At 38.1% G+C, this 72,089-nt stretch overlaps 2 protein-coding genes, 1 long non-coding RNA gene and 1 pseudogene across 3 annotated transcripts; 2 read left to right on the forward strand and 2 right to left on the reverse strand.

Moving 5' to 3' along the window:
- Positions 1 to 23,269: 23,269 nt before the first annotated feature.
- Positions 23,270 to 23,902, reverse strand: LOC147480080 (uncharacterized). Its single transcript, XM_086578556.1, has one exon. It carries the CDS (start codon positions 23,900 to 23,902, stop codon positions 23,270 to 23,272), a length of 633 nt encoding a protein of 210 aa, XP_086434682.1.
- Positions 23,903 to 25,419: 1,517 nt separating this feature from the next.
- Positions 25,420 to 26,017, reverse strand: LOC147480081 (uncharacterized). Its single transcript, XR_015203529.1, has 3 exons — positions 25,787 to 26,017; positions 25,620 to 25,715; positions 25,420 to 25,514 (listed from the first exon to the last, which is right to left on the reverse strand). It is a non-coding gene; the product is annotated as an uncharacterized LOC147480081 (long non-coding RNA).
- Positions 26,018 to 39,591: 13,574 nt separating this feature from the next.
- On the forward strand, positions 39,592 to 40,577 carry LOC147480082 (UDP-glycosyltransferase 83A1 pseudogene; annotated as a pseudogene).
- A 1,169-nt stretch (positions 40,578 to 41,746) lies between these two features.
- LOC147480083 (UDP-glycosyltransferase 83A1-like) lies at positions 41,747 to 44,331 on the forward strand. The gene is made up of 3 exons (XM_086581234.1): positions 41,747 to 42,526; positions 42,677 to 43,547; positions 43,838 to 44,331. Exons 1-3 carry the CDS (start codon positions 42,037 to 42,039, stop codon positions 43,929 to 43,931), a joined length of 1,455 nt encoding a protein of 484 aa, XP_086437360.1. The 5' UTR covers positions 41,747 to 42,036; the 3' UTR covers positions 43,932 to 44,331.
- The last annotated feature ends 27,758 nt before the right edge of the window (positions 44,332 to 72,089 follow it).

The raw sequence follows: 72,089 nt of genomic DNA on the forward strand, positions 1-72,089 counted from the left end.
TATCTCCTAGACATAGTTCCTCCTCCGTAAATCAACCTCGTCAAACATCTCTGTTGCCATCATCTCCCTTAATTATGGCCCGGAAAAATCATACCGGAGAAACCCCTTTCGATTTTCTATTTGCTTTACAAGAAGAACCCGCTTCTTGCATTAAACTCGATGCTATTGTAGGTGATTTTCGAATTCACAAACATTTTTCGGTTTGTTATCTTGGTTTACCATGGTCTAGACCATGAAAAACGTCATACAATCACCTTCGCCGGATGCAACAAGTAGTCACCACTTTCTCGCCATCCGATTCGCTAACTAACAACAAGTCTTGCTTAGGTTGTTTCCCTTCACCTTAGCCGATAAAGCTTTCTTGGCTTTGGCTCACAAAGCGCCGCAATCCATTGATACATGGGCCAAACTCGTACAAGCATTCATGATAAAGTTCTATACTCAGAAGAAAACTACAGAAATGCTTCAAAAGATTCAATTCTTTCGCCAGCACCCCTAGGAATCCTTTTCGGAAGCATGGAGCAGATTTACTGATCTACTTCTCGAATGTCCCCATCATCAACTCGACACCGCTGTATTAGTCCGTTCATTCTTTAATGGTCTCTCTGACCATCAAAAGGAAACATTAGATATCATGAACGGCGGTTGTTTCATAGACAAGGGCGCTACTGAAGCATACATTTTTCTTGAGAAACAGGCTTCACGAAGCACCCATTGGGGAAACACTGATTCTTCCATATCTTCTAAAGACACTCCTACCAAAGTTACGTTTATGTTCGAGGGCAAACCCAATCCAGAATTAAAAACTCTAATCGAGTCCCTAAACAAAAAAGTCGATGCTCTTTCGGTACAAGTAAATGATCAAAAATCCAAACCGGTCATGGCTGCCAACACTTCCCCATGTCCTCTTTGCTTAAGTTCTGAGCACGCCGATTCTTATTGTCCTTTGGTATACGAGTGCCCTCCCTAACCTTCTGAAGAGGCTTGTGCTTTCAACATCCCTAATGCACCTTGGCGACAACATCCGAATTTAGCTGGGACACCCCCTGCCCAACAACAAGCTCCTCCGGGTGTCAACAACGTTCCTCCACGACCACCCGCGAACTACAATTCCTATCGTCAAGGAAATCCTCCACAATTCCAGCAAGGGCAAAGTAATTTTCCGAACAATACAAATATAGGGTACCAAAACAACCGCAACCTTGTTCCCGCTAATCAAGGATATGGCTACCAAAATCAACCCGTAAATAATAACCGTGAACTAGTTCCCTTTGTTCATTGGTACAATCCATAGCCGATAAAACAAATTGAAACTTTTCTCGACATACATGAATCAACATAATCAAATCCTAGCTTCTATCCAACAGTCTTTTCAGCTGTTAGTTCAGGATAAAAGTCAAAAGGGCGTGTTCCCTGGCCAAGCAGTTCCAAACCCTAAGCCTACAAACACTGCCTTTGAACTTAACAATGCACTAGGATCTAGTAATCCAAGTCAGGGTGAGGTAAATGCCATTACCACTATTCTTTCTGGCCGAACCATTGACAATAAAATATGTATGCCAGACGAGGAATTGACGGAAACCACGGTGACGTCCTTCCAACTCCTACCTCGCAACCTATAACGGACGAAGTTGTACCTTCCAAATCTACACCCATGTCCCTAGGGAAAGACACCACTGATCCTTATGTGTGATTCCACACAAAAGCTCCGTTCCCTGCCCGTTTGGTAAAGAACAAACGTGACGAACATTTCGATGAGATCTGTGAAACCTTCAAAAATTTGACCATAAACTTACCTTTCCTAGATGTGCTTAAGCATTTACCCAAGCATGCCAAGTTTTTGAAGGACATGTGCACCGCCAAACGACGTACGAATGTTCCTCAACAAGCGTTCCTCACTGAGCAGTTTCCCTCGATTACCACTACCAATGGTGTGGTAAAGTACAAGGACCTGTGTCGACTAACTATACCATGCACGCCATGACAAGTATACCGCTACCGCACTTTTAGACCTAGGTGTCAGTGTTAACCTACTTCCCTACTACTTATTTAAGCAGTTAGGTCTTCATGAATTAAAACCTACCAATATGACTCTGTAACTCACAAATCGCTCCATCAAGTACCCAAAGGGCATAGTAGAGAACGTCATAGTCAAGGTCCAAGATTTTTACTACCCAGTTGATTTTGTTATTCTAGATACTAAAGTGGCCTGTGACTCCATTCCTATCATCTTGGGACGTCCTTTTCTTGTAACTGCTAACGCTCTCATCAATTGTCGGGACGGTTCAATAACATTGTCTTTCGGGAACCTTTCTGTCGAACTCAACGTATTCAAATTAATGAAACAATTTCCTGATCCTATAATGGAGGGCAAAATTAGTTTGGTTGATAGACTGGAACATGATTATTTCACAAACTCTTTTCCCCCAGACGAGATACACCAATTTCTTTCTTTTGATAATCCTGAGTTTGATGATGACTCGTACATAAAGGATGTCCACACATTATTAGAGTCGGTACCACTATTTTATCCTATTGCTGTGTTGCAAACTGATTCAGAAGAACCGGATTCACTCTTTTCCATTGAAGAGATGATCCCTCACGAATCCTTGATCCCCAATCCTCCAACTCCGGATTTAAAACCTCTACCCTCTGATTTGAAGTACATGCATCTCGATCTTGATGGTAGTCACCCTATAATAATTTTTGCTCACTTGACTACCGACGAAGAGGCACGTTTGATTCATGTCATTCGTGAACACCGCTCTGCTATTGGATGGTCCTTAGATGATATCAAGGGAATAGACCCTAGCATATGCACGCATCGCATACATTTTGATGACGGCACAAAGACATCGCGAGAACCACAACGCCGCCTTAATCCCGCCATGAAGGAAGTGGTGAGAGAGGAAGTTTTACGTTTACTTGATGCGGGCATCATATACCCTATCTCTGATAGTGATTGGGTTAGTCCTGTCCACGTTGTTCCTAAAAAGTCCGGCATTCAAGTTGTACAAAATGAAAATGGTGAGTGCATCTCCACTCGCATTCCATTAAAATGGAGAATTTGCATTGACTATCGCAAACTTAATGCCAGAACACGTAAAGATCACTTCCCTTTCCCATTCATTGACCAGATGCTAGAACGTTTAGCCGGTCATGCTTACTACTGTTTTCTTGATGGCTATTCCGGATACTTCCAAATTGTCATCGATCCTGCCGATCAAGAAAAGACAACTTTCACGTGTCCCTTTGGAACCTTTGCATACAGATGAATGCCTTTTGGTCTTTGTAATGCCCCAGGCACCTTCTAACGCTGCATGCTTCACATTTTCAGTGATATGGTGGAACGTTATATGGAAGTCTTCATGGACGATTTTTCCATCTACGGAAATTCCTTTGACGACTGCCTATCCAACATTTCTAAAGTATTAATGCGTTGCGAAGAGAAAAATCTGGTACTCAATTGGGAGAAGTGTCATTTCATGGTTACCAAAGGACTTGTTCTAGGTCATATTGTTTCGAAAGACGGGATAGAGGTTGATAAAGCTAAAATTGTTAAAATTGCTTCGCTACCTTTCCCACGTACAGTTCGTGATATCCGTGACTTCTTAGGCCACGCTAGATTTTACAGGAGATTCATTCAGGATTTTTCTAAAGTTGCTCAACCTTTAACTAATCTCCTGCTTAAGGATGCAGTATTCAACTTCAATTTCAATTGCAAACAAGCTTTTGATACTCTAAAAACCGCTCTGACTACCGCTCCTATCATTCAACCCCCTGATTGGTCCGAACCATTCGAACTAATGTGTGACGCTAGCAACTTTGCTATTGGCGCCGTACTAGGCCAACGACGTGATGACAAACCCATTGTCATTTACTACCCTAGTAAAACTCTTAATGATGCTCAACGTAATTACACAACAACTAAGAAAGAGTTCCTAGCTATTGTCTATGCCTTGGATAAGTTTCGCCCTTACCTAGTTGGAACATCCACCATCATATATACTGACCATGCCGCACTTCGGTACTTACTCGCGAAAAAGGACGCAAAACAACGATTGTTCCATGGATCGTTCTCTTGCAAGAATTCACCATGGAAATCAAAGACAAGAAAGGAACCGAAAATGTCGTGGCCGACCTTTATCAAGGCTGGTTGGTGACATTGATAGTGATTCAGAAGCCATCTGTGATTCCTTCCAAGACGAAAATTTGTACTCTATTTTCTCATCTCCATAGTACGCGGATATCGTTAACTACCTAGTTACAAAGGAAGTTCCTTCCTCTTGGTCACGTCCTGATCATAAAAAGCTCTTATCCACTATAAAATATTATTTTTAGGATGACCCCTACCTCTTTAAGTATTGTTCCAACCAACTCAATCGTCGCTGCATTCCCGACTGGGAGCACACTGACGTATTATCCTTTTGCCATGAACAATCTTGCAGAGGTCATTTCAGTGGAAAGAAAACTGCGGCCAAGGTATTACAATGTGGTTTTTACTGGCCTACCCTTTTTCGCGATGCACATGAACATTGCATAGCTTGCATTCTTGTCGCGACACCTAGGTCGAATTACCAAACGAAATATGATGCCCCTAAATCCTATCTTGATTGTGGAAATTTTTGATGTTTGGGGCATTGATTTTATGGGACCTTTTCCTATTTCTCAAGGTTTTCTATACATTTTAGTATTTGAGACTATGTGTCCAAATGGATTGAGGCACTCGTGATGTCGCTCAAATGACCATAAGACTGTCGTGAAATTTGTTAAAGAAAACATTTTTTCTCATTTTGGTGTCCCCAAAGCTATCATCAGTGATGGGGGTACACATTTTTGTAATAAATTTTTGGGTTTTTAATGAAGAAATATGGAGTTACTCACAAGGTTGCTACTCCATATCACCTACAAACGAGTGGCCAAGTGGAAGTCTCCAACAGAGAGATAAAGTCTATTTTGGAGAAAACTGTCAACCCATCACGAAAGGACTGGTCTCTCCGCTTATCGGATGCCTTGTGGGCATACCGAACAACATTTAAGACACCTGTAGGGATGTCTCCTTACCACATTGTTTTTGGAAAACCTTGTCATTTGCCAGTTGAACTTGAGCATCGTGCCCTTTGGGCCATCAAAAGCCTCAATTACAATATCATCGAGACAGGCGAGAAGCGAAAACTGCAATTAAATGAGCTTAAGGAGATTCAGAGTGATGCTTATGATCTCTCGAAATCCTACAAAGCTAACATGAAAAGAGTGCACGACAAGCACATTTTGCGTAAGGATTTCAAAATTGGCCAAAAGTTTTATTTGCATAACCCAGATTACACATCTTTTCTTGGTAAATTGAAAACACGATGGTCCGGTCCTTTCATCAGGTCACTGTGAAACATTATGGGGCAATCTATTTGCTTAATCCACAAGATAACAAATAATTTCAAGTCAATAGACAACGCCTAAAACATTACCACAAATTACGCCACCGATGTTGAACGGACTCTTCTTCGGGATCCGGTACCTACACTGCACTAGATGTTTTCATTCATGCACTCAATCTTGTTTTTTGTAGAGGGTACGCCATTTTGGTAGCCGGGCCATCTTCTATCTTATGATCTCCATAGTTCTTTGAAGTGTGTGGTTTCAAGTGCCGGAACCTTAGTCCACAAAAACTCTATTTCAGAACTAAGTATAAATGTCTTCTGCAACACGAGCAAACGTGCTTTTCGGTAAATGATGGGTACCTAAAATTTCACCTCCTTCCTTCTCTTCCCTTTTCTACTCTCTACCTCGCGAACTTCAGCTAATCATTTGGTATAAGTCTCACTCATCACGAATAGGGAATGGTCGTAGTACTTTTGCTCGTAAATGACGTGTGCGAAGGATGGGCTGGTGTATGCATTGTCAAACACCCTAGCCTTCTGTCTAGGTCTTGACTTCCTATCCGATACTAGCCAGTTTAAGGTATACTTTTGTCTGACACCACCGTGCGAGGATAATCTTCGTCGCCGTGCCGTTTCACCCACAGGTTGGGATTCGTCTTGAGAATCTGACGTTAAAAGACTCGACTCGTCTTGAGGATTTGACGTTAAAAGACTCACCTTGTAGATATGTTTATATTGTTGCCTTTTCCCTTTGCATTAAGTTTTGCACATGAGATTCATGTCCAACCTCAGATGACGCATACTTGGAACACAAACGGGCAATGGATTCCACCAGACCAACCCTAGAATTGGTTACTTTGAGTTCCCTTGGGGCGGTTTGAGGATAGCCGTATGTAATAAGGGCAATTTTATTAGACCGTAGCGCGCGCAGGTCCATAATGGTACCGTCCTGCCCCTAACCCCATAATACATAGAGGTAAAGCCACAGTCTAGCTGGATTGGGTTCGCTCCAGAGCCGACATGACAGTTGTTTATGATTTAAGATGATGACTCTTCTGGACATCCAGTGTTTTTCATGTATATCTCCCTTGTATATAAATAAAACCCTTGTTTATAAATAAAATACTCTCCTTCTTTTCAAAAACTCTTGTGACATTCAAGAATGACTCATACAATTGGATAGCATTTTTTGAGTCGATCATTTCTATATCTCATTCATCCAATTCGGAGTCCAAACGAGTCGTGGGTAAGCGTTTAGATTTTTTTAGGCTTAAATCGGGCATTTGGCTTGATTTGGGTTTGGGAAAATTTTTGGCCCAACCAAAATATCGGGCCCTTTAAACCCGGATAACCCGACCACATGCGTCACCATCACTCATTTCTTCTTCCCTAAATTCTGGATCTTGCCCTCTCTCGTTTAAGTCTCGCACGAGACAGGCCCACGCTAAATCCAGGTCTCGCGTGAGACTCTTTGAACTCCAACTACAATTCCCTTCCGTCAGCACGTCCCATTTCTCCCCCTCATCATTAATCAATATCCAGCCTCTCCCTAAGACCAGTGATGGCCAGTAACAGGCGTATTTGTGTGGAGAAATTTTTGGAAATTTATTTGAAAACGGGATGTTTGCTCCATTCTTTGATAATGAAATTCACTCTAGAGGATGGGAGTACTTGTTATATGATAATAGAGGGCTTTATTCCAAGGATTTGGTGATGAAATTCTACGACAATGGGAGCTTTAATGGCTACCATTTTTGGGTTACGAGGGAGGGTGTGCGCCATTTAAGTCACACCTGTTTTGCTCTCCCGATCACGGACATTGCTCCCCGGTCGACCACGCATCGACTTTCAAGAAGCAGTCCGTGTACCCACGGACTTATGACCTAATGCTCGACACACTAATCGAGGGAGAGTACAACATAGATGGAAAATGCGGCGTATCGTGCGTTCGCGCGCGACGTGACAGGGTGGCTGTGACTCAATGGCTGGGACTGAACGTCATTGGCACCTCGAAGCCCTCAGACATCAACAAGACCTTCCTCCACCTTCTCTGGATCCTCTAGGAGTGAAAGGGTAATTTCTGCATCGTTACCTTTCTTTTTGATATTATTACACATGCCACTCTTAGATCAACCCCTCTTGCTATTCTGGTAACACAAGTTATGATTACCTTGGGTTTTCTGTCCGCCACCCCGTTACTCCCTATACCACAATATGAGAATATGCTTGTCTTCAAGAAATGCATACTGGACCCTTGGGAACCCACAGCACCAAGGGCCGCTGAGCACGCTAGCGTAGGCTCATCTCACCCACCCTACTTTGATGAGACTGCCATGAGTAAGATCACCCACCCCATAGAGGCCTTACGTGCTGTGAACAGTGGTTTGAGAGACATGTACACTCACCGTATCGATGAGACGCACCTGGGGGAAGTTAAGGACAGATATGACCACTCGCCACGAAGTCGATGATGATAAAGATGGGCTTAATTCCAAAGCAGAAATGAGAGCTTCCATGACTACATTTCAGACCATATGCTTACTCACCGGAATCCGGCCCAGTGAATGTTCATGGCGAGCCAAGATCGGGATTTGAGCTCGTGATGGATACTCTAGGTGATATCCGGGAGTAGTTAGCCTCCACGGAGCTCAGATCGCACGACGTCGCGGGACTCCCCGGGTTCTTCTTCAGCCCCCGAGGATTCTTCGCGCAGCCTCGAGGATCATCAGTAGCTAGTTTATTTTTCCAGTCTTGTATAATATTATGTCAGATATTTGATTTACGTGTTTGCATTTCCAGCTTAATAGTAGGTTATTTCCTAAAAATTTCTGCCTGGATATATTAGTTATGTCTAATATTATATTATATAGGCAGGAACATATATAATAATATTAGTAATAATAATTTATATAGATATTTATAAATATATATATACATATATATTTTAGATGTCACACTTAACATCAAATTTTACCGTAAATTAACGTTTTATTAAACGCTAAAAAAAAAAAAAAAAAAACGGTCATGAAAACGCAAAAAAAAAAAAAATGGAAAAATGGCAAAGTTCTTTCTATAAATAAGTTCAACACTTCCTCCACATTCACTCATTTCATATTCTTCCTTCTACACTTCTTATTCTAAGAAATCGTTTTTAGTCCACTCCAAGTTTCAAGCTTCATGGATGCACTAGAAAAGTTTGAGCAGCGGCAAATTGAATATGCTAATCAAGTCTTCATGCTTGTTTGTTTCATTATAGTAATGTTGTTAATGTGGCATATAGTTTTATCTAATATTTAGGTTTGTATTTCATTTCCTGTATCATTATGTTGTGTTTCCATACCGTTGTACGTTCTTACATCTTATTGTGATAGTATATCTACATTTTCCTTGTCGTTTCTACTTACGCTATTTATTTAAAAAAAAAAAAAAAAAAAAAAAAAAAAGAAAAGAGGGGCACTCCTTGTCACATGCCCCATTCTTCTCATCCACACTACATCCACTTTTGCGCATATCTTAGAAGATACACGTGGTCTAACTACCTTGTGATACCTCGATCCGTATCTTTTACATTTTCGGATTGATGCCTATTTATAACAAGGATAGACACCTCAAAAATCTAACTTCCTTTTTTCCAAATTTTTTTTCACCACTCCATCTTTAATGGCCATCACTCGAAGTTTCGTGCCCAAGCAAAATTTTATGGAAAATTTCCAAAATGGTTTTTTTCATCCCTTTTTTGACATAGAAATATCACGTCGAGGATGGCACCCTCTTTTACATCATAAGCAAGCTTTTTATTCCAGAGAATTGGTCTTGTTGTTCTATAAAAGCGGTTATTTCTAAAACGGGCAATTCTTTGTCCGTGCTAACGGATGCGAGCGTGAATTGACTATGGAAATCATCTCTGAGGTACTTCAAATTCCTATTACAAACCAAGGAGTACACCTTCAGGATTCACCTTTTCGACAATATCGCATCCGATGTTTGCAACTATCCTTCACGCTAATACAACCCGGAAAAACCGTATTGTTTATTAGCGATCTTTGCAAAAGAACCAATTATCTCGTGATCCAATGGGTAGCTCATAATGTGCTTGGCACGCCTAAGACTTCGAAATAACCAAACCCTCCTCCATCTCCATACGGGTCTTACAGAGTAACTGCAATGATTTTTGCATTATTAAATTTTCTGGAACGCGATCGCACGTGCCAGGAAAAAAGCAGCTCCTTTACTAACCATTGTGACACTTATCATGATACGTTTAGGTTTTTCTAGTACTTCTCCTCATACACCTCTTCGAACAGCTAACATTCTTACCATTCACTCAGTATGTAGGAATGGATTCTGGAACCCTGCCATTGCAAAAAAACATGTCGGTGCAGAAACCTACGAAGATTGTTTCGCTGACAACATCTTCACTAAAAATGCATTATGCAACATATTTAGTCCCATGGAAGGGCTTCGTTTAATGCAACAAGGACTGATGACATTATTCAAACGTCAGAACATTATCATCACCAGTCTTCTTGAATTTCAGGACCTGCGGACAATAAACGAAGAGGAACAAGCACAATTCTTGCACAACCACAACCAGTTCTTGGCAAATCACACTCTCATAATGGAGAACCACGCCGAGATTTACCAGACATAAAGCGAAATGTTGCAACGGGATGTTGCACGGATTGACGGCATAGAAAATCTTATAAATGGATCCCTCCCACAAAAGGATCCTCGCCGTTACTTGGGCCCATGAAACCATTTAAATTTTGCAATTTTATATTATTTGTCATTTTCTTTTTAGTTTTTAATTTTCCTATGGTAAATTGTTTTTACTTAATTATTCTCATCATACTCTAATATTTGTTTATCCTTGTCTAAACAGGTCACATTTTTTTCACACATCTTCTACAATGGAAGCTCCAAAGATGATTCCAGAACAATCTTTCCATTCGTTGCTGAATTCTCCTGCATATGGACATCTTTTCAGAGACTGCATATGGGAACTCTCTTATTATACACCCGGAGCAGACATACTCCCCAGGTTTGGAAACTTACTTTTATGATCACATGGAAGATCTACCAGCTGTCTAGGGTTTCCCTTTGAATGACTTTACACTCCGTATTGGTAACACCCGACACTCTTTTTACGAGCCAACTGTTGCTATGGCCCTAGACCTTCCTCCTCTTCAGCCAGACCTCCCCATTCAATACATGATAGAGAATGACTTTAATGACTATTCTAGGGAAGATTTTGCTGCCCAAGATGGCGATGGCATTGCCCACGCCGATTGAACGCGCCGCGCCGGGCCGCCGATGGCCAGACTTCACTATTCCACTAGCTAGTATGACCATGAATGTTAGAACTGCCATGTTATTTATTCTTCTGAACATCATGGGGGATTGACATTTTTCCACTGCATCAAAGTCAGCGTGTAAGACATTCCATGCATTGGCCCAGCAACATACCGCCTTTGACATTACAAACGTAGTAATTAAGAATTTTAAGAAGGCTCGGTCTTTTCGGCAGCATTATATCACCCTGCCAGTTACAACATGCAGGATAGTGAGGACGTACTTCCCACAGTTTGTGGCCACCTTTCAGGACTGGGTAAATGTCGACTCTATGTGTCCAACAAACAAGATAATTCGTTCTTTGCGATTTCGGACATGGCGACGCCCTGCAAGGTATCTAAAGAAAGTTCGTTCTTTCCCTAATGATGATAAAATGATAGTTCATCTAGACAATGCAAAAAAGAGGAAGTGGAGTGAAGTCTGGAAAGCTATGATAGATTGGCGGGATGCAAATGAATGACATTTCTATAGGGACGAGGCAAGGATGGACTATCCCCCAGTTCAAGGTTGGGGCAATGTGAGTTGATGCATGTACATATTTGTTTTATGTTTTGATGTGAAATAAATAAATAACCTAACAAAGTGTGCTTCTACTTTTATGATGTATAATATATAGTGTGTTACAATAAATTTTGTGGAAGATGTCACTATATTTTTGCTCAAAGCCCTCCGGGGTATACTCTTTCTTCCTCTTAACACTTTGAGGACACAGTGTCTGACTGTTTGGGGGTGGGAACCTTTTGCAAAAATTAGGCATGCATAGTTGTATATAGTTTACTTGATGTCTAAATAAACGTATTTAGTGACAAATTCTCGTTTCCCTTTCTATGAAGACAAATATTTAGAAATCTCACCCTAGCATCATAATTAGGACCTGTTCTTAGAAACTTAATTTAATACGTATGCAATAGTTTTTATATCTTTTCATGAGCATTCATGTACTGACTATCATTAAAAGTACATAGCAGTAAGTTTCTGGGACCCACGGTTAGACAATTTAGTTTCCATATCCTGTAAGAATCTAACCAAAAGCCTCAAAATGTGTGATATATGAGTAATGACACAGAGGAGTAGTTCTTCCGAATAGAGAAGTTCACACGTCTACTTACTTGATCACTACCCAAATCCTAGGCGAGAATTTAGGCCTTCTTTGGAGCGATATAGCCAAAAAATCACACCTGTAAAAAAAAATTTACCGCTAGTTGCCCCACTGAACCTTTCATTAATCCTTTCTATTTCATCAAAAAAAATCATTACCCATCTATTAACCACAAATAAATAAGCCTATCTAGATGATGAGTATGAGAAATAGGATGAAGTGCAGAAGAATGAAGAGAAAAACCTTGTCACAAATCAGAATCAGTTACCTGCTTCAGAAGAAAAGAAAGATAGAAATAGAAATATGTTTCCAAAAATCAAAAGAAATATCAAAGTTAGAATTCCCCCAAAAATCAAATCAAAAGGGAATACAAAAGCTTGAAAAAGCCAAGTATGGAAACCCATGTTAGAAGCAGGAAAGAAAAAAGGATTTCTCTAGTATAAATATCTCGAAGACCTTATTCTCTCATACTTATCATTTTTTGAATTTTCCATTCCATTTTCTTCTACACTACCACCTAAGCCCCATAACACCTAATAAAGACCTCTAGCTCAATTAGTGAGTAGGATAGTGTGATAATAAGTAGCAGTTGTGACTTCTCGACCTCGGCTCCTCTGACTGTCAATTGAGTATGTGAGGAAACGTGTGCCCACTGCACACTGGAGTTAGCAAAACTTGAGTGGAAAAATAAGAGAGAAATTGTGTTTCGACACATACCTGTGAGAACCTACTTAAGGACGCTATCCAAAGGATCCCGAAACGGCCCCGCTTTCAGACATTTCATTATAAGATCACCGCATACATGCTCATATGTAGATGTTTCGATTATTGTATGTATATTAACTTGAATTTCGAAAAGAATTAATTCTTGTTTCCCCGCTTAGTGAGATGTCTAGATACCGAAATTAATTAAGGAAACAAGCCTTTGTTCTCGAAGTCGTTGTAGTATAAATGAAGTTTGTGAGTATCTTCTCGAAAACTCTCACGAGGGTTATAACTCATCCACTAGGGAATTCCTAGTGGTTCAAGGCCTTGTTGCATACGGTCAATGCAACCGCACTCTGCGAAATGAGATTTATCTTAGGACAACACATTTTTGACCACTTATCATTTTAATGTCTCCTCTTTGCTTGAGGACAAGCAAAATGCTATTTGGGGGTGGTGTGATAAGCACCAAAAACTGTAATATTAAACCCCGAGAGACATAGCATTTTGGTCGATTATGTGTTTAATAATCATGTAATAATCATATTTTCGTACTTTTGCAGGTTTCCGCATTTAAAATGAATATAATGATAAAACATGCATTGAAGTACGGGAATACTGGAATATGTGAAGTTCCCACTCAACCCCAGTGAAGCCCAACAGAGCCTGACTAGAGCCGAAGTTTCCTAAAGAACAAAACCAGTGCAGAACGGGCCCACATATAAAGAAGCAGCAAACTTCCGAAGCTCAAATCTGATAAATCTGGGTGCCGACGTTGGCTAGTGAACTGCCAGAGCGACAAACTCTACGTAAAGACAGAAAATTGTAAAAACGCCAAAATTGGTGCCGCCACTGGACATACTAAGTGGACCCACTCGGCGGGGCCAAAAGGCATGACGAGTCAGCATAGGCAGGTGGCAAGAGATGGCCACAAAATTGTGCCACCTTGCAAGAGGAAAGACACATACCAATTTAATGTTTTAATTGAATTGGGCTAAAAGACGAAACCAAAACATAAAAAGACAAAACCTTATAAAGAAAAAGACAAAGCTAAATTAAACCGGGTAAAACCAAAACTTTTCAAAGTTTTGAATCTCTCAATTCAACAAAAGGCCAAAACTCAATTAAACCGTCTCCGGTCTTATATATATATGAGGGGTAGCCTTCATATATTTTCCTTCAAAGATTTTCATGCTTTAGCTTCCGTTTAGCGAGATAGTTAGTTTTATTTCAAAGACTTACATTCCGCCATTTTCATTCCAAGAGCTTAAATATCGTAAGTCATTTTACCCTTAATAATGAGTCATTTCTTTTCTAGTTTAATTCCTCGCCCCGCATTTATTTACTTAATGTATACAACAAGTTTTATTATTCCTTCAATGACCATTAGCTAATCCCCCCCCTCAGGAGGAGGGTTATGCTACTCGTGTGAGAATCCGGATTGACTCTTTAATATTCTAGAATCACTACTTAGGAATTAGGCATAGATTAGACATCCGGGTCCCAAAATGATCGAGATCAGAAAAATTTGGAGGCCGATGCTCCATCAGTCTTGTCGCGTGACCTAAAATGTCTGGCTACTAATTTATGGTGTCAGACAGCTCTCTAATTTGTCTAGCTGATGTGGAATCGAGCAAGGAGCTGAAATGATATTCCAGAGATGAAATATTAGTTCAACTCCTTATGCTAGTGCGATGCAGCTCAGAGATGTGGGCATGCGCTAGGGATCAATACTCGATGTCGTCTCCGAACACGAGACGAATTAGAGATGTAGTGATGTGGTAATATAAACTGTTGAAAAATGATTCGTGCATGAGTATGATTAATTCTCTCCCTGTTCTCTATCTTTGGTTATCTACATCAAAACCATCGTAGTAATTTACATTATTTGAATTACCGTTAATTTAATTAAAACCAAGTTAAAATCCTACTCACCAAAAGTTGTAATTCCAGTTGTGAACCTTTCCGAGCCCTAAGGTTTGGAAGATCCCTTACTCTAACCTATCCTACCAAACCCACGTGAGTAAGGTAACTTGACTAAAACGTACGACTATACGGACTTTGGACTTGGGACTTTGGTCTTTGGACTTCGGACTTCGGACTGTGGACCTCGGATTTAATTAATCAAGAAAACCAATAAACGTACAATGAAATCAGCGTTTTATCATCTACCAATCAATGACCCTAAACTTTTCAAGGTCTTAAAGACTGGGCTCAAGGCTAGAAGAAGCAGGTAGCTACTGGTTTGTTACCACCAAAGACACAAAAACAACAGCAATTAAAGGAAATAATAACTTTGCAATTAAAACTATAAAAAACAACATACAATTTTCAAAGAGATTCCAAAAGCAACCACAAACCTCCTAGATGAGCAATAAGCTTAGTTAATGTGCAGGAAGTAAAGCTTTTGTTTGCTTTAACTCTCTAGTCATTTGTCTGTCAAGCCAAGCCACCTCAACAACAAACAATTTAAATATATATATATATATATATATATATATATAAGAAATCTCTTTCAACGTATATGGACTTGATTAACATAGCGGGTAGCCTTTGGTGAAGAAGATGGTAGCCTTATGGTTTTTGACGTGGGAATAGAGAAACAATATTGACTTCTCAAGACAGGGACAAAGATACAAACATGCTCAAGCTCAGCAGAAAACTCAAATAAAGAAAAACAAATCATGCCTGTCATAAGGGAACTATCAATTTTATCAATCTATATTTGAAACGAATCACTATTAAAAAAAGAAGATACAAATGGGAAAAGGTATGTGTCACAATATTGATTTATACCAATAGTGTAGAATTTAATGTAATGAAATAAGGGTTAACTAGTATTACCCCCCTACTAGATGAGCCAATTAGGATTTCCCCCAACTAGATGGAGAAATTAGGGTCTCCCCCCTGAGTACACAAAAAAAAACACGGTTAACCTAAGTTGATTTTTTTTTTGTTTTGTGTATTCAGGGGGGTGACCCTAATTTCCCCATCTAGTTGGGGTAAATCCTAATTGGCTCATCTAGTAGGGGGGTAATACTAAAAGATCCATGAAATAATAAGTAGGAGTATAAATGAACTGTACATGTCATGTAAACAAAATTATGATAGTAGTACAATCTACGTACAAAGACGGAGACTGGGACATGGATAGTGTAGTAACTGTTGAAATGAAGATTCGAAAGGACTGCATGAAACAACAAACTTTAACTATTTGGAGAATCACACCAGATAGCTTTTTCAAATAAAATGAATGGGTAATCTCTAACCATTTAACATTCAAAAGTAGTTTAAGAATGGGCAAGTTCCAGATTGTATTAGACACGCATGCAAAACTAAATTAGGTGCCCATGAAATTTGAATACGTTAGAACAACACTATCGATATTTAAATCACGAAAGACGTAAATTAGGTAGGTGGGGAACTTATAAAAACTCAATTTGTGATTTCAAGAAATAAAATGTACGATTGCAAAATGGGCAAATGAATAAGTGGGCAAATAAGGCCTCACCATTGCCAACATATTTGGATTCCCATCATTGTTCTCTCCCATCCTTGAGCAAAACCTGATGGTGTGCAACACAACAAAATTGATAAAAACACATTAGAAAAACTACACCTGTACTATAACCAAGGTTGGTTTCTAAATAGAAAATCAAATTTTCATCTACTCAAAAGCATATTAACTAATCGGAGAAAATAAAGATCAAACCTTTTCCTGTATGACAACAATTCGTTCGGTAAGGCGAACGTGCAACTCTTATAGATCATACCTCTTCAAGCTATTGCCTCCAAAGTTCAAACGATCCAACATAAGCAGCGATCACAAATTCAATTCCCCCCTAAGGAACTTATAGTTAATAATAGTTTTTATTTGTTTCTACTAATGGAGCATGCAACAATTGTTAGGATGCTCCTGTCGTCAGATAATGGAATTGTATTGTTCAATGCTCGGACGCAGCTTCTATCTAGCCTCACATTTCGAAAGTAGATCGACATGCTTCTTGAGACACCTGGTTTTTCGTTATTAGATTAATGTTCAAAACACTTGGGATCCTAAACTGAAACCTTGTGGGTAGCTTATGTTCAATGATATGGTACTAATCCATTATGATTTTATAAGGCTTAGTTTTATAGAATGATATGTTTATGACTTGGAACTGTCAAAATCATTGGTTAAGCGATGAAATTCGTTCTTAGGTTCTAATATTAAAATCAATATCTTCAAATTTTCCTTGCCACCTATATATATATATATATATATATAAGAATTTTTACGACTTTACATTCATTTACAACACACTTAAGAGTTTAATCAATTAGCAAGAGATACGAAGATGTATTAATCATTGAAAACAACTAACTATACCATAATACGTTTTTTTAAAAACCAACGAATATCGAAGAGACAAAAAAAATTATAAATGATAAATTCATATGAAACGGAGCCCACCAAGAACCTTGAACAATATCAAATCCCTATATTAACTATTATCTTCCTCATCATAAAGTTACACAAAAGTCATTTCCCTAATCCTTATTTCCTTCTCACGAAAGCAACCATCACAACACAAACAATACTCATCAGCAATACTTCAAGGAAAAATGACTCACTCTCCAGTCTCAATATAACTCAGACAGAATACCCGAAAAGGATCAATAAGTAGATTCCATTAAAGCTTTCTAGTGTTTTCAAGGATCAATAAGTCCTTTATGGATTCCAAGAAAAACCTTGGCTACTTTATAAGGATATGTCTTATCTTAATATTGATCCAATGAAAACCCAGTAACACAATTATAAAAGGAAAGTAGCCCAAGCTATGAAGATATACCTTGTATAATCTGAAATTGTCTCATCTTTAGTAAAACTATCATCTTGGGAGCCAAATTCATGCAAATAGAGACAATCAAGCTCTAAAGCACGGACGCACCTCCTAATAGGTTGTGTCCACGTCGGACACGCGTTGGACGCAAACGCGGACATGAACGCGGCATGGACGCACGTCGGACACGGTCAACATGGTCAAGACGCAGTCAACTAAACCGGACGCGAGTCAAGACACAGTTAGGACGTGGTCAACATGGTTAGGATGCGGATTTTGACCTAAAAAAAATAAAAAATAAATCAAAATAATATTAAAAAACTTAATTTTTTCATTTTTTTTTTGTTTTGTTAAGACTTATGATATGTTTTTCAAGTTTGATTAGGAAATATTAAACTTAATTTTGTGGCTATTTATCTTTAATAGTTTTGAATTTATGAATGTTGATACATTTAATTTAGTTTTTAATATTTAATTTATATAAAATAAAATTATAAATACTAATTAATTTTTGTGTCCTTTTTGCCCTCAAGGCCCTATTTTTGAGATATAACCGAAGTCAGCCTTCGTCCGATTGTCCAGATCCGTGTCAATGTTCGTGCAACATAGCAATCAAGATTGCTACAAAACTAGAACAATAGATACACTTTGTTAATAAAAAATTATAGCCTATCACAAACAAAAATCTTGTCTAAATGAAAAGAATCAAAATATAATATGTACCATATTTCTCAACCACGCATGGCAATATTTTGTGGTTCCAAAGCAGGCTCTGCAAATGACATCCACAAACAATATTACAAACAAAAGAAAGGGAGAACTAAGGAGTCTCTCATAACAGAAACAATGGGAACATGGTTTACCTTAAAAGTTTGCCGTCTAAGACGTAGCCATGTATGGATTGAATACAGTGAACTGCTTCCTCCTCTCTCAAGTACGTTATATATCTGCGGAATAAAGAAATAGAGAAGTGAGATTTACACAACTAATAGAAATGTTAAAGGTAATAACACAGGCTTTCTACCACATATATTCGAAATCACACATGATATGCTATGCTATGTAGTTGAACGTGGGAATCAAATTTAAACAAAAATAAAGACTTGGCAGTCAAAAATCTCACCTTACTACCGAGATAACCACTAGTTAAGCTCTGAACACATTCAATTAAGCCCTGAACATATCCGATAACCGCTTTCCCGCTCTGTTCAGATATAACAGTTGGTTGTATCTCTTCAGCTATTTATTGGGGCTTTAAAATTTTCAAAAATTGAGAAGCACAAATATTTAAGCTAAGTAACATCTTGAAGAATCAACTATATTTAAGCACAAATATATGAAGAATCAACCCATCTTGACATATTTAAGCTAAGTAAAAGTCTCCTAGACTAAATGAAAATGTATCTTGGTCTAATGGATTGTTTCTTCTGAAAACAATGCCGACAGCAGTAACATGCCCTGCTATCTACAAATCAGAATTATATATGCAGTAGAGAATCACCTGTTGTTTTCCTAAAATCATCTAGATTCTAGAACCACCCAAACACTTTCAGTTGAACAATGTCTCATATTTGAAACTTTCGAAGAACTGGACAACAATCTTGTTTGATACTACACATTGTCTTGTACAAACTTATTAGAGCTAATTGAAAAAATGACATAATCACTTAAGATTTACATGCCTACTTTGTTAGATATGTAGTAAAGTTATATGCCTACTTTGTTAGATATGCAGTAGAGACGTACCTCAGAAACACCCAAAATGGAAAGAAAACCACCGAAGAGAGGGACAACATCAGCTAGGTAGTCATCAAACGTTGCATCTAGCTTTAGAAAGAAGCCACTCATCAAAGCTATTGTTCCAAAAGTTACAACAGATAAGAGTATTGCACTGACATAACCCCATGGAGTGCTCAACTTGGTAGACTCAAATTGGAGGTCCATTTCTGATTTAGGTTGCACCATACATACCTGGAAGATATCAAGTTTCTTGTTCATATGGATAGAGTTACCACGTGAAAAAAACAAAGGAACTGAGTACTTAAACTTCTGAATGTTGGATTTTCATTCTTTAGATGCATCCCCATTTCCTGACATCTCACGAGGCTATAACTCGTCCACTAGGGAATTCCTAGTGGTTTAAGGCCTTATTGCATATGGTAAATGCAATCGCACTCAGCGAAACGAGAGTAGTTAGAACTCCATTTTTGGTCATTTATTCTAATTTCTCATATTTGCTTGAGGACAAGCAAAATGCTGTTTGGGGGTGGTTTGATAAGAGCCCAAAACTGTAGTTTTAACCCCTTAACAATCGTACTTTTAGACCAATTATGTGAATAATAAGTAAGAGTTAATATCGACACGTGTTTTTATACATTTCAGGCTTTAAAGTCCATTATGTGCAGAAATGTGCCACTTTAGCGAGATAAAGGAGCAAAGGTTGGTTGCTAAGGAGTTCTGTGATTAAAGGCCAATTTTCAAGAAGACAAAGCCTCAGTAAAAGCCCCTCGTCAAAAGATGAAAAGTCAAAGTCCACGCAAAGTAAACAACAAGCACAAAGTCAGCAGAACTTCCGAAGACCATATCTTTGGACTCAGACCTCGGAATTGGGCCTACCTTACGTAAAAACGACCGGCTCGGAAAGAGCTTTCCAATGGTATAAGCTTTGACCCAATCAGAGGAGTAGAAGTAGATGAAAAGTTTGTCAAAACCAACTCCAGCTGAAGAGGCCTTTTTGGACTGAAAGAATTGGGTTTTGGGCCTGATTCTCTGGCCCAAAACATGGCTCCAAGCCCATGCACGATTTTGGATCTGAAACATATAAAAACAAAGAAAAGCTTAGTTCTTAAGTTATCTAGTTTTATTTAGAAAACTAGTTCCTTGTAATGGTAGCTAGGGTTAGATTAGAATAATTTAGATCTAGATTTAGTTTTACATTAATTCATTAGTTAATTCTTGTTCAATTTCAGTATTACATTATTGTTATTCATTTGATTAGATTAATAAAATAGTTTATTATTATTCAATTCGTTTTTTTTGTCATTACATTTATAGATCTAGTTTAAATTCTTGTTGATATCATTTCTTAATTATTAATTAGATTTCAATTATTGTTTGTTAAATTAGTAAAGTTGGAATCTTGATATTATGTTTAGTTTAGATTCATATGGAAATGATTGTGGAATGATTCTCGGCTAAACCTCCATTAGAGGGGGTTGCGAAGCCTTGATGAAAGCTTGATTTGTGTTAGCGTAGAATAGTCGTAATTCCTTTCCACTCTAGAAATGATTAGTCACCATGAGAATGGGTTTAATCGTTCACATGCTAGTTATAATTGGTAGAAATACCATGTGTAATTAGGGATTAGGAAGAACCAATTGTTCTGTGAAGCAGTTCAATTTGGATTACGACGATTCGTCGTTAGCAAGTTAAGTTGAGTTAAGGTAGAATCAAATCCCCCCTAATTCCTTATCATAGAATCAACGTAGTATTTCTGTAGTTGAATTATCGTATCTTATTAGTATAAATTGAATCCGTAGTATAATCGTAGAATAGAAATTTCACATAACACATTACTCTCACCATTGTTCTTTGTGTTTGTTCAATTGAATTTGTTTAAGTCTTGAGAGTTAAGAGTGGAACGAATCCTGACTCTATATATATTGCATGAATCTATATGTGAGAGTAGGAAATAAAATATAGATACCGTAAGAATAAGGTTAGAGTAATCTAATTGAGTTTTTACGGGTTATCAATAGTACGACATATAATTGACCGTGGCTGAAAACTTCAGTGCGAAGGTCAATCCCCACATACTTCACTAGTTGTCCTTGTAACTTATTTATAGTCATTGCATAAGCAACACGCATAGGAAATTGTCTTCTTGTCATATGAAAAGGAAAATCAGAAGACGACGGTGACAAAGATATTCCTGGAATAAATGCATGATTACCCGCTTTTCCACCAGTCAAAATTCATGCGAAAAGAACGTGAGGTCGACAGTGGACCACCATCAATCGGGTTCCATTGTATAATCCATCTTTGGGAGCAATATTTCACAACAACATTATAGGACAACCGACTTTTAGGTTGAGATGAAACGGTGGTAGACCAGCTGGATCAAGTGAGTTTAGGTACTCATTTGGATATTGATTAGTATTGGCTGGATTCGTTGCATCCTCGTCTGCCATCTTGTCTGCAGCTAGAAAGAGAGTACTTTCTCCTGGGAACATATTTAAAGCTGCTGCATTAATATCATTGACATCATCATTGCGTGAAGATAAAATTGTGCGCTCAGTTAAATATTCCGGTGTAACTGTGGTAGGTTGATTTAGCTGAGAATATGTAGTAGAAATGAGATCCTGAAGATTTGCACATCGACGAATTGTTGATGGTAGCTCAACTGTCTCTCTTGGGTCACTTCCTATCTAATTAACCAGAAAATAGTAATGAATATTAGTACGAATAAAAATAGTACAAAGAATGATGCAAATGAATATCAATATTAAGTAAAATAGTACAAAGAAAAATACATAGTTTGGTACCTCCATTAAGAAATTTGCGAATGCAATATTTGCAGAGTTTCCATTTTCCAATCGCATGTTTTGGGCAAGAGTTAGAACATGAATGTGACTCCAGAGGAAGGAAGACCGCAAGGAAGCACGCACAATCTGTTCTCGAACCCCTTTGGGTATAACTGGAAGGCATTGACGGAAGTCACCACCAAGTACAAATGTTATTCCACCAAAAGGTTTATTATTGTCGCGAGTATCCCGAAATGTGTGATCAACTGCCTCCACACAAAACTTATTTTGCATTGGGACTTCATCCCAAATAATAAGTTTAGCTTCCCTGAATAATTCGGCGTACATTGAATTCTTACTAAACCCACAAACAGAGGTATCAAGAATATCTAGTGGGATGCAAAAGGTCGAGTGAGCAGTACGACCGCCAGCCAATAGTAATGAAACTATTCCAGATGAAGCGACCATAATAACAATATGTCTCTCAGCACGACACGTAGCAGCGATTGTGTTGTAAACAAAAGTTTTGCCTGTTCCTACTACTCCATTCAAAAAGAAGAGTTTCCCTAGATTTTGGGAAACGGAATCTATCACTGTTTGAGGATCAAACTGAAATTGTCGCTGGTCCCATATGAGTCGGTTTACAACAACTAAGTTCCATCTTGTAGTCAACAGAGGTAGCGGCATTAGAGGGAAATTAGCCAGTGATTTACCTGACTCTATCAAAATCTCATTTAAGAGAAATAAACCATAATCTTGCACTTCAGAGGAGTAGGTTCTGGAATGTTGAACATTGTGCGAAGCTTATGTGGAAGGTCATCACATATATTTTTCCAAAAATCATTCCACAATGTTTGGGGTTGCAAAGGATTGCACTCTGCGAGAATAACACAGAATAGTCGGTGAAGATGATATCCAGTCTGCATGACTGAAGCTTCCTGTAGACATTGCACCCAATCACTGTCATCTTCCAGAAGTCCACGTGCAACACATGCATCTTTAAAAGTTGGAAGTGGAGGACCATTACCAATCCTTTTCAGATCATCAAATGATTGAGGTCCTTTTACAACAGTTAGAAGTAAGCGCAGGTAAAATCGCTCACCGGAATTAGGACTGGCGAAATATATTTTACCAATAGCAAATTTCCCCTCTCGTATCCTTCTTGTCCAAGTCTGAGATTGTTTGTTCCAGACATAGTATTCGGAGAAGTCTTGATAAGTGAGGCTTCTTGCTCTTAAATCTGATGCACAATAATCAAAGAAGGCAGTCAAAGTTGACTTTTGGCGCTCCGCCCTTGATAGTATATCATGTATTGGTTCATCAGCTTTATAAACTACGCGGTGCATTCCAGGGAGATGAAGTGCCAAGCGCACAACTGTGGGAATCTCCTCACGTAGATGGAAACTTAATAATCTCCAAACTGCTTCCGGTGGGCCAATGTATCTCGTGATCCAAGTATTGTTGGATCTCATCCAACTCATTCAACACTATTGTTGTCATGTCATGCCCTTTAAATATATACTTGTGAATGTATTTAACACAACGGATCCCAGCACAAACTTTGACATTAATATGGCAGTTGAATATCTTAGAAAGATAAGGATCATAAGGAACAACATCCTTGTTATCAACTGTATGCCCCCTCACAATATATGATCTACCATTGTCACGATGACGGTAGATAGGATATCCATCTTTATCCATGGTGGTAGCATCTGCAAAAGTCCGGGGATAGTGATGCTTGCATCTACCATTTACCATGCACAGAGAGTTAGGATTATTTAGTCCACATGGACCATGAACCATACATGTGAGGACGGTCCGAAATAACTCAGGTTCAGTTTCTGAATTAGGAAACTCTGCACATACAATGCGATCAACTTGAGCAGGTATACGGATCTTGTCGGAATGTTGGAGATATATAAGTGCATGCATATGGGGCAACCCGCATTTCTGGAACTCAATGGTGTAGACATGTGCAACGGCAGTACCAAGCACACCTTTCTTTTTAATTTCCTTCATCAAGGCACTTCGCTTTAGTTCAAAGACACGGGCCACGACCTCTGGTCGATGAGTTGCAGTTTAGTGCTCAGACAATGCCTCAACAACTTCTTCCCAGTGCGGATTTGCAGTCATTGTGAGAAATATATCAGGATGTTTATTGTAACGTGTGATGGCCATTGAATCCTGAAAAATTTCAAACATGTGCCTAGGGTTGCCGACACAAGATGCTGGTAAGACCACTCGTCTTCCAATCTGGTTTGGGTCGAAAGCTTCAGCTACAACATCAATGATACCTTGATAAAGTTCAGCCCGAAGCTTGTCTTGCTGTAGCCTATATTATCTCATTTTGTTCTGTTCAGTCACTGCCCATCCATCCACCAGAAACTCTTGAAACAGTTTGTACCCGCGTAAGATTGCAGAATATTCTCTAGGGTGTTCAAATATCCGATAAGAGTAGAAATCCATCTGTGTCAATCGGTCATTAGTATTTGAACGCCTCATATCAGGTGACCACCCAAGCTCTCCATAAGGAAACATTAGCACATAATGCAAAGACAAGTAAGCTAGATGACATTCACTGATCTGCATGAATTCTTGCCCTCCTTTAAGATATATCACAATATCCCTCATATTATCCCCGCCACGCCATCCCCAGGCAAAATGACTGCAATCTCATCTGCGGTTGGCAAGTTGTAACGACGTCTGTCTCTAGTAGCACTGTAATGCAAATAAGCAGGTACATTGAAGTTCTCACCATGTTGAAGAGAGGCAGATCTAAGAACATCGTATGCGTGGCAAAAAGTAGTAGAGAAACAATTATATTGGAGCATAGTTGCACAAATTATCTTCAGAACATCTGTGTTCAAATGGGGATTACGAAGTTGACGTATATCCAATGCAACACTGGGATCATATATATATAAAGCTAAGAATAAGTTGGCTGCCGCCCAGTGTCAGGAATTAGAGATCCAGTTCTATGACGCAACTGACCATGTATAGTAAAAGGCCTTGGACCTCGTCCAGTAAAGACACGCTCATTTCCTCCAAGGCTCGTAAATGCGAAAGCTTGGTTGTATTGTCTCATGAACTTCCGAAATGACTTTGACTTGCGATCATTTCCATCATATAAAGCTTTAAGGGTTGGAGATAATGGTCGTAGTGGATGCAATTTGACTTTCCCTTGCGAACAACAAGTCCCGAATCAAGGACGTGATAATGATGAATCTTTTAGTCGTTCATCCATCCAATGGAGTGCATTACAAAATGGACACTGAACATCCATTCTCCCCAAGGAGTGTCTTCCTTGTTCAATCAGACGGTAAGAAATAATATTGTCAACTTCATCTTCATCATCACTTATGTCAGCATTATTAGTAGAAATTGGACGGTCAAAACCATTATGGTGAAGCTCCTCACAATATTGTGTAGGATCCCCAAATGGTTGTTGTCTGCAAGAGAAATAATTGTATATATTTAGACAAAGGTGCCATTTTTTTGGTATTCCAATTTCAATAAGTGTGAAGAAGTATACCGTGAATTTCGGTTAGTTGATGATGATGTAGAAGCTGCATTTGTCGAATGTGATGTTGGATGGACAAAGGATGAGGTAGAAGACCTACAGTTACGCGTACTGCGAAGAAACTTGTGATGTTAGGTAGGATCTTATGGTTTTCTTTGAAACTATAAACTAAACCACAAAGAACCAAGAGAAAGATGCAATAAACCACGTACTAACCTTGCATTTTGGTGAGATGGTGTTGGTACAAAGTTCTCATTGGTTGAATGTGGAATTGCATGAGGTAAGGATACGGAAGCAGAAGAGATACATGTACTGCAATGAAACTTGCACAGGTGAGTTATATATAGATTTTGATTAAGGAAACCGCTAAGTGAAGTACTCACGTGTTGTTTTGATCCGATGAATCAACATGGGCACTTGATGTGACACGTTCTTCGGGGAGCGTAAATAGCCTTACAGGATTAAGGAATGATAGAGATTTCCGAAGAGACTCTAAAGAAGAAAGACGTCGGTATGGTGTTGCATGAGGTGTAACTGGGCTATTATGTGTTTGATGCTTATCAGCTTGAAGTGGAGTTTGTGGAAGTGAATGAGAGCCATTCAATGTTGAACTCATTAGTGGTGGTCAATGACATGACGTGTGACTACTTGTGCACCTTGGATGGTGAAGTTTGTGCTGCCAATTAGGTTAGTGCTCCTTTCTCTTTCCCTTCGAGCACGCTGTCGTAGTATTATATTTGTTATCTGCACCTAAGTATAAGTATAATCAACCGAATAGATTGGGAGAAAGAGAAATGCATGGATGATAGCAAAGATGGCAGTTAGTATTAAAATTAGAAAACGTGAAATGTAAAGATGGATGACCACATGCAACACAGTTGGTGGGTAAATATTATACATATAAGCAGGCATTAAATGGAAGTTATTAAATGGCGGTGAATTTACTATAATTATAGTGTACAAAAACACCTTTTTGACAATGCATGAGCAATTATAGTATTATTTTAATTAAAGTTCATCTTACATGAGAACCGGATGGCCGGAGAAGTGCTTGATGTTTGTCAGCTTGAAGTGGAGTTTGTGGAAGTGAAGGAGAGCCATTCAATATTGAACCCATCAGTTGGTGGTCAATGACATGACAGTTGCCAATTAGTTTAGTGCTCCTTTCTCTATCCCTTCGAGCACGTTATCCTAGCATTCTATTTGTTATCTGCACCTAATTATAAGTATAATCAACCGAATAGTAAAGATATGAATGCATGGATAATAGCAAATATGGCAGTTAGTATTAAAATTAGAAAACGTGGAATGTAAAGATATATTTAAAGTAGTCAAGGATAATAAGTGATTGAAGACCCAAAAATAAAAGCAAATTGTAAATGAATAGATGGATGATCACGTACAACACAGTTAGTGGGTAAATATTATACATATAAGCAAGCATTAAATGGCAGTGAATTTACTACGATTATAGTATACAAAAACACCTTTTGGATAATGCATGAGCAATTATAGTATTACATTTTAATTAAAGCTCATCTTGCATGAGAACCGAATGGCGGGAGATGAGATAGAGGAACACTATCTGATGGGCGCTGCACATTTATAAAGCAAAAGAAGAAATAAGACAATGCAATATACATAAGCAACATTGTAGAAAAATAATTCGCAAGTGGGGAAATGAGATTCATAAAGTCAGTATATTAAATGGCAGTGAAACACCTTATGGACACGATATATCAGGCCATTACATTTTTTTTAACGGATGGCGAGAGATTAGATAAATGACATTTATAAAACAAAATAATAAATAAGGCAATGCAAGCAAGAAATACCTGGAAGCCAAGAGGCGGTTAAAGATTGAGCTTATCTTGGGGGGCAACAAAGACATGTTTGTTTTGGTTTGAAGGTTCCTTAAAGGAGTCCATAGGGCGTTTTCCTTTATCAAGAATTGGTCGCGTAGGAAGCTATAAATATTTGGAAGAGAGTTCAAAAATGTGATGTGAAACCAATAAGAGTGTTAGGACAATTTGGGTAACTTAAAGTATGTTAATTGAAGTTATCAATACCTGGGGGCGAGTAGGTCGTTGAGGAGTAGGTGGCTAAAGGTAGAGTCCATCTTGAACTAGAACATAAATATTGTTTTTCTTGTTCGAAGGATCCTTATAAGGGTCCATTGGACATTTACCCTTATCTATGGGATCCTGTAGAAACAAATAGAAATAGATACTCAATAAAACCTGTAGAAACAAACATAAAAAGATAGGTGGGGATAACATACCATTGAAAGTCGAATCTGCAATGGAAAAGGGTGCCTAAAAAAAAGACAAAGCAGTAGTGATTATTTCGCATGTAAAGGTAGTAGTAATTAGGTGTAAACACAGATAAAAATTAGGTGGCAATAAATAAAACAAAGGGGATTTAAAAAATTAGAGGGTAGCTGACGGTAGTAAACCACGAGCAGTGATTATTTCGCATGTAAAGGTAGTAGTAATTAGGTGTAAACACAAATAAAAATTAGGTGGCAGTAAATAAAACAAAAGGAATTAAAAAAATTAGACGATAGTAAACCACGCCGAAATTAAAAAAACAAATGAGAAATAAAAATCAGACGATAGCAAACGAAAGTAAATTAGACCACATATATAAAAGTACCACATATTAGACCATGACTAAACTATACTTTACAGATTTGTGTTCTTTTAACTTTGGTTTTCTCCAATGAAATAAACAACAAAAACAGCAAACACTTCATAAATAAGTTTCCAAACACTGTGTCGGACACTTCACATGTGTGTCCAATAGTGATACACATACCAGTGTCAATGTACCTTAGCTTTAAACCCAGGTGGAAAGGGAAAATCAAGTGATGCATATGTGTCCCTTCGTTCTACACCTTGAGTTCCAACGGCCATATAAGAAGACCCCTGTTCCCAAATGAAGACTTTAAAACAAAAGGAGAAGGAACTTCACCTTCTGAAAGGAACTGGTATGGCAACGAAGCTTTGATGGCAAACGTCAGTTGTAAATTATATATGGTTTTCTCCGAGTAAAACTGTTTTAAAGTCTTGGTGCTCTTGAAAATGTCAGTTTTCCCTTGCACACATTTTTCCAGCTTCTCTTTGACAAATGTACCCTTGTAATTTTCTCAACTTTCATGGTTTTTAAAGAAAAAAATTACTTCACATGGGTAGTTTCGTCCTTCAGAAAAATCTCAAGCCATTATTTTGGGAAACCAACGATTTTTTATAGCTTGACTTCTTGCTTATTTGTGCTGGTTCCACTAATAAGCACTTACATTTGTTATAAGTTTAAAAGCACTTAATTTTACTTGTCAAATGGCGAATTTGACGCTGTGTTGTTTTGATTATTACAGCTGAAGGGAGGGAAGAACGGAACGGAAGTTGAAGGAAGTGATAGAGCTAAAAAAATGTTCAACAGAGACTGTCAACTGGTGGGGCTGACGCGGTTAGAATCATTTATATATGCTGTCAAATAAAATGTTAGAATCATCGAAAAGTAACAGGAATTTCAGCTGTTTGGCTCCAAGAAGGCCACTTACATCTTTTTAAATCACCTTCAACAAGAACCAACCAACTTGAACAATTCATAATACAACCAAACTCCTATATTTTCCGGAAACACTTACCAAAACTTCAAAAATCATTGAATGGGTATGAATAGGACAAACCGTTAGATTCACTTAAACAGGTAGTGTCAGTACTCAAACCACCTCCAAACCACCTCTAGTAGCAGATATACTCAAATTACTAAATTTACTCTCGACTCTTGCTGGACACGTAGACTACAAAGACACATACCCTCCCTTCTCACCTGTATTCTTATCGATCTGCAATACATACCCTCAAAAGAAGTTTTGTTGAAGCAGAGAGAAGTAGTGAAGTATGTGTGTACAGTTTATTAGAGTGAAAGTGTTGCAGCTTGTGGTTCTAACAAAAAAACATCAAGGAAGACAGACAACAGTGTGGCGGCAGCAGGAAGAATAGGGCATAGATGTTTTGTTTGAAGATGAGGAAATAAGATCCAGTAGATCCGAGTGTTAGGGCGTAAGGAAGCATACTCTTTGGGATTGACTTATTTTGCCATGTCACAACTTAGAAAAGACAATGGTAACCATTGGATGGAGGCCCTATGGGCCCCACACAATTGCTTTTTATTAAATACTAGGATATGCCCGTGCCTACGGCCTGCGAGACCTTGACGCGCCTGCGGCACTACCCGACAACTCATCGCGCCTTCATCGCAAGGCGTACACGCATCTTAGGCGCAAAATATTCGGCGCAAGACTAATGAAACAACTCAATTTATAAGTCCAGCCGTAAGGCTATCCCAATTACCCATTATCTATAAGCCCAAATCAATTGGTGGCCTAACAATTTATGGGCTAGCCTAACAATTTATAAGTCCAGCCGCAATTGTTGACTTTTGGATAGATCCCATGGTATTGATTACACTTAACAAAATTACACAAACTTTCCAAACACTTGGATCTGCCATGTCACAACTTACTAAAAAACAATGACAACCACTGGATGGAAGCCCTGCGGCCCCACACCATTGCTTTTTATTATATAGATAATATATTGACCAAGTTTGAAACAGAAAGACCTATGCCAAATATGAAATATGATTATACTAACTCAAAGATTTTAACGTCGTTCTTAGGTTATCCCAAGAAGAAGGAAGTTTTGAGACTGCCACTCAGCATGCCTGCAATGACCCCCATAGACTTCATGTGGGGATTTCCATGTGGCGATATTTTGCGAGAGATCCTCTTTAAGTTCACTAGTAAACGGGCACGTGCGTTGCGTGTTAGGAAAGAAAATTGGGGTGGAGAAAATCAAATGAATGAATGCATGTAAATTAGAATAGTAAATTAAAAACTTCAATAAGAAAAAAAAACACTTCAATACGGTAGTTGTATTCTTTGTTTGATTCAATTTTTGATGCTCTGCCATGTTGCGAATAAATATATTCGAAGAGGTATTTAACTGCTTGTAATTTAATCAATATATAATTATTAGTGTATATGCCACAAACTAATTTAACAAAAAAAATAGGTACTAGGAAAAATGCTAGTGTTCTACATAAAAAAAAAATTGTTGAACTGGTATTAAAAACTCTAATATTGTTTGCAATAGACGGAACTTCTGTATGTCAAAGGTGTCATGTTGAATAAAAACCTCATCTATAAAATTGGGGTGGAGAAAATCAAAGGAATGAACGCATGTAAATTAGAATAGTACATATTACATTTGTTTGAATGGATTATGTGTAAAATGTTTTAGAATAATAAAGGCTGAGGTCTAACAAAAAAACTTCAATACGCTAGTTGTATTCTTTGTTCGATTCGATTTTTGCTGCTCTGCCATGTTGCGAATAAATATATTCGAAGAGGTATTTAACCGCCTGTAATTTAGTCAATATACAATTATTAGTGCATATGCCACAAACTAATCTACCAAAAATATAGGTATTATGTTAATGAAGGTAACCTTTGTGCTGCTAGTTGTGTAATTATCTTGTCGAGCATTTATATGTGATTGAGGAACATTGTTGGATTCATATGAGTGTACTACCTGTAAGATATAAGAATATTATATCATGGTGTGCAACATAATTGTTATTCTACACTGGAGAATAAAATATCTAAAAAAAATGCAAAAAGAATAACTTTTTTTTTCATCATTGTCTTCAAAATGATCTAGCGAATCCATCATCTCTTTTTTTTTGTCGGTATAAGTAGATAGCTTGGACAGAGAGAATTTGTAGCTAGCTAACAAAAGCATTTTTTTTTTTTTTTTTTTTTAATTTAGAAACAATCACATTGGGAAACAATTATAAAAAATGCATTGGATACTGTTAATATTTGTTCTATAGATCTATTAAGTCGGATATAATATGTGGAATGAATTGAATGTGTAAATAATAGCTTTCCGAAAGATGGCTATGTGGCAATATTACAATTTAAAATCTTTCAATATAATGTAGATCTTATTTCATGTGTATGGAGATTGAATGATTCAAATGATGGAGTGTTGATTTTTTTCAAACCATCTGTATGGATGCGACAAAAGGAAGAAATTATGGATGCTAGCTAGTTGTATCGCTGAATATATGACATCTGTTTCACCCTGTTGTTAGTCGCAAATTCCTTTGATCAATTATTACATTGGTTATTGGTCCCCATTTTAAAAATGTTATTAGCATCCAACTCCGCAGGTTTCGGGCTTCCACTTGATTAACATAATGCAATGGAATGTTAGTTCTTTGAGAGTCAAATTAAGTGTAATGATCGAGTAGTTAGCAGCAGGTGCAGAGTGCATGGTGAAGGAGTGCAGATGCATTATAAGCGTGATCCATTGTGCATACTCACTATGCTATGCCTAAATGATTATAGAAACATTTTGTCAAGCGGCAACAATTTTGATTATATATAGAAACATCCATAATACATACTGGTGTACTGGGAAAAATGCTAGTGTTCTTTATAAAAAATTAAAAAAAATTGTTGGACTGGTATTAAAAACTCTAACACTATAAAATCCGTTTTTTGCCTTGCACGTGATTGACAAAAAAAAAAGTGTAAGATCCTTATAGATTGTAATTTTGCAAAGGAACACTTTTAGTTGCTTAGTATGGGAGGAGTATGCAAGGCTTGCAAATGAAATTTTACATATAATTGTTGTAGTGAGCTGTGAGCCATTGTAGATGGGTAGCTACCAATCCATTTATTTTAATTAGCTACCAATCCATTTTACTTAGGGTAGTTCCAATGGGGGGTGTAAACCGTGATAGAGTGTAAAGTTTACACTCCAAGTGTCAAAAACTATTTCCAATGGGGGTAGTATACCGTAGGTAATAGACTATTAGTTGATAGAGGAGATGGGGAATCTCGCTATTAGTTGATAAATAGCTCGAACGACACTTTAACCAACATCCGAAGGAGGTATGTATGTAACTCTTTGAAGTTTAATGCACAGGTAGGGGTCCTTAACCCCATCACCTTATTAAAGAAAAAAAGGATGGTTGACCGAAAGTATGTGTGAGTTCTCGCTGCTTTGTGCACCATCATTAGGCTTTTGTTTGTGGATTAGATGTAATGTGTTTAGGCTGTGGTGGGGTTTTGTGGCAGGGGAAGGCGGTAGATGATACAAGTTCAGCCGTTTCATACAATATTTTTTAGGTTTTCCTTAGAAGGTTGAATTTAAAGTCGATATACTGTTGAATTTTACCTTTTGGATAGGAGTTTTATTTGTGTTGGTTGGAGCAAAAATTGAAAGGAAACTTAGTTATTTCAGTCATGGGTACGGGGTACCAGTGTAGACTGTAGAGGATGTTATGCTATCCGGCTAACGGATATTCTGACATGGCCCAGCCCAGCTATCCCAAGGCAATCGGATTGAGTAGTGTGTTTCCACCTTGTGTAAAAAAAAACCCTATGTAAAGTAATTCCTCTTTCTAACAAATGGGATGAAGAAGACACATGAAACTGAATTGTTTTAATAGGTTGATGATGGCACGGTCGAGGAATCTTTTTGCAACTTGTACTATCGGTTATATATAGGAATGTAGAACATTAAGTTGAGAAGAGTGACACAACAACTGTTTTCCTTTACATGGTTAATCAGATCAAATCCCTTTTTGTAATCCCGAAAGCACTCTAATTTGTGCCCACATTAAGAAAGAAATGTGATTTTACTGTGTTTTGACTTTTGAGTGTTGCAAAAAAAATTTATTCTTACTCTACACTCAATTATGAGTTCATAAATTCTATAATGACACGGTGGTTTTGTTTTAGCAATGTCAGAGTCTGCTTCGACTTCGATTTTTTTTTTAGACTACGACCTGTGCAGCCCTTTCCCAAACTCCTTTGTTGTAGTAAGTATTTTTTAAGAATAAATTGTGCATAAATTTCCATAAACATTAGAAATGGATATTGTTATATGCTGTTGAGCATCCGATCTGATGGGAAGCTCCCAATCAAATTTTTGATAGTTGGAGAACTGAGATGAAACTAAGCCTAAGCTATATTTACTTAGCATACAAATGTTGGATTGATCAACTATAAGTCTCAAGAGCTAATAAATTGAAGGCTTTATATATGATGAATTTCCATGCATGCAGAGTTTTATATATGTTAATTGCAACGACAGTATGATTTGAATTACCCTTCTTGCAGTTATACAAATAGTCCTCCAACAAATTTAGTTAAATCCAGATAAATAATAAAAAAAAAAGCTCCAAAGGTTTGCAATATTATTTATACTAAACGTGGTGTGGAAACACCCATAGAGTCTAAGTACAGGTTTTTTACAAAGGAAATGGCAGCGTCTACTATGCCAACACAAAGAACACATATTTGTGGCTATTACAATACCATAAGAGGCTAGAATGTCCGCTGTAGAGTTTTTCTTTCTTTGTAGATGTGTGAGAGATACATCTTCAAAGAAGGAAAAAGATGCCTTATGTCGTCAATAATGTCTCCTGCCTCCCAAGGTCAGTTTTTGTCTTCTCCTCTGATGCATTGTATCAATGCCTTTGGGTCGCATTGAATGTGTATGTATATGATCTTGTAGTAGATGGCTAAGTGTAGAGTCTCAAACTTAGTGCTTATGCTAGAAATGAGTTGCAGATTGGGACAAAATCTAATCCAGATAAATGGGCCTTATAGAACATGGAAACCGAAAGGACACTATTCTAGGGTCATCTCCCAATGAGGACTCTCACAGGCATGATCGTTTCTTTTTTTATGCCCTAATCCATCTTTAACAGTAACTGTGTTTCTTTCTCTCCTTCGTTCATAGGCTCAAAATACACGAGGGACACGTCCAAAACTGTAATATGTACTTTGTGTTTCAGGTTGGAAAATTTGTAGATGTTTCATCGAGGAAACGAGGGTCTCTGCTGTTCATCCATAACTCCCATGCGCCTTTTCCAAGTTTGACATACTAATAATAACATGAAGTGCCTGACAAACTGAATCACTCAAACAGATCCTAGTAAATAAAGATTCGCTGCTTCAACTTCATTTTATCGATTACCACTCCTTGTGGTTTGCTCGAAGTCTGTACCATGTACAAAGAACACACCACCACCACCCCCGGATGAAAAAGAAAGAAAGAAACAATGGTTGCTGAAACTATGTATTGAAAACTCAATAAGCGAGAATCTTAACAAAGTAATCAATATTTTGGGGAGGAAACCCTTATTGTTACTCAAGAAGTGGACTAATGGCGTTCTATTAAGTAAGATTCAAGAAAGATTATAGTAGAGTTTACAAAAATATCCGGAGGAGGCCCACTACACGGAAACATAAGAACCCACTTGGCTAGGCTATGAGCAGCCCATTAAAAGTCCTACTTAACCGGTTGCAGGTCATTAAATCAAAATTTGCAGAGAAAGCCAAAATAGAATTTAAAAGGGTTGACACTTTGACATCCCCAATCGACCGCAGATAGTTCCTCGGTTAAGGCTTTAGTGACACATTGATTGTCTCCAAATAGGTGTACTTGTTGCAGTTCTAGCCATTGTTAAAGGTGCAAGCCTTGTCGCTAGTTCTCGCAACATAAAATTCTGACTGCAATGCTGCTGTTTTGCTATTAACTTAGTATACATAACTCTCAAAATCTGGCCATCTTCACTTGTGCACATAAAGCACCCAAAGCTCCTCTAGAATTTGACATGCTAAAGGCACCATCAAAGAGTATTTTCGGCCAATCATTCTGAGACTGAGACTGATTTACAGTTTGAGTTGCAACAACATTACCATTCTCTAGCCAATGGTCTTGTTCAACAAAAGATGTCCAATTGACTTCCCAAGCGTAATCTGCATGTTTCCACAAAGTGTGCATAGAAGCTTGAGCTCCTTCCATCTTGACTTGGTTTATGTGATTCCAAAGTTCAAAGAGAAAAAAAACGACGAAAAAAAAAACAGGCCCCTAAGGTGTGTGTCATCACATGCAAGAGTTCAAACTAAGATTCCCCAGTTTGTTTAAAACAGGAGCAAACTAACCACTAATAAAGTAATAAGCAATTACTTTGGAATGTATAGTGCTAAAATTACGAAGCAAAAACTTCACTATAGAACTAACATTTAGATCTACATGCATTCAAGATACCCCATAAAAATTTGAACAATGAAGAAGCAAAGGACAACTTAGACTAATAAATCTAGCTAGTCACAAAGTCTAATAAATCTGAACAACAACAACTAAAAGGTGTGGCTCTCTATAACATCGATATGTTTAGGAAAGCACTTTGAAACCTGAATAAAACATGTTCAGTATGAGAACATCATATCACATAACGAACATAATACAAAATTAAATTTACATGTCATGGATCGAAGGCTGGAACACTACAACTTGACCCATAAATTTTGAGATTTGATAGGTCCAAAAATCACTTAAAGGAACATGACTCTATACATATTTTCTTGGCAAATTAAAATTTATCACCAAGGTGTGAAAAATAAACTATGGAAAAGAACCAACATAAGATGTCCACATGTTATATGAAAACCAACCAAGCACATGTCAAAAACAAAATGTTCTCCAGGGCATTCTAATTCATCACGAGATGTCTTTGAATTTTCTTGATTTGCATAGGAAAAAAATGCTTCAATATGCAAAGGAAGCAGCCATAAGACTGAGCAAAATTATTATATTAGTATATTACTTACAAAATGAATATTATGCATTGCAATGTTTTAGTAAGAAGGTTAATCTAGCACCCTAAAAAAAACCAAAAGAAACAACTCTTACCCTTTCTAGTTGCAATTTGCTAGGATACTCCGGAAAGTTCTTTGAAACCAGCAGACAAATTTTCAGACCATTTGGAATGACACCCGCTTTCAAAACTATTCCGAGCACACATGTGAAACAGGGGTTAGCATAACTAATCGAGTTCAACCTATCGCCTTAGCCAAACAAACCTTTTGCGGCGGTCGGTACTATTGAATGCATATTCAAACCTCAACTTTCGGGATCCGCCAATCTCCGTGGCTATACTTGAGAACTTACAGGCTTCCAAGACAACAACGTGAATCGATTTAATTCATTTCAGAAGTCAAGTATTCAAACCATCTAGTTGGTCTATCCCATTCCCTCGATCTTGCGAAGTCGGGGAGGCAAGTCATTGCCTTGATTTTCGCTTAACGATCTTTCAAACCTATACTATAAAATTGGTCAAAATCAATAATCGTTATTCGACAAACTATCAATATAAAAAATTTCAATATGATGCTCATAAGCCAGTTCAATATTATATTTTCTACAAATGAGCACAACTACCGAAGGAAAATTCAATGAGAAAAAGGATTACAATCTTACATGTAGCATTTACTTCAGAACAAAGGTTTTCCATTGGGCATAGATCTGACTACTTTCAGACAAAGAACAACTCTTGAACCTCCGCATAAGCTCCATTCATTGTTTATGACAGTTCTCATCATTGCCACTCTTCAAGTGAAAACTTCGGCTCCTGCACCTCGAAGATTAGAAATGGATCTCTGTTCTTGCCAAAGAGTAAAATCAGCCGGCATAGCCTTCCATGACTGACCAACTTACATATAGAAAAGTTTTACTATAGGAACCATAAGGCCATACACCTTAAGTGCTAACATGTTACAGTAACAACATCATGACTCACGAACTACCATGCTCATGTAAAACTAAATCAAATACAAAGGAAGTGCCCAACAAAGTCTAGATTTTCCGTCGCATGTGATTCTATAAATATTCTGAAACTAAAAATAAAAAATAAGTAAATAAATAACATGGACACCATTTATGAAAAAACAATTAGAAAAAAAAGAAAACACGGATTATATGAACCAATGAGAATACTCGTAAATGAAATGAAGACCCAAGTATGTTTAGAATGGTAAACGTGCGTCAGGGATGAAGGGCAGTAAGCAAATTTAAAATTAGAAGAATAGAAGACATGGAAAAAGTAAAAAGTTTTTCAAAATAACCTCATCAATTGCATCAGTGCAATTCGTACAAATGTCAAATAGAAGGAGGGAGACAAAATATTGGAGGTTGGGGATATAGAGATACTAAAAGGAAGATAAGAGAATATAAAAATCATTCAAAGGAGAAGAGAAAAAATTGGAGTTTGGAATAAAAGGAAATCGAGATGGAGAAGTCAGAGATGGAAAATGGGGTCGAAATGGTGTCTTTTGGCTATATTATCTTTTAAAGCAGAATTTCCATAATTTTCCGTTTTTTTCCCATTTTTTTTTCCGTTGTTTGTTGAATGACAAATTTACCCTTGCACATAAGGGTTGTGAAAATTTTGTGGGTGAAACTTTTGGGTACCCTTTTGATTTAAAAGTTTGTATTATTTCAACTTGTTCAAATTTGATTTAGTTCAAATTGTGGGTGAGTTAGACTGATCATGTCGTAAGAGAACTTTATTTTTTATAAACGTATATGAAAGTCGCAATTACATTTTCTCAAATAACTAATCGGTAAAAACGCCTATATTACACAATGAAAATGAACAATAAAGAACGAAGAAATTAATTGGTTTCAAAAAAAGAGTACCTGATACAAAATTGTTATGTTTCTGGAAAAAGGCTCCCAAGATTTTAATACGGCTATAATTGCTACAAAGTAGAAATCCCCAACATACCAATGCTCTGAACCAAGATTCACCACTCAGAAATCTACAAATCAGAAACCATTGATTAATAAAATGTTCAAAACTATAATTTCTATGAAGCTGATCCTAAGAAAAGCTATAGAGAAGTGTCGATCAGAACAAACTTGTCTTCAGAACAAACTTGTCTTTGTACAATCCATTGAGGTTAAACCTTAAATGTCTATTGTTTAAATATGGAAAGTATGGTATGGAGAAAGCATAACATGTGCTAGTGGTTAAACCAGAAGAAAAGTGTGACATTAACCAACGTAGCACATAAGTTTACAAAATCCCAACTATAAGTGTCAAACCATTTGTGTATGGATTATGACTGATTATCTTATTAGGCGATATCAATAATATATATCACATTAAAAGAAATTCATCAAATAAAATAAAAACAAAAAGACATTTGTCTAAACTAAGAACCCTATTAGTTACATGTAAATCAAAGTTCAACGCATGTTAATTGTCAATAAAAGTTCTCACAATGAAAGCAGTATCAATCTCTGTCATTGTATTTCTTGATCATTGATTGACTCGGTCGGCCTAAAGGATAGTACACCTTTGAATTGTTTAGCAAATGACAAAACCAAGAACTGAAACAGGAGAATAATATGAGAGTTCTTGAAATTGCTCATTGGCAATGTATTGCACCTACTTAAGTACACTAAAAAAGCATGTTCATAAGTAATCAATTTGAATAATCTGAGGCACGCGTCTTAAGCAATTAAGTAAAGGAATATATGAGTTAAAAAGTATGAGTATCGAACATTATGTAGAAACAATCTACCATGAAAGATAGAATAAAATAGAAAATAGAAAATAGAAAATAGAAAATAGAAAATAAAAGCATAACTGAAGGGAAAAAAATCATTTATGAATCACCAAAAGTACTAGGTTAGAGATTTTATTTTTCTTCACTTTGGCGGATACTCACTTGATTTTGTATTATTTCCACTGACAATAACACAATGAAGCAAAGGATAATACCCTTAAGTCTTCTTGATGCTCGCTAAATGAAAAATAAAAGCGAAAATTCAAACAGTAAGCAATGACCAACCTGTTATTGAATCCAGTGTGTTTCTCCCAATCCAAATAATCCACTTCCTTTCATTTCTAAGAGAAAAACCTGTAATACAAAGCAATTTATTAAAAACGAATAAACTTGAAACCAGACAATTCTTAGAGTGACAACTAAGCGATGTCGAAAAATGAAGACAACGAAATTTAACTAAAAATAAGTCATCCTAAAATTTGAGAATGACGGGTTAGATAAAACTTTGGTAAAATTTTCAATCAGTTAGATAAAACACTGAAATTAGAAAGAGGAAAATTGAAGACACATACACATGCAGTGTAGCATGTTTGTTTTTGTAAACAATGGATGAGAAGAGATCATGGAGAGAGTATCTGAGAGGGGATTTGGGAATGGGGATAGGGAAGTTACAGAGTCGGAATGGTTTCCCCTTTTTTTTTTCTTATATTTTCTTTCGGGAGGCGAAACGGTGTCTTCTAAATGACGAATATACCCTTCAACTTAAAACTGGTTTGAGGATTTCGTGGGTGAAACTTTCGGGTACTCTTTTGATTTAAAAGATTGAGTTAAAATCGAGAATATGGGGACTAATAAACGGCGGCAAGTTTTCCCATTATATATAAGATATACAACGTTAATGAAGCAGCTAAAGCCGCTATTTGGATACTCTGCAACTCATTCCGTGACCTGGAGCCTGCCAATAATGACTTCATTCCTAATATTCTGAGTATAGGGCCTTTACTTGTGAGTGAGCGGCTCGGTTATCCGAATGGACACTTACAACAAGAAGATTCAACTTGTTTAGCCTGGCTTGATCAGCAACCGGTTCAGTCGGTAGTTTACCTTGCCTTTGGAAGCACTACAACCTTCAACCAAAGCCAATTCAGCGAACTGGTACATGGACTCGAACTTGTCGATCGACCATTCTTATGGGTAGTTCGACCAGACCTCACCGATGAGCTAAGTCCATTACATTCGGACAGTTTTAAGGGTATAATAGCTCAACATGGAAAAATAGTAGACTGGGCTCCTCAGCAGAAGGTGCTGGCTCATCCCTCTATTGCTTGTTTTGTAACTCATTGTGGTTGGAACTCAACAGTAGATGGTGTGACCATGGGGGTTCCTCTGTTATGCTGGCCTTATGTTGCTGATCAATTTCATAACCGTACCTATATCTGCGATATATGGAAGGTCGGTTTACGATTAGAGCAAGGTGAAAATGGAATTGTTACGAGATCTGAGATTAGGACAAAGGTGCATGAGTTACTTGGTGATGAAGGTATAAGAACAAGGGCTAATAAGCTCAGAGATATGGCTAAGAAGAGTGTCAGTGAAGGTGGATCGTCCACAAAGAACTTCCAAGACTTCATTAACTGGATAAAAAGCAAAAGATATCTTATGAAATTAATGATTGTAGTCAAGGTGCTTTCAAGAACTCATTAGAACTTCAAAATTACACCACAGTACGGACAATGTTGAAAATCATTTCAGTCAAGAAATTGTGTTCCTTATTACTGTTATTAGTAGCAGACTAGCTATTTTTTTTGGCACTCAAGGATTGAATTAAACTGAAAGAATGTGTTACAGGAATACGGTTTTACATTGCATGTGACTCAACAGAATCTAAAATAGGATCTAAAAGGTCTACTGTCACTCCATATATATAGCTTGTCCACCTGCCATTGTGGAAGCCATCCTTCGGCATCTGCTCCAAAATTGGCTTCACGATAGGTGTGTGTAAATCTCCAACTTGTAAGCAAAGAGGTTGCTTGTGTCCATCATGCTCTTATCATCCATGGAATATTCACTCCATTTAGACATTGCACCACTGCAATCGAGTCACTTAATTTCTATCCAAATCCTTCTCCAGTTCTTCTGCACTGCACACTCCACTGCAAGCAGAATCGCCCAGTACTCTGCTTCATAGTTTGTTACAACACCTAGCCCTTGTGCAAGAACACCAAGAACTTTGTTTTGATTGTCTCGAAACACTGCCCCCGCTCCACCGCAACCCGGATTGCCTATGGAAGAACCGTCAGGCTTTAATTTCATTATCCGGTGGAAGTACCCACTTGACTTCTTTGATTATCAGACTAGCAGAGTAGTCATACTTTGTTATAGTGTCTACAAAATTAGAGCCAAAGTGCAAAATGTCAAGATACATATATCCTGACTTTGCAGAGAAAAAATAGAACCTATCTCTGGAAATACCGTAAAAATCTTTTCGTTGAGATTCATACCAATCTCTGCAAAGTCAGGATATATGTATCTTGACATTTTGCACTTTGGCTCTAATTTTGTAGACACTATAACAAAGTATGACTACTCTGCTAGTCTGGAATTGATTGGAGGATCTATTTGGAAGAAAAAGATTTAAAAATATAGTAGGTTCTATTTCCAAAGATTGGTATGGAAATAAAACCTACTATATTTCCATTTCTTTTTCTTCCAAATTGCTCATCAATATCCTCCAATCAATTAGGGTGATTTCTTTCCTTCTCTAGTTTTGACATTTACAGAAAATTTCTTAACCTTTTAAACCCAATCAGGCTCAAAAAGCTTTTATCATTGAATTAATCAGCTAATATGTTTGTTCTTTTTCCTTTTATCCCTCTTTTTGGATTTTGAAACAATTAACCAAAATACAATTTCTAATTTCTGATCGATCAACAATTGATTTTGTTTGTATAAATATATCGACAGTATATCCATAAACATTGTTGTTTCTCAATATATAAGGACAGCAGTGTCAATCACTCAGTTATCAACATCTCATCGCATTTTCAGAGTCGAAAAAACACCTTATCGCGATACCATGTGCAATGAATAAGAACCATTCATTGGGCACTATGTAAGAGGGCCTAGTACAACCATGGAACTAATTGCACCATAGTACGGCTACTTAGGTGAAACGGGGTTTCAAAAATGGGCAAAGTACCACATGTTGTAGTTGTGCCACTTCCTGCACAAGGCCATTTGATGCCTCTCATGGAATTCTCTCAACAGTTAGTTGATAATGGAGTCAAAGTTACGGTTGTAAATGCGGAATTCATACACAACAAGGTAATTTCCACATTGCTAGATCACATAGGAGAACAAGAGGACAGAAAGATCCATCTAGTATACCTTTCGGATGGATTGGATGCCAAAGATGACCGAACAGATTCACAAAAGCGCGCTGATTTTATGTCAAGAGACATGCAGGTTCATTTGGAGAAGTTGGTTACGAAGATTAATGAATCAGGTCATGAAAATATAGATTGTGTTGTAACTGATCCATCTATGGGATGGACACTTGAGTTTACTGAGAAGCTTGGAATCAAAAGAGCTATGTTTTGGCCCGCAGCCCTTGGTGTTTTAGCCTTTATGTTGTATGTTCCCAAGCTTGTTGAGGCTGGAGACATTGATTATAAAGGTATCAGTACATTTCTGTTTGTTGTGTTAGTTGTGTTGCGATTTTGCATTGTGGTGTTGAGCCTAGCTTCTCCTGTGTTATTATATATAGTTTGTAAAAGATAGACCTATAACCAACCATTATGAAACTCACAAATTTTCACATTCTTAGGTTGTCCAATGAAAGAAGAAGTTTTAAGACTACCAGTCAGCATGCCAGCAATGAGCACCATAGACCTTATGTGGGTTTCTTCAGGTGGTAATACCATGCGAGAGAAGCTCTTCAAATATATAAACAATGTTAAGCAAGCTGTTGAAGCCACTAACTGGATACTGTGCAACTCATTCGACGAGCTGGAACCTGCCAGTTATGACTTCATTCCTAACATTCTGAGTATAGGCCCATTGCTTGCGACTGAGCGGCTTGGCCATCCCCCAGGACACCTACTGCTAGAAGATTCAACTTGTTTAACCTGGCTTGATCAGCAACCTGTCCAGTCAGTTGTTTACTTTGCCTTTGGAAGCACCACAACCTTCAACCAATGCCAATTCAATGAACTTGTACATGGACTCGAACTTGTCAATCAGCCATTCTTATGGGTGATTCGACCAGATCTCACTGATGAGCTAAGTCCATTATACACGGAGAGCTTTAAGAACATATTAGCTCACCATGGAAAAATTGTAAACTGGGCACCTCAGCAAAATGTGCTGGCTCATCCCTCTATTGCTTGTTTTGTCACTCATTGTGGTTGGAACTCAACTGTAGAAGGTGTAAGCATGGGGGTTCCTCTTTTATGCTGGCCTTATCATGCTGATCAATTCCATAACCAGATCTATATCTGTGATATTTGGAGAGTTGGCTTAAGATTAGACAAAGATGAAAATGGAAATGTTGGGAGATTTGAGATCAATAAAAAAGTGCATGAGTTGATTGGTGATGAAGGTATAAGATCAAGGGCCCAGGTGCTCAAATATAAGGCTAAGAGGAGTGTCAGTGAAGGTGGTTCGTCCTCAAAAAACTTCAACGACTTCATTAACAGGTTAAAGTGCTGAAGATGTTCTATGAAATTATTAGGACTTCCTCAGGGAGATCCTTTTAGTACTGATTGTAGGGACAGATTTAGAGAGGTCTGCTTAGAACTTTAAAATTGCAGAACGATGGAAGACTGAACTTCGTTTTCATTAAATAAAAATTGTATTCCTTATTAGTAGAAAAACTACATGTGTATTGCCTATTAAAATCTTAGTCAACAGAGTAGTCATACTTTGATGTGTCTACAATGTTTAAAACTACGGATGATCCGCTCATATTGCGCTTCTCAACATACAGGGGAGAGCAAAAACACCAGGTAGAATTAGAGAGGTCTCATGGGTTCCTCCACTACCAGGTACAATCAAGGCGAACCCTGATGATTCGGCATTAGGAAAACTTGGGATTGGAGTTGCGGGTGTTATCTTCAGAGGTCATAATTCGGTTGTTTTGGCGGTTCTTGCACATGGAATGGGGCCGAACGTACAGCAATTATATTGTCCTAGCAATGGAAAGAGTTGTCGAGAACAACTGGAGGAAGCAATGGTTAGAAAGTGATGCAGGATGCGTGCCTTGTTCCTGAATAATAGGAAGTGGTATTTAACTTCCTTATTATTTGGAAGTCGGTTTACATGTATGAAATTGGGTTATTTTAGAAGTCTGGTTTTCACGTACATATATTTAGGAATTCTATTTTCTTTGTTATTTTGCTAGTATAAATAGAGAAATAGGCAAAGCATATAGGATCTTTTGCCGAAACAATTGAATATATAAACTTTCTCTCCAAGTCTTTATTTTTATTCTTCAAATACATTATTTTCGTCTAAATCACATCTCTTTCTTCACTTCGCATCTCTACGATCTCCGCATCGTGTTCTTCCACAACAAGTACTACATCAGAAAGTGACTCAATGCCTGCAGTTTTCCCATTAGAAAAGGTACTATTCCATGGATTCCCAGCAAGAGGGAAGAGGGCAGCTCAAAAGCTTGACCACTGGTGCATCTCACATTCGTTGAGAAAGTCCAATTTCGGTGTGGATGCTGCAGCAAAGAAGGGATCTTCTATGATCATATGGGAGAAACAATTTGGAGCACAACCAGAGCCATCACCAGTATAGAATGTCCACTTCGGAATGCAATCCAAATTCAATCAGTTTACAGCAACGAAGTTTCTCCCCCATTTTCAAAAGGTCTGATATGGTCACTATTCACTACCCCTTTTGAGGTGAAAAAATCGAGTCAATAATACCGTATTCAACAAATTGCTAGTCTTTGTTGTTAGTGGTTTCCTTAGCATTACTAATGTTAAGTTTCATCGTTGTTAACAACTACAACAAATAGAAACTGTTGTCGAGCCCGCGTTTAGTTTCCACAATTAGGGAGGGTAAACTCGGGAATTTCAACAATTAAGTTTGGGCACTATATATAGACAGAAGCGCCCCAATTAATTTTATTTTGAAAACTATCCTAGAGGGAATGGAATTGAGAGAGGAACAAGATGGCCAAGAGTGCTATCAAGTGGCTGAGAAGAAGAGAAAGATTGATGATGTGAAGAGTGTGTGTCAACTGTCGAGTTTACGATCATCTCTGAATCGCTGCTCTACGGAGTTATCCTCTCTGAATCACTGCTCAACCTCGGAAGCCGATCAACAGATGATCAAGAAGAATTTATATATTGCTATTACACACAAGTACAAGACTACAAGGTATCCACTATTTACTGGTACAGGATCGACCCTAACTAGAGCACAGACAGCAGCAAACCGATCAGTGTTACTCCAGTTTGCACAGTTCCCGATCCTGAAATCCGTTAACTTTGCAGGAGTGTCAGTCTAGGGTCCATTTTTTTTGCTGAGTGAGTTTAAGATTATATTAAAAAAAAAAAAAAAAAATAAAAATGAATGAAAACCAAAAATGAGAAACCAAAAACCTTTTATTACTTCTTTTGGTTCGAAAATGAAGGGGAAATTGCCATTATTGTGATGTTCTCCGGTGGATAGGTTGACTCAGTAAAATCATCATAGGTGGGGTAGATCCACCGAAAATCCAAACCATGTGGTGCAAGCGGATCATACGGAACACAACCTCCAAGCCCTAATCATATGCATCAGTTCCTTTCAGTTCATAATCCTTCAACCAAAAATATTCAAGATGGAGGTGATGATATTTTGGAAGAAGGTTTGGAACTATATCTATGTTGGGTTTCGGCGATTATCTTACCCCATTGAAAAAATGCTGTTGAAACAATGGAATCCAGGGGGTTTTGTGATATGCTTTGTTGGATTTGCCAAATCAGGATAGACAAAAGTCGATCATGGTCCATTATTCTTCAGGAAGAATATTTGTTGTAAGATCTTGGTGTAGAAAAGAGAAACAAGATAAAGGCTCTACCTATATGGATCAAGATAGATTTACCAAAACGACTCTGGACAAAAATGGGATTGATTTCGTTTCGAGCTTACTAGGTGAGCCAATTTGCATGGACGATGCAACGCAAACACGAACAAGAATCAATTATGCAAGAATGTGTGGTTGTTGATATTGATTTTGGATTCCCATCCTTTATTCTTTGAAACTTTTTTATTGAGCGTAAGTTTAGACTAACCGGGTAAGTGTTCTTTGGACATTCAAATGAGAATTGTTCAAAGAATAAGGACAAGCAAGAGATGCCGCCCCTATAACCAAGCCCAGTAGAGGTCAGATGGACTCCTTGCTACCGCAGGGGGCAAACAAGTTGCTTGAGAATGATCATGGAAAAACTATTATTGAGGGTCGAAGCGAGAATACATGCTGATAATAACCGAGGATAAGGCTAAAGGAGACAAGCAAGGTGACCAAGACACTCTCAATACTGGGTATGGAGGGACTCCATCGAGAAGGCACAAGATGATATACAAGGAGAAACACAAATCATTATTTATGAAAATCTCAATAGCAATATGGTTACACCAACCCAAAGTTCATCGACCTAGAGTTATTCCGATTAACCAACCGCCAAATAGTAGAGAACGAAACATGTATGAAGGGCTAGTTCTTTGGATATGAGGAAAGATGATGATTCGAGGAGAGAATCAGTTCTTTACGGATGCTACTACAGTAGAGTCCCCAACTATTGTTTTGCATAAGAGCTCATCAAGGTATTCTAAGGATCAACATCAATGGACTATTGTAAAACCAAAAGAAGCAAAAAGAATACAAGAGCGTTCTTTCGGGAGAAATAGAGCCCTACGCTTGCAATGATGAAGAAGGTAAAAAGTCGCTAAAAAACAAAAAGATGAGAAATCTTGAGGACTACACTAAAGAGTTTTGGGATGATACTTTGGGACTCACTTATGTGTGTTGTGCTTGTGAAGGTTTCTTTGCAACTATGTTTTGAGACTCATCTTAGGAAGGATCATCCTAAGATTGTTAAAGAAATCATGACTAGGAAGTAGGACTACTATCTCTACTTTCTTAGGCTTTTTGTAGAATGACTATGATGTTATCTTATGTATGTTAGGCTTGAAGCTTGGTATAGTATAGTTGGTTGTGTTCCTCCTTTTAATGATCTAACTCTTGGGGAGGCTTGTAAGGTTTAACCTTTTGCAATTTAACCAGGTGTTTTTTAATTTTTCAAAAAAAAAGATTATATTAAAAAAATAATAATAATGAAAAGAAAAATAAGAAACCTATATATGGGGAATTGCATCATTGTAATAGGTATGACTTCCCTACTAGGTAGATCCTTCATACCATTACCAATCATATGCACATCCTCTAGTTCATAATCCTAAAATATTCAAGATGAGGTGACTCCCACTTATATATCCATAGGGGTCGGCCTACACATTGAAAAAGCTGGTGAGAATCCATCGTGATAGCTTTGTTGGCTGCCAAATCAGCATAGAAGTTAGCTTCTCTCTAGGTGCTTGTAAAGACACAATCTCGAATCTTCTCTTTGATTTTTCCCCACCTTTGAGGCTTTGAATGAGCCACTAAGGTAAGTTTCCAGTTCCAAAAGCTTTTATTGCCGCAGTAGAGTCAGATTCCACCAACAAATGTGACCACCCCTTTGAAAGTGCTATCTCTAGCGCCTCCATGATTGCTAGAACTTCAGCTAAAAAATTGGTGTTAACACCTGTAGAGAAAAACGATGTTTTCTCATTCGGTGTGATTATTCATGCTTTTGACCTCCGGTGATTTACCGCTCAACTTTTGGTTGAGCGACCCGATTAATTTTGCCTTTTTCGAAAGTTTTCTAAAATAGTATAAATATAGGTTTTTTCTGTAGAAATCTAATCTAACCAAAAAGAAAGAAAGAGAGAGATTGTAAGAGAGAAATTCTTTGTGAGTTGAGTGTTCATTCTTTGTGAGTGAATTGAGAACTCTTGTAATCTGTTACTCCGGACATCTAGTAAAGCTTGGATCTCGCCCGGTGTGGGCGTAGGTTTTGTCGAACCCACGATATATCCTTGTCTTGTGGTTGGTTCTTTTTTGCATTATTATCTTTACTGTATATGCTTGTTTGTTTGACATTGAGAAGTGTTGGGATTACTTTGGAGGGTGTTGAAGTCTTGTCTAGTGTGTATGATCGATCCTTGTGTAGGATTGATCTATTTGTTGTGGGTAACGTTGTTTCCACAGTTATTTATTCACAACAATTGGTATCAGAGCGAGGTATACTAACCTAGGATTTTAAGTTTTGGTAAAGAACCATAGTGCTTGAAATTTGTGTAGACAAGGTGTTCGATAAAATTCCTGAGTAAGATATTTTTTGGGTTATTGTGTGTGACTTGAAAAAAAAAAGCTCCCAAGATGTCAAATGCTAGATTTAAAGTAGAGAAATTTGATAAAGAAGTCAAAAGAAAAGATGGCGAGGGTGATGTCAAATGAGATGACTCCCACAAACAAGTGGAAGGGTAGTTCGAAGAGGCCTTTAAAACATGTACAATACTACAATTGTAAGGAAAAGGGGCATGATCTATGTGATTGCCCTAGCCCGAAAAAGAGTAACAATATGAGTGGTAAGTTTGAGAATGAGAATGTTAGTGAAGCAAGTCTTGCTTCCGGCTTCGATGAGGATGATGTAAGTCTTTCGGTGTCTACACAAGACGACCACATGACCGATACGTGGATTCTTTATTCCGGATGTTCCTACCATATGTGTCCAAATAGGAAGTGGTTTGCTACCTATGAGAACTTGAGTGGAGGTTCCGTTTTGATGGATAATGATGTTGCTTGTAAGACGGTAGGAATTAGAACTATATGGGTCAAGGTGCATGATGGTGTAGTGAGGACTTTAACCGATGTGAGGCATGTTCCTGAGCTAAAGAAGAACCTTATTTCTCTTGGTACCTTGGATTCCAAAGGCCACAATTTTGTGGAAAATGGTGGAGTCCTAAAGATCCTTAGTGGCTCTTTAGTCATTATGAAGGGTCAAAGACTTGGAAACTTGTATACTTTGTTGGGTAGTACAGTGATAAGTGATGTAGCAGTGGGTACATGTAGTGATGATTTTGAGTGCACAAAATTGTGGCATATGCGCTTTGGGCATATGAGCCAAAAGGGATTGTCTGAGTTGTGCAAACGAGGGCTACTGAAATACTTGGAGAAACTAAGTATGGAATTCTGCGAGCATTGTGTCTATGGCAAGCAGGGCAGAGTCAAGTTCGGTACAAGCAAGCATAAGATGAGAGGCATCCTAGATTATATGAATACGGATGTTTGGGGACCTTCTAGAGTGGCTTCTAAAGGAGGTAACTGGTATTATGTCTCTTTCATTGATGATTATACACGCTATATGTGGGTATATATCTTGAAGTCCAAAGATGAAGTTTTCGAGATATTTAAGAAGTGGAAGGCAAGGGTTGAGAATCGTACAAATAGGAAGGTAAAGACACTACGGTCTGACAATGGTACTAAGTATACCTATAGGCCTTTCCAAGAGTTTTGTGCACAACAGGGAATTACCAGACACTGGACAGTGAGGGGCACACCGCAACAGAATAGGTTAGCAGAGAGAATGAATCGCACGTTACTTGAGAAAGCTAGGTGTTTACTTTCCAATGCCAATCTTGGCAAAGAGTTTTGGGCAGATGTAGTGGCCATGGCGTGTTACTTGTATAATAGATCACCAGTTCTGGTGATAGACTGCAAGACACCTTACGAGGTGTGGACAGAGAAATCAGCTGATTATGGTACTTTTGCGTATTTGGATCTAGTCCTTACTACCACATGAAGGATAGTAAGCTTGATTCTAAAGTTAAGAAAGCAATATTCTTGGGCTATGCAAAGGGAGGAAAGGGATACGGATTGTGGTGTCTTGAGAACCACAAGTTCCTGGTCAGTAGTGAGGTTACCTTTGATGAGACTTCAGTGCTACATTTTAGCAGGTCGGAGAAGGCTAGAAATAGTGGTGATTCTATAGAATCTCAAGTGATTGAGATAGAAGCGTTTGAGGATGCTAAAGAGAGTGAGGTTCTTAGTGAAAGAACTATACAACAAGAAGTAGAGTTACAACAACCTGGGTAGCAAACTTTGGCTAGATCTAAGCCAAAGAGAAGTGTGAAACAAGTTATGAAGTACGGGCATGATAAGCCAGTGAAGCATTATGGTCAATCGGACTCGGTTGCCTACGCACTGAATATTGAAGATGATGAGCCAGATAGCTTCAAGAAAGCTGTTAAAGATGCTCATTACAGAGATTGGTCGGTGGATATGCAGAAAATGGTGGAAGCTCGTGACAAGTTTTGTACTTGGGCATTTGTTTCATTGCCTAAGGGCAAAAGAGCTTTGGGTTGTAGAAGATTCTCTATGGAGTTGAGTTCCAACATTGGTTGGAGGTACTCCACAAATGGTGGAGGCTCATGCATTGTTGATTGATGCCTTTCGTAGGCATGTCCCTTTGTGGGCGTGATTGCTCTTTGTGAGCATGACTCTGTGTGAAGATAGCTCTTTGTGGGCATGATGTGCTCTTCGTGGGCATGACTCTTTGTGGGTGGCTCTTCGTGAGCAAGACACTCTTTGTGGGTGGCTTTTCGTGCGCATGACACTCTTTGTGAGCAAGACACTCTTTGTGGGTGGCCCTTTGTGGGCATGGCCCTTCGGGCAGTTGACTGCGAGTTATTGCTGGATGTGTTCGGCTCGGTTTTATATGTTAAAACCTCACCGAGGTGGCGAATTGTAGAGAAAAATGATGTTTTCTCATTCTGGTGTGAAGGGCGCGACCCGCGCTCCATTTACACCTGGGCAAGGCGCGACCCGCGCTCATGCTTTAATGACCTCCAGTGATTTAAGCGTGACCAGCTCAACTTTTTTGGTCGAAAGTGCGACCGACCGCTCCACCGCGTTTTTAGCAATTTAATTTTGACTTTTTCGGAAGTTTTCTGAAATAGTATAAATATAGGTTTTTTCTGTAGAAACCTAATCTAACCAAAAAGAAAGAAAGAAAGAGATTGTAAGAGAGAAATTCTTAGTGAGTTGAGTGTTCATTATTTGTGAGTGAATTGAGAGCTCTTGTAATCTGTTACTCCGGACATTTAGTAAAGCTTGGATCTCGCCAGTGTGGACGTAGGCAAATTGCCGAACCACAATATATCCTTGTCTTGTGGTTGGTTCTCTTTTGCATTATTATCTTTACTGTATATGTTTGTTTGTTTGACATTGAGAACTGTTGGGATTACTTTGGAGGGTGTTGAAGTCTTGTCTAGTGTGTAGGATCGATCTTTGTATAGGATTGATCTATTTGTTGTGGATAACGTTGTTTCCGTAGTTATTTATTCACAACAACCACCGATTTTCTTCCACATCACAGTCTGAAGTTCCCCTATAATCATGAAAGGTAGCTCCAATATACCAGCTGGCCCAGGGTTACCCTTTGGCGCACCATCACACTTAAGCTTCATATAACCTTGTGGAGGAAGACGCCGCACCATCGCTGTGAAATCAGTCATAGAACTCTTTATAGTACTCTTAGATTGGAAGCTGGTCTGTTGCACAATGCTCATTACTTAGTTCTGAGTTCTGGCACCATTTGAAATTATTTCTCGTCCTCAAAGACCTTGAGATTCCGATGCTTTCACAGAGTGACCATGCCGCCAACAATTGCCACAGTCCAAAGGTTACTAATATAGGAACTTGTATGTTTACCGAGGGTAATAGCTTCCTATATATTATGGAAATTACTGCTGAACTGGAATTGATTGGCAATCCATCTCCATAAATTTCTTGCAAGGATGCAGTCCCATAAGAGGTGCTTGAGGTCCTCACAATGACAGAGACAAACAAAGCATCGAGATGCCAACTTGATTCCTTTTCTCTGAGCAACTGCAGCTGTTGCGGCACAGTTATGTAACAGCTTCCATGGGATGAATAGACTTATTCCAAATTGCTTTAAACCATCAAACTTTAGGACCACTCTTCCTTATATCATTAAATGCAAACAAAACTGAGAATTGTCCTTTGAGGCCGGGAGTCCAAATCCTGTAGTCATTGCCTTGCAAGTTAAGGGGAGGCAGTTGAAACTCGTGCATCCCAGCTTCCATGAGAGTATTCTGGACTTGATGAGGGATAAACCATTCACTGTTCACTATGAGATCACTTACTTTGGCTTTAAGGCCTTGCATTGCTTCACTAGGGAGTTGTAGTTGACGCTGCAAAGAAAGAGGACCCAGCCATTTGTCTCTCCACACACTCATTGACTTCCCATTGCATAAGACCTAAGTTCTATCTGTTTGGCTAACTAATTGGTATTTTAGTCTCGAGAGAAAGAAGAGTGAAATACTCTTGATAGTCTTGTTGGAAACCTCACCAAACGGTGCTGGCACATCCCTCTATTACTAGTCATTGTTGATGGAATTCAATTGCAGAGGGTGTAAGCATATGGATTCCTCTTTTCTGCTGGTCTTATCTTTCTGATCTTTCTGATCAATTCCATAAGCTGACCTACATTGGCTTACAAAGATGAAAAAGATACCGTTAAAAGATCTGAGATTAAGACAGAGGTGCATGAGTTGCTTGGTGATGAAGTTATACAATCTAGGGTTATTAAGCTCAGAGATATGGCTAAGAGGAGTGTCAGTGAAGCTGGAATGTCCTCAAGGACCTTCAAAGGCTTAATTAGTTGGATAAAGTGTTAAAGATGTACTATGAAATACTAAGGACGGAGATCCTTTTAGTAGTGATTCTAGGGACTGATTTAGAGAGTCCTGAAAATTGCACAGCGATACAAGGTCGAACATCATTTGATTCATTTCCATCAAAATTGTTTTATCCTAGTGGAAAATGTATGAGTATTGCCAATTTACATCTTTAGTTAACAGAGTAATCATACTCTTGATATAGAGTGTCTACAAAATAATCCTAACATTAAAAATATATCCTTAATGAGGTCCATCTCCAAACCCTTAGATCGCACAGGACATTTCATATTACTCGCCAAGAAAGCAAATTCATAATAAATCAGCTCCTGAGTACAAAGATGTTTAATCAACAATCACCAATAAGCTTAACTGCAATGCACAAATTGTTAAAACCAATCAAAAAATCAAAAGGAAAGTTACCATGTTGGCAAAATGCAAGCTAAAACGAATTTCTAAGAATGTCCTCCTGCAGATTTCAACCTGGTATCAAAGAAAATAAGTAACCGAAAAAGAGAACTATATATACCGGAGAGTCCAAGCACTAACCATAAAATCAAGGGTTAACGAGTATTACCCCTCTAGATGAGCCAATTAGGATTTCCCCCACTAGTTGGGAAATTAGGGTCTCCTCCCAAATTGGCTCATCTAGTGGGGATAATACTCGTTAACCCTAAAATCAAAGTATAAGATTATCCGCGTCCAGAGATATACCGATATATACTCTATATCTTATCCATTCAGTTCTATTCAAGCTACCATCTGCAAACGGGGACAATCTCATCCCATACAGCCTGCAAAGAATAACAAATATCTGGTGTTATCTATAAAAGAAATAACGGAGACATAACCTACAAATATATATCATGATCAAGAAAAAAGTGCAGGAGTTGCTTGGAAATGAAGGTATAAGATCAAGGGCTCATAAGCTCAAAGAAATGGCTAAGAGGAGTGTCAATGAAGGTGAGTCGTCGTCAATAACTTTCAGCGACTTCATTAACATGTTAAAGTGCTGAAGATGTACTATCAAATTATACGAACTTCCACGGGGAGATCCTTTTAGTACTGATTGTAAGGACTGATTTAGAAATGACTGTATAGAACTTCAAAATTGCACATCAAAAGGACGATCGTTATTTCCCTCAAACAAACTTTATTCACATCTATTGTGAATAGTACAATGCGGAAACAATGTTACCCACAACAAATAAATCAATCCTACACAAAGATTGATCATTTTTACTAGACAAGACTTCAACACCCTCCAAAGTAATCCCAACACTTCTCAATATCAAATAAACAAGTATCTAAAGTAAAGGAGAACAAACCATAAGACAAAGATATATCATGGTTCGGCAATTTGCCTACGTCCACACTGCGAGTTCCAAGCTTTCCTTGATGTCTAGAGTAACAGATTACAAGTCTCTCAATTCACTCACAAAGAATGAACACTCAACTCACACATAATTGCTATCTTATAATCTCTCTCTTTCTTGGTTTTGGTTAGATTAGGTTTCTACAGAAAAAACCCATATTTATACTGTTTCAGAAAAAACTTCTAAAATAGTCTTTTAAAGCTGAAATACGGTGGAGCACGGGGCACGCCCTCGACCAGGAAAAGTCGAGCGCGGGTCGCGCCTTGGTCGCGGAAAAAGTACTGGAGTTTGCCAAAGGCATAAGCGCGGGTCGCACCCTTGACACCAGAGAGAAAAATACATCTTTTTCTCTACATTCTCCACCTAGGTGAGGTTTTAACACATAAAACCGAGCCGAACACATCCATCCAGAACTCGCAGTCAACCGCCCCGAATGGCCATGCCCACAAAGGGCTTATTCAAGCATGTAGGATTTGGAGCAAGTCCAAACAGTGTTGGAACTTAACTCCGGTGACAACCTTTGTCAACATATCAGCAGGATTGTCATGGGTGTCCACTTTCTCAAGTGCTACATCACCATCCTTAACAACATCCCGTATAAAGTGATAACGGACATCAATATGCTTGGTCCGAGCATGATGAACCTGATTCTTCGATAAATGAATAGCACTCTGACTAACACAAAACAAAGCAATACTGTTTTGCTCAATACCCATATCATCCAGAAGACCTCGAAGCCATAGTGCCTCTTTCATTGCCCCTACCACTGCCATATACTCTACCTCAGTAGTAAATAGAGCAACTGTAGCTTGTAGCATAGACCTCCAACTAACCGGTGCACCATGTATCATAAACACATAACCAGTAGTCGATCATCGTCTATCTAGATCACCTGCATAATCTGAATCCACATACCTACTGACATAACAAGTGCCTCCACCATAAACTAATCCCACATCCAAGGTACCCTTCAAGTACCTCAATACCCATTTCATTGCTTCCCAATGCTGCTTCCCAGGATTGGCCATATACCTGCTTACAACACTAACTGCCTGTGAAATATCTAGGCGTGTGCACACCATAGCATACATCAAACTGCCCACGACACTTGCATAAGGAACATTAGCCATATGCTTTTGTTCCTCCACCGAACTAAGAGAGAACTTAGCTGAAAGCCTAAAATGCCCAACCAAAGGTGTAGAAGCTGACTTTGCATTCTCCATACCAAAACGAGAAATTACTTTTTGAAGATATTTCTTCTGAGATACAACTATCCGTCGTTTCTTCCTATCTCTGTCAATTTCCATGCCTAGTATCTTCTTGGTTCCACCTAAGTCTTTCATCTCAAACTCAGAGAAGTTGAGATTTCAACTTGTCTATCTCCACCATACTTTTGGAAGCAATAAGCATGTCATCCACATAAAGTAGGAGATAGATAAAGTCATTACTACGAAGCCTACAAAAGTAGACACAATAGTCATACTTACTTCGGGTGTACTCATGTTGCATCATGAATGTGTCAAAGCGCTTGTACCATTGCCTAGGTGATTGCTTTAACCCATACAGTACCCGATTCAATTTGCATACATGATCTTCTTTCTCAACTACAACAAAACCTTTAGGTTGTCTTATATAGATCTCTTCCTCCAAGTCCCCATGCAAGAAAACAGTTTTCACATCAAGTTGCTCTAACTCCAAGTCGAAGTGAGCAACTAAACTCAATAACACACGAATGAAAGTATGTTTGACCACCGGGAAAAATACCTCATTGTAGTTGACTCCTTCTTTTTGTGAGAAACCCTTTGCTACCATTCTTGTCTTGTACCCAGTACTGTCAGACGTAGGAAGGACCTCTTTCTTTATGAACACCCATTTATTGCCGATAGTCCTTTTTCCCTTTGGTAATAAAACAAGGTCCCATGTGTAATTTTTATCAAGAGATTTCATCTCTTCTTGCATAGGAACCAACCAATCTCTATAATGAGCATCTCTAACAACTTCCTTGAAGCTATCTAGCTCATCATCTTCGATTTTTAGTGCATATGCCACTAAATCCACCTAACCATAGTGTTTCACCGGCTTCTCGTGCCCATACTTGTGCACTTCTTTAACTTGTCTCTTTGGCCTAGGGTCGGCCCAATACAAGTTCGCGAATCGCGATGCTCTTTTTCTATTCTTTGTGTGGTTCCATAATTTGGTACATCATCATGAACCAACCAAATCATCATCTGCGCATCGAGCATTTCAAGCTCGATGGTTTGAACTTCTATAGACTCACCATTTTGCCCAGCTCTTTCTGGCTTACTGAAAGATAACATGGAAGTCTCATCAAATGTAACATCTCTGCTGACCAAGAACTTGTGGGTCTTCTAGACACCACAATCTGTATCCTTTTACCCCATTTACAAAGCCTAAGAATATGCATGGCTTTCTTAGCTCTAGGATCTAACTTGCTCTCCCTCACATGATAGTAAGATGTCGATCCAAACACTCGCAAAATACTATAATCAGTTGGGTTACCTGACCACACCTCATAAGGTGTCTTGCAATCTATATTTGGGCGGTGACTATTATATGGTGGTAACACGCCATGGACTTTGCATCCGCTTAATACTCTTTTCCTAGGCGGCATTAGACAACAAACATCTCGCTCTTTCAAGCAAGGTTCTATTCATCCTCTCTCGCCATTCCATTCTCTTTGGTAGTGCCCTCGACTGCAGTGTGTCGGCAATTTTCATTTAGCAAGAAAACTCTTGGAAAGGCCCATAGGTATACTCGGTACCATTGTTAGACCGTAGTGTCTTTACCTTTCTATCTGTGCGATTCTCCCTTGCCTTCCACTTCTTAAATGTCTCAAACACATCTTTTATTTTTATCATATACACCCATACATAGCGGGTATGATCATTAATGAATGAGACATAATAACGGTTACCTCCTTTAGAAGCCACTCTGGGGGGTCCCCAAACATCTGTATGCACATAGTCAAGGATGCCTATTGTCGTGTGATTGCTTGACTTGAACTTGACTCTACACTACTTCCCATAGACACAATGCTCACAGAACCCCATACTTGGCTTCTTCAAGTCTTTCAAGAACCCTCGCTTGCACAACTCAGACAAACCTTTTTCACTCATATGTCCTAGTCGCATATGCCACATTTTAGTGCACTCATAATCATCACTACATACAACCAGTGCTACATCGCCTATCACCGTACTACCTGATAACCGTAAAAGGAATAGTTTTACTAATGAATAAAGTGATGAAACTTTAAACGCAAGTAAAACTAAAACTGAACTTATACTAAACTTATCAAAGATTTCTACTCTCGAATCTATTGAAGTAGAGTTGGAATAGAAGATTCGTTCCACTCCTAGTTCTTTAGCATTCAAGTTTCCTAATACTATCAATCCTACCAAAGTCAATGAGAAAATTACGATTTATATTAGGAAATACTACGGAATACTAAGGTTTGAATCTAGAATAAGAATTAGGGGGAATTGAATCCACCTTGAATCCAACTTAAGAACTAGCATAGATTGTTGTAATCCAATTCTTACGTTCTTGCGGTAAGAATTGGTCGTTCTAATCCCTAATTATACATGACATCTCTACCAATTCATAACTAGCATGTGAGGAAGTCCACCCATTCTCATGGCGAATCAACTCCCTTCTAGAGTGGAATAGACTTTACAACATTTCTACATTACACAATCAAGTTTTCATCAAGGCTTCATCAAACTCTTCTAATGGAGGTAGGTTTAGCCTTGATTCATCAAACTATCATTTCCAATTGAAATTGAATACGACATAATATAAAGATTTTAACTTTATGAATATAAAGATTCTAATCAATAATTCAAAACTAAATTAAACAACTAAGAAATGAATAACAACTAATAACTGAATTTAGATCTAAACAATTTTAAATAACAAAATCGAATTTAACAAGAACTAACTATTTTATTTATCTAATCAATGATAAACAATGATTCAAATACTTAATCTAAAACAAGGAATGAAAACTAATTAATAAACTAATTAAAATTCTCAAAACTAGATCTAGAACTAAGGTTTAATGGCTACTCTAATGGCTACCTTCTAACCTAAGTTAATTGATCTTAAGAGCTAAGTCTTGTGTGTGGAAATGGAGGAGACCAGATCCACATTTTCGTGCATGGGCTGAGGGTCCATGTTTTGGCCCGGAAAATCGAGCTCAAAGCCCAATTTCTTCAGTCCACAGACCCTTTTTCAACTGGCTTTGACTTCAATAGGCTTTTTGTCCACTTTTGATCCTTTGATTGGGTCAAGGTTTAGACCATTGGAAAGCTCTTTTCGAGCCGGTCGTTTTGACATAAGGTACGCCCAATTCGAGGCTTGAGTCCAAAGATACAATCTTCGGAGGTTCTGCTGACTTTTGTGTGTTGTTTCTGCCCGTCTTGGCCTTTAATCCTAGAACTTCTTAGCAACCAACCCTTTGCTCCTTTATATCGCCAAAGTGGCACATTTCTGCACATAATTGAGTTCCATGCCTGAAATATATAAAAGCACGTAATTAGCATTAACTCTTATTTATTACTCGCATAATTGGTCTAAAAGTATTATTACTAAGGGGTTAAAACTACAGTTTTGGGCTCTTATCACTACATGTCAAAGTATATAAGGTTCCATGTCTTTGACCCTTCATTACAACTAAAGAGCCACTAACAATCTTTAGGATTCCACTTTCACCCACAAACTTATGGCCTTTGGAATTCAAGGTACCAAGAGAAATAAGGTTTTTCTTTAACTCAGGAACATGTCTCACATTGGTTAAAGTCCTCACTACACCATCATGCATCTTGACCCGTATAGTTCTAATTCCTACCGTCTTACAAGCAACGTCCTTACCCATCAAAATGGAACCACCATCAATGCTCTCATAAGAAGTAAACCACTTTCTATTTGGGCACATATGGTAGGAACATCCGGAATCAAGAATCCACCTTTCGGCCATATAGTCTTGTGTGGACACACAGAGACTCAACTCGTCCCCTTCAAAGCCTGAAGCATAACTTGCCTAAATTTTAGCCTTACCTCTTTTCTTACCATCTCTCTTGTTCTCTTTCTTCGGGTGAGGACAATTACTTGCATAATATCCCTTTTCATCGCAATTGTAGCATTTTACATGTGTCAAAGGCTTCTTTGACTTGGACCTAGACTTCTCATTGCTTGTAGAAGCCTTTTCATGCAACCTTCCTCTTGCCACTAGCCCCTAACCTGCATCAATGTTATTCTCAACTCTTGTCTTTTTCATTAAGTCATAAGAAAGTAACACACTTTGAACTTCGTCAAGATCAACATCTTCTCTATCATAAATGTGGTCATTAGATGCTCATAGCTTTCAGGCAAAGAGAATATTAAATATGCCGCTTGATCCTCATCATACATCTTCATACCAACATTCAAATAATCCGCTAGGCGTCGACGAAACTCACTAACGTGCTCTTGCATCGTTGAACCATCCACCATCATGTACCAATAAAGATGCTTCTTAAGGTACATCTTGTTCGTTATGCTCTTCGGCATATACATAGACTCTAGCTTGAGCCAAATACTGGCAGCGGTATCTTCTCCCATCACACTATACATGACCTCATTAGCAAGACACAACCGGATTGATGAACCCTGTAGATCGAACTCTTCCCAATCATTATCACTCATACTCGCCGCCTTTGTTTGTTTCCCCTTTAAGTCCTTATGCAAACCTTGTTGGATGAGGATGTCACTGACTTGGACTCTCCAAATCCCAAAGTTATACTTCCCATTAAACTTCTCTACTTCAAACTTAGCATTTGACATCTTGGGTGTCATTTTTCAAGTTACACACAATAACCCAAAAAACAATTTCACTTCAGAATTTTATCGAACACCTTGTCTACACAAATTTCGAGCACTATGGTTTACTACCAAAACTCAAAATCCTAGGTCGTATACCTAAGCTCTGATACCAATTGTTGTGAATAGTATAATGCGAAAATAACGTTACCCACAATAAATAAATCAATCCACAAATATCGATCATTCTTACTAGACAAGACTTCAACACCCTCCAAAGTAATCCGAACACTTCTCAATATCAAATAAACAAGTATCTAAAGTAAAACAATTAAAGTAAAGGAGAACAAACCACAAGACAAAGATATATCGTGGTTTGGCAATTTGCCTACGTCCACACTACGAGTTCCAAGCTTAATTTCCTTGATGTCTAGAGTAACAGATTACAAGTCTCTCAATTCACTCACAAAGAATGAACACTCAACTCACACAGAATTGCAATCTTATAATCTCTCTCTTTCTTGGTTTTGGTTAGATTAGGTTTCTACAGAAAAAAACCCATATTTATACTGTTTCAGAAAAAACTTCTAAAACAATATTTTCAAGCTGAAATCACGATTGGAGTTGGGTAGCGCCTCGACCGTGCAAAGTCGGCGGAATTCGTGCCTTGGGCGTGAAAAAAGTACTGGAGTTTGCCAAAGGCATGAGCGCAGGTCGTGCCTTGTCCAGGCATAAATAGAGCGCGGGTCGCGCCCTTCACACCAGAGAGAAAAATACGTCTTTTTCTCTACAACATCTTTAGTTACTGACTAATCATACTTTGATGTGTACACAATGACCCTAACATGAAAAATATCCCCTTAATGAGGTCAGTCTCTAAACACTTGGAAGTTGGAACACAAGATATGACATTTCATACTAGTCTCCGAAAGGGATCTTTGTCAGCCCTGAGTACAAATTGGACAATTGGAGCTTCTTTTTTTCTCACTGTTCAATTTCCACAGAAAGAAACCAATAAAACTCAATCACGACAAGAATTAAGAGTTAGGAGAAGAATGGTAAAACTCATTACGTAAAGAGAAAATTTGACGAATAGCCTAGAAAAATTCGAGAATTACAAAATAGAAATTGTTGTAACCCTAGCCTACAATAGAAATGTTTAATCAACAATCACCAAGCATAACTCTAATACACAAAGTATTAAACCATATATTGACAAAATAAAAATTGCCCTATTGGCAAATTGCAAGCTCAGAAAGGATTCCTAGGAATGTCCTCTTGCAAATTTTCATCGTCGTGTTAACAACTACAAAAAATAGAAACTATTGTCGAGCTCGCGTTTAGTTTCTAGAATTAGGGAAGGTAAACTCGGGAATGTCCACAATTACTGTTGAAATATAGGGCAGTGCATACGGTGCACAAATTAGGAATGCACCTAAGGTTTGGCATTATATATAAAGAGAAGTGCCCCACTATGATGTATGGATATGGGCACAGGTACCGATTCGGCGACACCAGTATGGGGTACAATATAGCTTTTTTGAAATATTAGGATACCTATGAGTACAACTAATTAATATGAATATTTTTAAAATATATGTGTATTCTAAAAATATGAACATGTGAAAAACTATTATAACACATGTCAAAGTCAGTACAGTTTGAAGCCTCAAAAACAATTTACATTTCAATGGAGTAGAACTATCGGATCAGGTCTATTTCAGGGTTTTCAGTACCCTAGAAATATCATAGAAGTATCCAATACTTGTATCGTTATTGTACCCGACCGATATGGTTGCAATGACATTTTAGGAACATCCGTGCATCATAGGTGCCCCAATTAATTTAATTGTGAAAACAGGCTTGCCGATCAATATAACATAAAATAAATACAAGGAGAGTGCAAATAAACACAAAAAATTGGGAACTTCGATAAGCCGAGTAAGGAATCCCATATGAATATAAAGTCTCCAAACCAGTGATTCTCCACTCATCTCAAAATTTTGACCAAAGAAAGATGAACTCTTCCATTGATATAATAACCTCTGCCATAGAAGTCATGCCCAATTCTAGGAGGTTCACATTCTATTCTACTCTTTGCTCCCTTCTCTCTATATATTTCAACACCTTGGCCTTTTTTATTGATAGCCAACAAGTATATTGTCTTGAAATCTCACTTTTAACGGATCTTCCCCTACTCAAAATATCTTCCAAAAAGGAAACCAAATCACTAGTACTGGTGTAAACGTTACACCTTTAACAAAACTATCCCATCCACTCACAATGCCCCTCCAAAGAATAATCCCATAAGAATTTGTAGGTTCTTTGACAAGCCACTTAGTGGCACCTTTTCCATACTTGTTCACACCACCAACCACCACAAATTCCCCTCTTCCTCCTCACATCTTCATAACCACTTTGCCACCAACGCTTTATTCATGAGTAAGATGTGTTTAGAACATATGTTGTCAAAGGCATAAGGCGGTGGGTTGTAGACTAGTTTCAGCCTGCCTTGGACGCCCAAAGCTTAAGATTCCTATGTTTTTACAGTAACGCATACTACAAGTCTACATCTCAAAAAAATACAATCCTTGTAGATTGTTTACTCTCATAGGCTTATAATCTTATGGATATATTTTTATAGTAATAAATTATATGTTTATAGTAATAAATATATTTCATAAACATTTAAACACTAAAAGTAAGAATGTCATACAAATTACATAGTAATAAACCATGGATACTATGTGTTTTGACCGAATGTGATCAAAACACAACAATGGTGATGAAAGAGGTGATTGGAGTAGAAAAGTAACGAAAAGAGATATTGATAGTAAGAATGGTGAGACTGTACATTTGGGTTGCTTACGTACCCAAATATCAATTCGGATCAAGTCTCAAGAACGTAATTCTTTGTAGAAAATAGTTAGGGTATTTATACTATATATAGAATAGTGATTTCCTGTGGCATAAAGTAATTGTAATTCACTGTGACTCTTAATTAATGTTTATCTCTTTGTTTAAGAAATGAATATGGACATAGATTAAAGTAAATAACTGGCATGTCATGTGGCTAGGGCTTGGCCCTAGACAGATGGGTTAATAGGCCTTCACACTGAACATTAGGCCTTCACACTGAACATCGATCTATGATATTCCAAATTTGGGCCTTAGCCCTATCGAATCTATATAATAAAGTAGTTTGGTTTTTTATGTGTTTATATCGAGCGGTCAGGGAAAAAATAGTGTTGGGAGATCCTACGGCCATGAACCACTTTCTTTTAAGAGTCCCACTTATTAAAAATTCCCAAAAGAAAAACTGTAAATAAAAAAGAAAAAATTTGCCAAAAGGAAAAGTGGAAAACCCTTTCTTTCTTTCACTTTTTCTTCTTCCTCACGAGTTCGCCAACCCTTTCTTCTTCCTAAACAAGTAAGCTAACACCTTGGTGGCACACTCCTTTTTCTCACCCACTCACGTTCGAGCACAAGGATCTCCAAACGCAATCATTAGTTTAAGGTTAAGAAAAAAAATACCCTATATTTCCTTTTCTTCACGCCAAAAAAAAAAAAACACTCCTAAAAAAACACTCCAAATTCAACTCTTTCAATACTTCTTCAAATGGTGGAGATAACGGGTACTTTCTTTGTGGTTCTTTGATCTTCAATTACTTTTTTTCAGTTCTCTTTGTTTAATCCTATATAATTGAAAGAATTGTAGTTTACTGTTTTGGGAATTGTCTCGGTTGCATACTAGATTCTAACATTATTATTACTTTTTAAAAAGCGGTTAAGGATGGAGAGAGGAAAGGAACTCAGCCACACTGAGACTGAGACTGAGCAGAGTACATAGTTGAATAGCAATTTTAGCTAGAGTGTTGTGACACTATGTTCAATTTCCTAAATTTATTTGTATTAGTGTTCTAGAGTGAATATGCATTGAAATTTCTACTACCCATTTTATCATGTAGTTTTATGGCCGGTTTAGTTCCAGTAGAACTCTATGTTTCTATATATTTAATTTTACAAAAGTCGAAAAAACGAATTGGAGGTACAGCTGACATAATTTTATAAGTATTTTACTTTTCTAATGAATATGTTGATTACTGAATTGGTTGGATTAGTTTTCTAGAAGTCCCATTTATACTCCATTGAAAAATCATCTAGGTGAATGTGGCATATTCCTCCAAGTATTAACCTACCTAACACGAACATTTAACTCGAAAACAAACGATGACAACCTGATTTTTTGGTCATATATTGAGATAATAACTATATTTTGTTATAATAGATATTATGAAACCTAGAAAATGCTTCTGTTGAATGTATTTTTTCTTTTATTTTCTTTCTCACATATTTAGTTTTTACATTTTCTAAAAGTGTTGTATGTGTCAGAATATGTGCTCATGTTTTAATCAAAATGTTAACACTATTTTTCCAAGTTTTTCTATTGAATTAGGTGGATATGTTTTAGTTACTTATGGGATTTATAGGATCCATGAGACTAATTATTGCAAGTGAAAATCCACATTATCAATATTGAAATTGAAGGTTTGTACATGCTCTGCCGCCGTTAAACTTAAAAAAATGATTGCATGACCTCAAAGATATAGCTTACTAATTGTTGAGTCATTGGTTTTATTAGAATGATCATGCATCATGTTTATTCTTGGATCATGTGAGGCATGTTGTTTATTCTTGGGTTGAGGTTTTAGAAGCGTGAAAACACATTAGTCATTGCAATAACATGGGATTTGAAGCACTTGTGGGTGCATCACTTATGGGCATATTGCCGTGTGAAATTGAGTATGTATGACGCACGTACAATAGTTCAATTTAATTAAATGTAAAAAAGTAGTGGAAACACTCTTGATTCGAGTCGAGTGGCATAGCCATGGGTTAAATTATAGTAAGTAAATAAAATAGAGACCCCTACCAATAATGGGGGGTGGGGATGCCGCATAACTATCATAGTTATTGGTTAGATAGCCTAATTAACCACCCCACCATAATCTTGTTGCTCGACAGGTCATAGGTGGACTTTGAAGTTGGCACTGAAAACCAGCCCAAGCATCGCCTAGGCGGTACACTTGACAAAACCTTCATCCTTAGGAAGGCAAAGCCTACCCAGTTGCCGTGAATACTGCTACTATTCTTCTCGTGTGACCTCCTTGTAAATAAAGGTGTTCGTACGGTCCTCATGGCTCTCACCCCTCCCAGCACACACACACTCAGAGACTTGACATCAAGAACCTACTTTGCCACACAGAATGTGAATATGATCACATTCAGTTTAGCGAATTGTGCGAGTGGAGCCAACCTTTCAGTTTGCTATTTAGTAAAATTCACCATTAACTACTGTATATGTCAAGTTGGGCACCCGATCAAAAGTCTTTGGACCTTATAAAAGAGTGGCAACTGATAACACCATCATTACTTAAACTCAAGACAGTGATAAGATGGTGGAAAGCACAACAAAAAACTTACTCGACGGTAGCAAGAACTATTTCCTTTTTAAGCATTTTGCATACAAGCCCATACCTGTATTGTACGCACTTGATCTGAGTTTCGTACATTCAAAACCACTTTGCAGAGATAGACATCCATATTATGTGATTCTTCTCATAAAGAAGTTCCTCAAGCCATCACCGAACATAGAATTTAATTAAAAGCGCATGTTAACGACATATTTAAGGAAGTATAACACAAAAATACTGAGAGCAATACAAAGCAAGACTATAAGATACAGCCAGTGTTTAAAAATACACAAAAGTACCTAAATGCACTCTTTCCTACTCTACTTGCCTAGATAGAAGATTCAACCTCAAAGCCAATCTACTCGTGATAAGGAGTGGAGAGTCCCAGACTCTCTGCAAGCTCCTACTAGAATATTTTCTTGGCAAGCTGGAAACTTCAAATGTTGTGAATAAATAACTGCAGAAATAACGTTACCCACAACAAAACGGATCAATCCAATACAAGGATCGATCTTTCTCAATAGACAAGACTTCAACACCCTCCAAGCAACATCCCAACACTTCTCAATATCAAATAACAAGCATATAAAGTAAAACAATTAATGTAAAGAAGAACAAACCACAAGGCGAGATATATCGTGGTTCCAATTTGCCTACTTCCAACTTGCGGGTTCCAAGCTTTACTAGATGTTGGATAGCATTATAAGTCTCTCAATTCACTCACAAAAATGAACACTCAACTCACAAAGAATTGCTCTCTTATAATCTCTCTCTTTCTTGGTTTTGGAAAAGTTCGGAAAAACCTATATTTATACTATTTCCAAAAACTTCCAAAAGGGCAAATTCATCTTTGAAAAATAACTTCATGGCGGTGGCGCCCTCGACCCGAGGAAAAAGTGGAGTGCAGGTCGCACTTAAAACACTGGAGGTCAAAATCTCATGATGAATGGTCGCTTTTGCCTTAAGTGGAAACCGAGCCAGTGACCCTTCATACTAGATAGAAAAAATGGAGTTTTCTCTACAATTCTCCACCTCGGTGAGGTTTTAACACATAAAACCAAGCCGAACACATCCAGCAAGAACACATCCATCCAGAAACTCGCAGTCCATCCGCCCATAAGGACCATGCCCACAAAGGGCTCTATCAAGCATGTAGGATTTGGAGCAAGTCCAAACAGTGTTGGAACTTAACTCCGGTGACAACCTTAGTTAGCATATCAGTAGGATTGTCATGGGTGTCCACTTTCTCAAGTGCTACATCACCATCCTCAACGACATCCCATATAAAGTGATAACGGACATCAATATGCTTGGTCCGAGCATGATGAACCTGGTTTTTTCTCCAAATGAATAGCACTCTGACTATCATAATGCAAAGCAACACTGTTTTGCTCAATACCCATATCATCCAGAAGACCTCGAAGCCATAATGCCTCTTTCTTTTTCGCCGTATATACTCTGCCGATTCAAGAGTAAGCAATCAGTAGCCTGTGAAGCATAGACCTCTAACTAACCGGTGCACCATGCACATCATTTGTCGTTGTCTATCTAGATCGCATAATCTGAATCCACATATCACATATCCGACATAACAAGTGCCTCCACCATAAACCAATCCTATATCCAAGGTACCCTTCAAGTACCTTAATACCCATTTCACTGCCTCCCAATGTTGCTTCCCTTGATTAGCCATATACCTGCTTACAACACTAACTGCCTGTGAAATGTCTGGGTGTGTACACACCATAGCATACATCAAACTGCCCACTGTATTAGCATAAGGAACATGTGCCATATGTTTTTGTTCCTCTACCGAACTAGGAAAAAACTTAGCTGAAAGCCTAAAATGCCCAGCCAAAAGTGGAGAAACCGACTTTGCATTCTCCATACCAAAACACGAAAGTACTTTATGAAGGTATTTCTTCTGAGATACAACTATCCCTATCTCTGTCAATCTCCATACCCAGTATCTTCTTGGCTCCACCTAAGTCTTTCATCTCAAACTCAGAGCTAAGTTGAGATTTCAACTTGTCTATATTCACCATGCTTTTGAAAGCAATAAGCATGTCATCCACATAAAGCAGGAGATAGATGAAGTCATTACCACGAAACCCACGAAAGTAAACACAACAATCATACTTACTTCGGGTGTTCTCATGTTGCATTATGAATGTGTCAAAGCACTTGTACCATTGCCTGGGTGATTGCTTTAACCCATACAGTGACCGATTCAATTTGCATACATGATCTTCTTTCTCAGCAATGACAAACCCTTCAGGTTGTCTCATATAGATCTCTTCTTCCAAGTCCCCATGCAAGAAAGCAGTTTTCACATCAAGTTGCTCTAACTCCAAGTTAAAGTGAGCAACTAAACTCAATAACACACGAATGGACGTATGTTTGACCACCGGGGAAAATACCTCATTATAGTCGACTCCTTCCTTCTGTGAAAAACCCTTTGCTACCACTCTTGCCTTGTATCCGATCTTTGTCGATTTCGGGGAAGGACCTCTTTCTTTCTTAACACCCATTTTGCGGCCGATAGTCCTTTTGCCCTTTGGCAATAAAATTAGGTCCCCCATGTGTGATTTTTATCAAGAGATTCCATCTGCGCTTGCATAGCTACCAACCAATCTACGTAATGAGCATCTCTAACGGCTTCCTTGAAGCTATCTGGCTCATCATCTTCGATATTCAGTGCATATGCCACTAAATCCACCTGACCATAGTGTTTCACCGGCTTCTCGTGCCCATACTTGTGCACTTCTTTAACTTGTCTCTGTGGCCTAGGGTCAGCCACTACAAGTTGCGGATGCTCTTGTTCTTCTTCCTTTTGCTGTGTGGTTCCATGATTTGGTACCTCATCATGATCTAACCAGTCATCTACTGCATCAAACAACTCAAGCTCAGTAGCTTCAATTTTTATAGACTCACCATTCGACCCAACTACTTCCGGCTTACTGAAAGATAACACGAAAGTCTCATCAAAGGTAACATCTCTGCGGACCAGGAACTTGTGGTTTTGTAGACACCATAATCTATATCCCTTTACCCTATTTGTGAAGCCTAAGAATTTGGCCTTCTTAGCTCTAGGATCGAGCTTGCTTTCCTTCACATGGTAGTAGGCTGTCGATCCAAACACTCGCAAAATACTATAATCAGCTGGGTTACTTGACCACACCTTATAAGGTGTCCTGCAATCTATAGCTGGTACTGGTGACCTATTGTACAGGTAACACGCCATGGACACTGCATCTGCCCAATACTATTTGCCTAGACTAGCATTAAACAACAAATATCTCGCTCTTTTAAGCAAGGTTCTATTCATCCTCTCTGCCATTCCATTCTGTTGTGGCGTGCCCCTGATTGTCTAGTGTCTGGAAATTCTCTGTTGCGCACATAACTCTTGGAAAGGTCCATAGGTATACTCAGTACCATTGTCAGACCGTAATGTCTTTACCTTCCTATCTGTGCGATTCTCAACCCTTGCCTTCCACTTCTTAAATGTCTCAAACACTTCATCTTTCGATTTCATCATATACTCCCACACATAACGAGTATAATCATCAATGAATGAGACATAATATATAGTGGTTACCTCCCTTGGAAGCCACCCTGGAGGGTCCCCAAACATCCGTATGCACATAATCAAGGATGCCTGTTGTCGTGTGCTTACTTGACTTGAACTTGACTCTGCACTGCTTCCCATAGACGTAATGCTCACAGAACCCTATACTTGGCTTCTTCAAATTCTTCAAGAACCCTCGCTTGCACAACTCAGACAAACCCTTTTCACTCATATGCCCTAAACGCATATGTCATATCTTAGTGCACTCATAATCATTACTACATGCACCTTTGCTACATCGCTTTATCACCATACTACCTATCGAGGTATACAAGGTTCCATGTTTTTTACCCTTCATAACAATTAAAGAGCCATTAACAATATTTAGGACTCCACCTTCGCCCACAAACTTGTGGCCTTTGGAATCCAAGGTACCAAGAGAAATAAGACTTTTCTTTAGCTCAGGAACATGTCTCACATCGGTTAAAGTCCTCACTACACCATCATACATCTTGACTCTTATAGTTCCAATTCCTACCGTCTTATAAGCAACGTCATTACCCATTAAAACGGAACCACCATCAATGCTCTCATAAGAAGTAAACCACTTTCTATTCGGGCACATTTGATAGGAACATCCGGAATCAAGAATCCACCTTTTGGTCATATAGTCTTGTGTGGACACACAGAGACTGAACTCATCCTCTTCAAAGCTTGAAGCATAACTTGCCTCAATTTTTGCCTTACCTTTCTTCTGACCATCTCTCTTGTTGTCTTTCTTCGGATGAGGACAATTACTTGCGTAATGTCCCTTTTCATTGCAATTGTAGCACTGTACATGTTTTAAAGGCTTCTTTGACTTGGACCTAGAATTCTCATTACTTGAATAATTCTGTTCATATGAATTTTCTCTTGCCACTTGCCCCTTACTTGTATCATTGCTAATCTCTACACGTGTCTTCTTCATCAACTCATAAGAAAGAAGTGCACTCTAAACTTCGTCAAGATCGACGACTTCTCTGTTCATGAATGTAGTCATTAGATGCTCATAGCTTTTTAGCAAGGAGAATATTAAACATGCCACTTGATCCTCATCATCCATCTTCATACCAACATTCAAATAATCCGCTAGACGTCGACGGAACTCACTAACGTGCTCTTGCATCGTTGAACCATTGACCATCATGTACCGATAAAGACGCTTCTTAAGGTACATCTTGTTCGTCATGCTCTTGGTCATATACATAGACTCTAGTTTGAGCCAAATACCGGCAGCGGTATTTTCTCCCATCACACTACACATGACCTCATTAGCAAGATATAACGGATTGATGAACAAGCCTAAATATTGAACTCTTCCCAATCATCATTACTCATATTCACCGCCTTAGATTTAATCCCCTTTAAAGCTTTGTGCAAACCTTGTTAGATGAGGATGTCCTATACTTGGACTTGCCAAATCCCAAAGTTATTCTTCCCATTAAACTTCTCTACTTCAAACCTTGCGTTTGACATCTTGGGAGCCATTTTTCAAGTTACACACAATAACCCAAAAAAAAAAAAACAATTCACTTCGGAATTTAATCGAACACCTTATCTACATAAATTTTGAACACTAAACTCAAAATCCTAGGTCGTATACCTACGCTCTGATACCAATTGTTATGAATAAATAACTGTGGAAACAACATTACCCACAACAAAATGGATCAATCCAATACAATGATCGATCTTTCTCAATAGACAAGACTTCAACACCCTCCAAGCAATATCCCAACACTTCTCAATATCAAATAACAAACATATAAAGTAAAACAATTAATGTAAAAGAAGAACAAACCACAAGACGAGATATATCGTGGTTCGGCAATTTGCCTACTTCCACACTGCGAGTTCCGAGCTTTACTAGATGTCCAGAGTAACAGATTACAAGTCTCTCAATTCACTCACAAAGAATGAACACTCAACTCACAAAGAATTTCTCTCTTATAATCTCTCTCTTTCTTGGTTTTGGAAAAGTTAGGTTTCTACAGAAAAAAATTATATTTATACTATTTCCAAAAACTTCCGAAAAGGGGCAAATTCGTGCTGAAATAACTCATGAGCGCGGGTCGTGCCCTCGACCAGGCAAAGTGGAGCCGCAGGTCGCGCTTAAAACACTGGAGGTCAAAATCTCATGAACGCGGGTCGCGCCTTTCCCAAGTGGAAACTGAGCGCAGGCCGCGCCCTTCATACCAGATAGAAAAAACGGAGTTTTCTCTACATCAAAAGTACCAAAAAAAAAAAAGATTTCAAACTAGAGGTGCATTTCTATTTGATTAGCGAAAAAAAGAAAAAAAAGAGGTGCATTTCTATTTGGAACATTATATGGTCCCCTCGAAGTTAACTAGCATTAAAAATCATAGACTTCACTGTTGTCAATACATTCCACATTATGCTTTACAGGTTAAGAAAAATATGAACTAACGCAAATTGAGATACCAGATATGTCTGAATGTAAGTTAGGACTTAGGAGATAGAGATAAGGGCTCAAACCTGTAAGCAAAACATAGAACACCCTTTATAACACCCATCTATTTCTATTTACTAGCCAATTAGCCGGCCTGCGGCCGGCCTGCTACATTGATAGTTCACAATGAACTAACTGATTTTACTTTTATCAAACTATTAACAACTACAATACAGCATTACCCAGCGTTATTGGCAAAGTATTGACTAGCCTTCCTCCACTGAAATATAATTGATGCATCAGTAGCATCAAAAATTAATAGGGGGCTGCCATATGAAATTAAGTTTCCTTTGTACTAATTCTTTTGAGGAGTAAGTATAATGATTCTTTCAAGGAAACTAACAACAGTAGTTCGTTGTAATCATGTTCAATGATATAGTTTTCATCAACACATTGTCAATCTCTTAGTTGGAAATTGATTAATTCAAATCTAAGAAATCTAGCAAAAAAAGAAAGAAGTTCATTGACAAATTCATTTAATTAAAATTAGTATATGGTATGCATAAATTGACCAAACGTTGGGTATTTTATATCTACCTCCAAACTATATGCTTCTGATTTAATGTGCATTTAACCTTGAACCTCTCAGGGAATAATAATGTAGATAAGTTTATATTTAAGGAAAAGAAAAATATATACTAACAAAAATTGAAGATGGTAATTCTCATGATAAAGGCTCTAATGTCGCC

This window comes from Coptis chinensis, chromosome 8 (genome assembly GCF_015680905.1).
Source record: "Coptis chinensis isolate HL-2020 chromosome 8, ASM1568090v1, whole genome shotgun sequence".
NCBI classification, from domain to species: domain Eukaryota; kingdom Viridiplantae; phylum Streptophyta; class Magnoliopsida; order Ranunculales; family Ranunculaceae; genus Coptis; species Coptis chinensis.

Bases quoted from the DNA above. Each gene is read 5' to 3' on its own strand.
- LOC147480080 (XM_086578556.1), bottom strand. From the start codon at position 23,902: ATGAAGGAAATTAAAAAGAAAGGTGTGCTTGGTACTGCCGTTGCACAT.
- LOC147480083 (XM_086581234.1), top strand. From the start codon at position 42,037: ATGGGCAAAGTACCACATGTTGTAGTTGTGCCACTTCCTGCACAAGGC. The intron at 42,527-42,676 runs GTATCAGTACAT...TCACATTCTTAG, and splicing joins TGGAGACATTGATTATAAAG to GTTGTCCAATGAAAGAAGAA. The intron at 43,548-43,837 runs GTTAAAGTGCTG...CTCAACATACAG, and splicing joins TTCAACGACTTCATTAACAG to GGGAGAGCAAAAACACCAGG.